Raw genomic sequence first — 72,089 nt, 5'->3', positions numbered from 1 at the left:
CAATGCGATAACATCAGGCACACCTCTAGTCAACAATAATATCAATGCTATTGTATGCATTATGTAATAATGGGGGCAGGTCAGTGAGGGGTCAGCGACCTGTCATAAGCCAATACAGATGAATATGTAATCAGAGCACCACATAAAGCCCCGCCCACAGCCCCACCCACAGCCCCGCCCCAGAACACGAGAATCTCATTAACTGAAAACTACAAATACAGATTACACAACAGTAAACCAGAGTTGCCCTCATTTATGGTGGACCATTGGAGCTACTATGGATCCTGAGCAGAAGATTAGAGAGAATAATATTGCTCCCCATTTCAGGAGAGATTGTGCAGTAATCTGAATTCCTTAGGATCAGAAACAATGTAATTTATGACGTGGAGTGAATCCATGACACCAGGGCTGGAGCCAACACATCTCCTGCAGGTGGGAATAAATGTATATTACAGCCCTCAGCCACGCACAGCTTAGAGATCTATCATGGCACAGGTGGAATGTTTGTCCTGGAGATTATCACAATCCTCCTTGAAGTTAGTTGGTTTTAATACAAATTGAAAAGTCAGGATAAAGGGAAACTCTGCTGTTATTGGACAGAAATTCACACTTGGCCTCACTGCACATTTACTGTTGTCGCTCATAAAAGGGAAGTTTGGCCAGAAAGACTGGACCTGGTCTTGTAGGGACCATGAGACATTCAGCAGCACAGAAGGGAGAGAAGATTCATCCGATAAGATCTCAGGGATCTAGGAAGCCAACAGCATCATTACCCTCCGCTTTCTCTTACAGGCCCAGCATAAGATTTTTCTACAAGTGATTTTCTATCTTGTCAGCACATTCTACGTACGCTGTCATTTGGCTTTATAGTTACAGATCTGGGCAGGTAATGGTCAGCGTCTCCTAATGTGAAGGAGAGAATGGCTAATTCCTGTCTCTTTGTCTTGAGAATAAACTTCAGTTGTGTGCAAGCCTTTACTGAGAAAGGAGTAGACATGTAAGGCCGGGATCACACTACTGTGTGTGATGTGAGAAACTCGCACGAGTCTCTCGCATCAACAGCCATGTATTTCTATGCAGCCGCAGCTCCGGTCCTGAGTACCGGCAGCAGCGCCGGATGTTGATGCGAGCGACTCATGCGTTTCTTGCATCACACACGGTAGTGTGATTCCAGCCTATCTCTGTGTTCGGTGTGACTCTAAGCGCGCACTCAGCCTATATTGGGCCAGGTACAAGCAATCATATAGATCTCGCTTTAAGGGATCACCCTCACACTAATTCCAGGGGGTAGGTGGATCCTCCAGGTTGTAAGTTCTATAGAAAAGGGCTTTCAATGCCCAAAGTCATTTGAAAAGTTTTGGGTGGAGGAGAATGTTATGGTCTAGAGGCAAAATGGTGATCATGGTAATACGGCCGGACTACACCACCGATAAAGCAGCCACAGCCGGTGACTGAGAGGAATCTGTGACTTCTCTGCATTCAGTGGTCACTACTCACCTGGGTAGTCATATGTGGGAATCTCCTCTTTACACCACTCATCATCTCTCACATATGTCTCTGTAGTATTAATATGGGTCAGATCTTCACCCTGAAACAAATATTGTAAAAGTCACAGACAGATGGAGAAGTCCCATCTATGATCAGCTCTAATCCTGCCATCTCCACCGTTCTCATTACACAAGTATAAAACATATAATACTGGTGGATAAAACAAGACTGAGCACAAGACCTTCACAGCCGTCTACACATCATAGGGGAGATCTCCTGACACCTTCTCTACATCTACCTGATGATCCTGAGGAGCACTGGGATCTTCTTGGTTACAGTCCTGTGGAAGAAGAGGACGGGGACATCTCTCTGGTGTTGTCCTCTTACTGGATAGATCTGGAGGAAACACATACAGGGACTGAATTCATTCTCTACATACAGATAATTATAGGCCGTGTATATTTAGTCCTGTCTATTACCTGGAGATGTGAGGGGCTGGGGAACCTCCATTATGACGTCCTTGTACAGATCTCTGTGTCCTTCTAAATACTCCCACTCCTCCATGGAGAAATAGACAGCGACATCCTGACACCTTATAGGAACCTGACACATACAATGATACCGTCATCCCCCCGATCCCTTCATAGTGTTACTGTATAATGTCCCAGCATTCCCAGCAGTGTCACCTCTCCAGTCAGCAGCTCAATCATCTTGTAGGTGAGTTCAAGGATCTTCTGGTCATTGATGTCCTCATGGATCAGGGGGTGAGGTGGAGGCCCCGTAATTGGGCTCAGGGGTCTTCCCCATCCCTCAGACACAGGGTCCTGACAGCGATCACTAGAGGTCTTCTTCACCACTGTGTAATCCTGGTTATGGAGAGACACATTAATAAATCTCACTACAGACATTTCCAGAGTCCTCACCTCTCCAGTTCTGTCCATCTGTTATTCCCATAGATAAGAATGATGTAATGTGACGTCATCAGAATCTCTCACCTCTCCAGTGAGACGGAAGAGGATCTCTAGGGTGAGGTGTAACATCCTCTCCGCCATCTTGTCTCTGTCCATATCCATCCTTGATGGGTAAATCAGGAAAATTCTCTTTTGTAGAAGATCTTCACTGAGAGGCTCCGATATTGTAGAGACCTGAATGAGAAGAAGATGATCCGATGTAACATCATAAGAATCCTGTGTAATAATACAACGACAGCAGCAATCTGCAGAGTCGGGAGATATGACTCTGCCAAATATATATATACATACACATATCTATCTATATATATAATTTCATCAAAGAAAGTAAGGACTGCAGCACTCACTGATCCATACTGAAAGTCCGTAGTTTATTTGTAGCAAAAGTGTAAAACTTCGTGGCCGGGAGGCTGAAGAAAGGAGTGAGCAAACTCTGACGATGGCCTAACAGCGCTTCCACGGGTCAGCTATATATAAAATTGTGTAATTCTGTCTGTCTGTAACGGAAATCCCGCGTCGCTGATTGGTCGCGCCTGGGGACATCACTGAAGGTGGAGGAAGATGGCACCCGCAGCAGTCCTCCACAGGAACTTCACCAACGATGTGGCCTGCCTTAACTTGAGCAGAGGAGGGTGAAAACCCCCCAGTCGGCAAGGGGCAAGCCTAAGGCACGACGCAGATGCTATTCAGTAGGAAATCTCCACACCGCCCGAACACCGGGTAGCGGTGACGTCACCACAGAGTAGGAAGATGGCGCGTGCAGCAGGCAGAGACGGAACCTTCACCAGCGGTGTGCCCATGGAAAACAAGGTCAGATGAGGGTCCAGCCCCCCAGGTCTGCAAGGGACAATCCCAAAGTCGATCCCAGAAGCCTTTCCAAAGCAATTTTCTACACCGCCCGAACATATATATTTGGCAGAGTCATAACTCCCGACTCCGCAGATTGCATGCTGCTGTTGTAGGACCAGACCACATGGTATGGAGATGAATGAGGGAGACCAAAGTTCAAAAACAGACTTTCCTTCACTTAACAAGACCTTGATGAGAAGCATACACATCAGATGGCAGGCACAACACTTTACGAATGCGTCTTCTGCATTATGTAGTCAGGAACTTTCCGGTGACATGCGGCAGTACATAACCTTTGCTATAAGCCACAATAGTGCAGCAAACCTGAGCTACTGACCTTTTCCTGCTCTTTGTCTCTGCTATGTCCCCTGCCTGGAATCCAGATTCCCACTGCCATTATATCTTTGCTTTCCTTCAGAACGTACTATCTGATGTCTCCCTCCTGGCACACAACACCATATCAATTCAGGAGGACTGCAATCAATAGCCCAAAGGCCTGGATTTCTCACTTTCTATCTGACTCATCACAAGGAAATTGTTCTCCTGTGTGGCCATGTAGCTCAGTATGAGGTCCCCACACAGTATGACGGCCCCACAGCACCTCACACAGTATTATGGCGAGAGATGAGCGAATATTTCAATGCTCGGTTCACGATCGCCGAATTTGCAATATTTGCTGATTTAATCGCAGAATATAGCCGAACATGCACAACACAAAAGCCGGTGTTTCCCAAGCAGTGTGGCAGTGTGGTAAACTCCGGTGTAGCACTTCTGATTGGCGGTAAAATCATCTCCGCCGGTCACAGAGCCGTGGTTCCCACACTGTCAGAACACAGCATGACCGCTCAGCTGTGATCGGAGGTAAAAAGTTTATCTCCGGTCACTGGTGTCACCTCTAATCCTGCCATCTCCACCGTTCTCACTACAAAAGTATAAAACATATAATACTGGTGGATAAAACAAGACTGAGCACAAGACCTTCACAGCCGTCTACACATCATAGGGGAGATCTCCTGACACCTTCTCTCCATCTACCTGATGATCCTGAGGAGCACTGGGATCTTCTTGGTTACAGTCCTGTGGAAGAAGAGGATGGGGACATCTCTCTGGTGTTGTCCTCTTACTGGATAGATCTGGAGGAAACACATACAGGGACTGAATTCATTCTCTACATACAGATAATTATAGCCGTGTGTATTTAGTCCTGTTACCTGGTGATGTGAGGGGCTGGGGAACCTCCATTATGACGTTCTTGTAGAGATCTCTGTGTCCTTCTAAATACTCCCACTCCTCCATGGAGAAATAGACAGCGACATCCTGACACCTTATAGGAACCTGACACATACAATGATACCGTCATCCCCCGATCCCTTCATAGTGTTACTGTATAATGTCAGTCTGTCATTCCAAGGATGTCGTTCTAAGGATAACATCTGAAATATGCCTTAAAATGACTCCCTGCTATAGATGCTTCATTATTATTATGCTTCACTATTACTATCACTCTGACAATCGATCTGCTTCATCCACTGGTATATGTTATGGCTGCAATACTATCTCCCTTTGCATTTCCTCTTGTGACTTCTAATTAATCATCTCCTGTGTCTGCGTCCAGCCTCCCTGCTGCTCCTCACTTTCTGATCACACCTGGGCCCTTTCAGGTGCTTTTAAGTTAGTATAAATTCAGACTAAAGCTCCCGTCACACATAGCGACGAAATAGCGATCCCGACAACGATATGACCTTGTCAGGATCGCTGGTGTGTTGCTACATGATCACTGGTGAGCTGCCAAACAGGCAGATCTCATCAGCGAGCAGAACCAGCAACGACGCGGGTAACAAGCAAACGCGTCGCTTAGTTACTCGCTGTGTAACTTGTAAAGCAGCGTTCTGGCGCTGGGAGCTGGTATCCAAGGTACACAGCGGGTAACTAAGTGACGTGCATGCTTGTTACCCATGGTTTACCTTGGATACCAGCTCCAGCTCGCTGATCGATCATCTCCCACTGCCACACACAGCGATGCGTGCTGGCCAGCAGGAGACCAACGATCAAAAACATGTCCAGGGCATTCGAGCACAATCAGCGATACCCGATGGGGGGGGGGCGGTCGCTGATACGTCACACACAGCGAGATCGCTGATGAGATCGCTGTTGCGTCACAAAACTTGAGACTCAGCAGCGCCCTCGCTAGCGATCTCGCTGTGTGTAATGGGGGCTTAAGAGGTCTGCCTGACCTCGGTCTGTTATTCCAAGGATGTCTTCTAAGGATAACATCTGAAATGAGCCTGAAGTGACCAGAAGGTACGACTAACCGCTGCGTTTACATGTTCTAAATTTATTTTGCCTTCAAAATTACTCTCACCATGCTGACATACGCACAAACAGTTTTGGCTCCACTACTCCTCACTCTCCTTCGCTATCCGCAACCCCAGCACCTGCTAACCAAATAATAATCTCTTCTTCCCTCTTGCCTCCCCACCTGACATCCTCTGCTGACCTGCTCCTCGACCTCAGAGCTGTCCTAATAAAATACAAAACAAGCCACCCACCCTCCTTCTCCCGCATGCTCTCCCTCTTTCTGCTTCTCCTCATTGCTGGCGACATATCTCCCAACCCTGGACCCCAACAGCCCACACCTCCCATTATTACCCCCTTCTATCGTTCCCAAACCAACACAAACACCAGGAATCATTCTCACCTCAAATCCGTGCCCTTTACACCCACCACCCTGCTCCTACTCCCTGGATCACTCTGGAATACCCGCTCCGTCTGCAATAAACTCCATGTGATTCACGACCTCTTTACCTCTCATAATTTTTCCTTCCTTGGCCTCACCAAAACATGTCTGACACCCTCCGACACAGCCTCCCCTGCTGCGCTGTGTTACGGCGGCTTCCACTTCACCCACACTCCTCGCCCTGGCAACAGACATGCTGGAGGAGTGGGCCTTCTCCTTTCTTCCAACTGCACCTTCAACCCAATCCCACCTCTACCCTCCCTTATCCCCTCTTTTGAAATCCACTCTGTCTGCATCTACTCTCCCTCCAACCTCCAAGTGGTCGTCATATACCGACCTCCAGGCCCGACCACTGCCTTCATTGACCAATTCTCCACCTGGCTCCTTCACTTTCTCTCTGCTGACATTACCACCTTCATCATGGGTGACTTCAACATCCCCATTGACACCCACCATTCAGCAGCCTCCAAACTCCTGTCCCTTACTTCATCTTTTGGACTTACTCAGTGGTCCTCCTCAGCCACCCACACAGATGGACATACATACATTAGACCTGGTCTTCACCCGCGTCTGCTCTTTCCAACTTCACCACCTCCCCTCTCCCTCTATCTGACCACCATCTACGCACTTTCTCATCCCTGTCCTCCTCCTGTCACCCATGTACAGCAGCATGCGCACCCCCGCAGAAACCTCACATCTAGACACTCGCACACTCTCTGACTGTATTCTACCACTGTCCTCCATATCTTCACTCCACGACACTGACACTACTTTCTACAATGCCACTCTTGCATCAGCCATCGACTCGATCGTCCCTATCATGCATAACAGAGTGTGACGAATCAATAGACCACTTTGGCACAATAACACCACTAAAAAGCTTTGGCAAGCATCCAGAATTGCAGAACGACGCTGGAAGAAAACACATTCGCAAGACGACTTCACTGCACTGAAACAAGCAACACTTGCATTCAAATCTGCCCTCACCTCTACTAAACAGGCCTACTTTACATCCCTTGTATCTTCCTTATCCCACAACCCCAAACAGTTGTTGAATACTTTTAACTCCCTCCTCCGCCCACCACTGCCCCCTCCAACCTCCCTCATCTCTGCCGAGGACTTTGCCGCACACTTCAAAAACAAGATAGACCAAACACAGCAAGTCTTTATTGCTCAACCACCACAACCCTTTTGCACACCAGACCAATGCCCAATCCCCATAACCTCCTTATCTAACATCACTGAAGGGGAGCTTGCTCATCTTCTCTCCAAATCACACCTCACCACTTGTGCACTTGACCCTATTGCCATCCCACCTCCTCCCCAACCTCACCACCACTTATCCCATCCCTAACCCACCTCTTCAACCTATCACTAACTTCTGGTACCTTCCCTTTCAAACATGCCACAATCACGCCTATCCTTAAAAAGCCAACCCTCGACCCAACAGCCACATCCAGCTATCGCCCATTATCGCTGCTCCCATTCGCTTCTAAACTCCTGGAGCAGCATGTCCATGCTGAACTTTCCTTCCACCTCTCATCTAACTTGCTCTTTGACAATCTAAAATCTGGCTTCTGCCACTATCATTCCACTGAGACAGCCCTGACCAAAATTACCAACGACCTTACAGCCAAAGCTAACGGACAATACTCTATACTCCTCCATCTAGATCTGTCCTCTGCTTTCGACATAGTTGACCACTGCCTCCTACTACAGATCCTCTCCTCCTTCGGCATCAAAGACCTCGCTCTATCCTGGAATTCCTCATACCTTTCCAACCGCACATTCAGCGTCTCCCACTCCCACACTACCTCCTCATCCCACCCACTCTCTGTTGGAGTCCCCCAAGGCTCGGTTCTAGGACCCCTACTCTTCTCAATCTATACACTTGGCCTGGGGCAACTCAAAGTCCCATGGATTCCAGTACCACCTTTATGCCGATGATACTCAGATCTACCTCTCTGGCCCAGACATCACCTCTCTGCTCTCCAGAATCCCGGAGTGTCTATCACCTATATCCTCCTCCTCTCGCTTCCTCAAACTCAACGTGGACAAATCTGAACTAATCATCTTTCCCCCCATCTCACAGATCTTCCTTACCCTACCTTTCTATAACAATTGACATCACGCTTTCCCCCCTAACGGAGGTCCACTGCTTTGGAATAACCCTTGACTCTACCCTTTTCTCCAAACCAAAAAAAACCGCACATCCAAACTCTCTCCATCTCCTTTCGCCTCCAGCTCAAAAATATTTCCAGAATCCGTCCCTTCCTCAACCCTCAATCTACTAAACTACTTGTGCATGCCCTCATCATCTCCCGCCTCGACTATTACAACATCCTTTTCTGTGGCTTCCCTGCTAACACCCTTGCACCTCTCCAGTCCATCCTTAACTCTGCGCCTGAATAATTCATCTCTCTCCTCGTTACTCCTCCGCTTCTCCCCTCTGCAAATCTCTTCACTGGCTCCCATTCCCTCAGCGTATCCAATTCAAATTACTAATACTAACCTACAAGGCCATCTATAACCTGTCTCCGCCATACATCTCTGAACTAATCTCCCGATACCTACCATCACGTAATCTCTGGTCCTCCCAAGACCTCCTTCTCTCCTCCACACTTATTCGCTCCTCACCCAACTGCCTCCAAGACTTCTCCCGAATAGCCCCCATCCTCTGGAATTCCCTGCCCCAACACGTCCGGCTATCATCCACACTCGGATCCTTCAGATGGAACCTGACAACCCACCTCTTCAGGAAAGACTACAGCTTGCAATGATCCCCGCTGCCTCCTCACCACTACTGGAGATATCACCTCACCATCACTGGAGCTGCTGCAATCCCCCCAACCTACTGTCTCCTTCCCCACCATCCTGTAGCATGTAAGCCTGAAAGGACAGGGTCCTTTCCCCTCTGTATCAGTCTGTCATTGATAGTTTGCTTACTGTAAGTGATATCTGTAATTTGTATGTAACCCTTTCTCATGTGCAGCACCATGGAACCAATGGTACTTTATAAATAAATAATAATAATGTTCCAGCGTTCCCAGCAGTGTCACCTCTCCAGTCAGCAGCTCAATCATCTTGTAGATGAGGTCTAGGTTCTTCTGGTGATTGATGTACTCATGGATCAGGGGGTGAGGTGCAGGCCCCATGATTGGGCTCAGGGGTCTTCCACATCCCTCAGACACAGGGTCCTGACAGCGATCGCTAGAGGTCTTCTTCACCACTTTGTAATCCCGGTTATGGAGAGAAACATTAATAAATCACTACAGACATTTCCAGAGTCCTCATCTCTCCAGTTCGGTCCATCTGTTATTCCCATAGATAAGAATGATGTAATTGTCACGTGGACCAGTCCTGTGTGACATGGCTCGCAGGCTGGTAACTAAAACAACAAGACAAGGGGTAGGGAAACAGTTACAACGGTGGGCCCTGCGATAAGGAAAGGGGACGTGGAGACCTCCTGCACTCCCCTGAGTCAGTGTCCCTAACGTTCCTAACGTTCCCTATGCCGGTTCCGCACCGGGAGCCAATCAGGAACCTGTCGCCCTAGCACACCCTACACCTATCCCTTGCTAGGGAGCTGGGTGGCGCAGGCACTGGCCCCCCCGCTGTACTAATACACACTAAGGAAAAACACAAACAGGGAAACACCACTTAGCTTTACTCTGTTGCACTTGCTCTTGGCAACAGAGTCCACCACCAGCATGCAGCTCTCCTCCTGAATCGCTGCCTCCAAGCTCTGTCAGAGCTAAGGAAATCCCCTATGACTCCTTTCACACCAGGCCTAAGACAGTGCTGCCAGGACCTCTCTCTAGATCCTTCCTCCACCAAGGATGGTTGATATGAACACTATCACCAACACTGATTGCAACACCTGTGACTCTTTTATAGCAGAGCCAGCAAACACACCTGCATTATAATCATGTGCACTTAACTAAAGAAACTAGATTGCAATGACGCTCACCACCGGGGGCAAAAAACAAACTTAAGGACAGCTTAGGGAAAAAAAGGTTACCAGTGCTTTTATATGTCCTGATCCAGCATGGATCATGACAGTAATGTGACGTCATCAGAATCTCTCACCTCTCCAGTGAGACGGAAGAGAATCTCTAGGGTGAGGTGTAATATCCTCTCCGCCACCATGTCACTGTCCATATCCAACCTTAATGGGTAAATCAGGAAAATTCTCTTTTGTAAAAGATCTTCACTGAGAGGATCCGATATTGTAGAGACGTGAATGAGAAGAAGATGATCCGATGTAACATCATAAGAATCCTGTATAATAATACAATTACTGGAGATAATAAGGGAAACATATGAGGAGATTTATTATTTTACAGGGTTTAGTTTTCTTCCCTGACATCTACTAATAAAACCTATATATTTAGGCCACAGACAACAAGCAGTTTCCTCCTCGGAGTCGGCAGCTGAACACGTTCCTCATAGACTCATCTTCCATAACGCTAATTCTCGTCTCATTACCGACACTGGAATCGGCATTAGCAATACTGCAGGAGATATTCATTACACACGACATGAGAAATAACTCCTTCATGATGAGGACGACATCTTCATCTTCTACTGCGGCTCTAGAGACAGATTTGGCCAGAGTCGGTCACTGCCTCCATCCCCACCGGCCATCTATATGAAGGTTTCCCGTCTTCCCCGCACTGGAATCTTCTCTCACGTTAGATCTCGACTCTGAGTCACACATAGAAGTTTGAGGCTTTTAGAAAAGATTTTTTGCTTCCACAAACACAACAGACAGAAATGATCTGATCCTAAAGTCTCCATGTACAATGATTTATGGGGTTTATTTCTGGCCTTTGGTTTTCCTATATTACAAGAAAAACTCCAGAAAAAGCCGATATTAAAATGTTTCTAAAGAAAAATTGGCTCCAACAATTCTTGTAAGAAGAAAAAAATATGCAAATAGCAGAAGACACATTGTATAATTTTTAAACATGATAAAGATTTATTAAAAAGAAATTAATCTCTGTGCCCCAGAACATAGATGTACACCGCAGGGACGGCACAGATGAGGCTTCAACAAAAACCCTGAAAAGCAAACATGGCATCTAAGAAGGTGTGACAAAGTTCGGCTGAATGCCCCCCGCCCCCAAGTACTCGATAGTATGAGGCGGCCTAGTTACTCCGATACTTACATGCCTAATAATGGGGTCTGGGCTGCAATGTATGAAGGACTATTAGGCCGGGCCAGAAGCAGCGTCCAATAAGTTACCTTATAACGCCCCCATACACATTAGACTAAAGCTCCATGAAAGCACTGATTTCGGGGGGTTTGGCCGACCATATAATGTATTTGGGGGCCTCCCGACAGATGATGTCAGGGCAGAGAAGGATCCAGCATCCTGAATTTCAGAGGATAATCCGTCTGTTCTTCCTGTAGATAATCCTCCTCTAGAGGAGTCTGGAGGCAACTCTCTCATACAGACCACAGGAAAGCTGGAATATTTGTGTGTAAGGGGGGGGTCGGGAGAGATCACCGTCTGCCAAATGACCGTTCAGCCAACTCTGATCTCATGTGTATGGGGCCGTTAGTATTACACTGACAGGAAGTGATGATACACGGCACTACAGTAGTACAGGGCATCACCGGAGCCATCAGAGGCTTGTATGTTGTATGATCATGGGTCGCCCTCCCAGGGCTGCGGGGTACTCGGTACCGGGCCGTTGTCAGTGGGATGTGTCACAGTAGCGGTGACCCGGTCCGTGGCCCTGGGCGCCCAAGTAATGAGGGAATGTAATGGTGTAATGGAATAGTTCGTGACGCCACCTGTGGTGTTTGGCAAGCAAGATGTTAAGCCAACGCTGCGTGCAGATCCTCTGGGGCTGATGGTATGTTGCCGCATAGATGGTTTAGCTCCCCACAGATGAAGCTGTAACCCCAGGGCAGTGTATAGGCGCAGGCGGTGTGAGGAATGTTGGTACTCAGATGTAGCAGTGCTGTCGGTGTTGGTGCACAATGACTGGAAGACACCAGGGCTTGTAGTTCCAAAGCTTTACTCACAGTTCGTGGTACACACTGGTGCCTGCCTCCGTGCCGTGTCCTCCGGGGCAGAGACTCAATCAACCTCCCGGGCAAGTCAGGCTTCTCCTCTCCAACACTCCGCCAACATGTACCTTTCCTGAACGACTCCTCTATTGCGCCTTTTAGTGTGAAGAGCTCCAGTACCGTGGTACTCTGAAGTTCCTCCTGTCAGATGTTCCTAACAACTCTACTTGTATGACAGACAGCTGTAGCCTCTCTCTGGGACTCCTTTCTCCAGAGTCCTGGCTCTCTATTCAGTTGCTGTTGTGCCCCAAGTCTTGAATGGGAGTAGTGCATTTACAGCCAACTATATCCGATGTTTGCTGCAGAATCATAAGTGTCCTTACAACCTCGGGGACCGGGCCCCGGCCTTGCGCTGAGAACCTATAGGCAGGGTTCCTCTTCCAACCCACAACTCCTCTCTGTTCTCCTACTCCTTCATTCCGCGCTGTTCCTTCTCTATGGAAGCTTAGGTTGCAGTTCAACATCTTTATCCTTCTGTTCCTTTCCCGTGCCAGCTGGCTCAGATCACTGAGGCAGCTGCAGCACTCCTTCTCCTCGGACCCGTCCTCAGACTCTCCTGACTGACTGACCTACAGACTGACCTCAGACTGAACTCTTGTCAGACTGACCTGTAATTCTAAACCTTCCCACTCTTTTATATGGATCTCCACTCCACCCACCTCCCAGCACATCTCGTGCTACGAAGCAAGGACCCACGAAAGGTGCTCTGCTACCCTCTAAGCATGGAGCCGCAATCTGGTCCATTGCTGAACTATCCTGTGTGTGGGTGCAGGTGTTGGAGTGCGGAAAGGCATTCCCATCTTACCTAGGTGGTGGGGCACTACACCTTAGGAGAAGGTGCAGTACCTCTGTGGCGACTGAGCCTCAGGGGCTCCACAAAAGCAATGATCAGAGGGGTTTAAAAAAGGTTTAAAGGGGGAAAAATATCACAGTTACAGCAACAAGAAATATCTGTCACTATATGGAAAGCAGAGTCACTGCACAATGTTAGTTACGTCACATCCATAACTACTTTATTATACTCTATTATCCTGTACACAGTGGAGTAGATAGAAATCACAGATCCCACAGCAACAGCTGGAATTGGACCCTCCAACGCAAAGAAAAAAAAACAATCTCTCTCTATCTATATACACTGTTCAAAAAAATAAAGGGAACACTTAAACAACAGAATATAACTCCAAGTAAATCAAACTTCTGTGAAACCAAACTGTCCACTTAGGAAGCAATACTGATTGACAATCAATTTCACATGCTGTGATGCAAATGGAATAGACAACAGATGGAAATTATTGGCAACTATTAAGACACCCTCAATAAAGGAGTGGTTCTGCAGGTGGGGACCACAGACCACATCTCAGTACCAATGCTTTTGGTCACTTTTGAATGTTGGTTGTGCTTTCATACTCGTGGTAACATGAGACGGACTCTACAACTCACACAAGTGGCTCAGGTAGTGCAGCTCATCCAGGATGGCACATCAATGCGAGCTGTGGCAAGGTTTGCTGTGTCTGTCAGCGTAGTGTCCAGAGGCTGGAGGCGCTACCAGGAGACAGGCCAGTACACCAGGAGATGTGGAGGGGGCCATATGAGGGCAACAACCCAGCAGCAGGACCGCTACCTCCACCTTTGTGCAAGGAGGAACATTAGGAGAACTCCCAGAGACCAGCAAAATGATCTTCAGCAGGCCACAAATGTGCATATGTCTGCACAAACGGTTAGAAACTGACTCCATTAGGATGGTCTGAGGGCCCGATGTTCACAGATGGGGGTTGTGCTCACAGCCCAACACCGTACAGGACGCTTAGCATTTGTCAAAGAACACCAGGATTGGCAAATTCGCCTCTGGCGCCCTGTGCTCTTCACAGATAAAAGCAGGTTCACACTGAGCACATGTGACAGAGTCTGGAGATGCCGTGGAGAGCGATCTGCTGCCTGCAACATCCTTCAGCATGACCGGTTTGGCAGTGGTCAGTAATGGTGTGGGGTGGCATTTCTTTGGAGGAGTAATAACAGCTCAAATAAATTCAACGAACTTTTCATTAAGTTTAATGGCGAGACCCTATTAAATATTGAGCACCAGCGGGATGAAGCATTTACAGTGGCATGTAAAAGTGTGGGCGCCCCGGGTCAAAATGACTTATTGTGAACAGTTACGCAAGATGAAGATGAAATGATCTCTAAAAGGCCGAACCTCTAAGATGACACATGTCCTTTGTATTTTAGGCAAAAAAAATTATAAAATATATATATAGACATTTTTTACAATTTCATAATTGCAAAAAGGAAAAAGGACGATACAAAACTTTGGGCACCTTTGGAGATTTGTGTACTGAGATAATTTTGACCAAGATTTCACACCTTAATTAGCTTGTTATTGTTATGGTGAGATCACATGGTGCCCAGGAGCTACAGTCTGAGGAAAGGGCTAAAAAGTCTTCACTAGACCCCTGTACAGCTGTATAATGAGGCCCAGGCTTTATAGTGAAGGGACAGGAGTGAGGGCCTGTGCCCAGGAGCTACAGTCTGAGGAAAGGGCTAAAAAGCCTTCACTAGACCCCTGTACAGCTGTATAATGAGGCCCAGGCTTTATAGTGAAGGGACAGGAGTGAGGGCCTGATCCCAGGAGCTACAGTCTGAGGAAAGGGCTAAAAAGCCTTCACTAGACCCCTGTACAGCTGTATAATGAGGCCCAGGCTTTATAGTGAAGGGACAGGAGGGCCTGATCCCAGGAGCTACAGTCTGAGGAAAGGGCTAAAAAGCCTTCACTAGACCCCTGTACAGCTGTATAATGAGGCCCAGGCTTTATAGTGAAGGGACAGGAGTGAGGGCCTGATCCCAGGAGCTACAGTCTGAGGAAAGGGCTAAAAAGCCTTCACTAGACCCCTGTACAGCTGTATAATGAGGCCCAGGCTTTATAGTGAAGGGACAGGAGTGAGGGCCTGATCCCAGGAGCTACAGTCTGAGGAAAGGGCTAAAAAGCCTTCACTAGACCCCTGTACAGCTGTATAATGAGGCCCAGGCTTTATAGTGAAGGGACAGGAGGGCCTGATCCCAGGAGCTACAGTCTGAGGAAAGGGCTAAAAAGCCTTCACTAGACCCCTGTACAGCTGTATAATGAGGCCCAGGCTTCATAGAATCATAGAATCGTAGAGTTGGAAGGGACCTCCTGGGCCATCTGGTCCAACCCCCTGCTCAAAGCAGGATTCGCTAAATCATCCCAGTTAGATGTCTGTCCAGCCTCTGTTTGAAGACTTCCATTGAAGGAGAACTCACCACTTCTCGTGGCAGCCTGTTCCACTCATTGATCACTCTAACTGTCAAAAAGTTTTTTCTAATATCTAATCTGTGTCTCCTCCCATTCAGCTTCATCCCATTGCTTCTAGTCTTTCCTTGTGCAAATGAGAATAAAGTTGATCCTTCTACAATGTGACAGCCCTTTAGATATTTGTAGACAGCTATTAAGTCTCCTCTCAGTCTTCTCTTTTGCAAACTAAACATTCCCAAATCCTGCAACCTTTCCTCATAAGACAGGGTTTGCAGACCGGTCACCATTCTGGTCGCTCTTTTCTGAACTTGCTCCAGTTTGTTGATGTCTTTTTTAAAATGTGGTGCCCAAAATTGGACACAATATTCCAGATGAGGTCTGACCAAAGAGGAATAGAGGGAAATAATTACTTCACGTGATCTAGACTGTATGCTTCTGTTAATACATCCTAGAATTGCATTTGCCTTTTTTGCTGCTGCATCACACTGTTGACTCATATTCAGTCTGTGATCTATTAGTATACCCAAGTCTTTTTCACATGTGCTGTCACTTAGCCCTATTCCTCCCATTCTATATATGCTTTTTTCATTTTTATTGCCCAGATGTAGTACTTTGCATTTCTCCCTGTTAAAAACCATTCTGTTAGTTGCTGCCCACTTCTCCAGTTTATTTAAATCTTTTTGAATCCTCTCTCTCTCTTCTCTAATATTAGCTATCCCTCCTAGCTTTGTGTCATCAGCAAATTTAATCAGTTTACCCTCAATTCCTTCATCTAAATCGTTGATAAAGATGTTGAACAATACAGGGCCCAGGACAGAGCCCTGTGGTACCCCACTTGAGACATTCTTCCAACTGGATGTGCAGCCATTTACGACCACTCTTTGGGTCCGATCACTAAGCCAGTTATGAATCCACCTAACAGTTGCCTTGTCCATTCCATACTTAGTCATTTTTTCAATAAGGATTGTATGAGAGACTTTGTCAAATGCTTTGCTGAAGTCAAGATATACTATATCTACAGCATTTCCTTGATCCACCCAATCAGTAATACCATCATAGAAGGAAATTAAATTAGTCTGACATGACTTATTAGTTACAAACCCATGCTGACTCTGTTTAATCACTTCATTCTTATCCAGGTATTGACATACATGTTGTTTAATAATTTGTTCAAAGATCTTTCCTGGTATAGAAGTCAGACTCACCGGCCTATAGTTGCCTGGGTCCACCTTCTTCCCCTTTTTGAAGATAGGAACAACATTTGCTCTTCTCCAGTCTTCTGGCACTTCTCCTGTTCTCCAAGAATTTTCAAAGATTATGGAGAGGGGTTCAAAAATTTCTTCTGCTATCTCCTTCAGTACTCTGGGGTGTAATTCATCTGGACCTGGAGACTTGAATACATTTAGGTTAGCTAAGTGTTTCCTCACTATCTTTCTGTTTATAGATATCCTGGATTCTTCTATTCCCTTAATAGGACAGTGAATAACAGTTGATGTTACATTTCCTTTCTGAGAGAAAACAGATGCAAAATAGGAATTTAAAAGTTCAGCCTTCTCAACATCCTGTCTTACCATTTCATCATTTTCATCCTGTAAAAATCCTATAGCATCTTTGACTTTTCTTTTACTTTTGACATATCCCCAAAATCCTTTATTATTGCTTTTGACATCTCTTGCAAGCCTCAATTCATTTTCAGCTTTAGATAATCTGATTTGTGCCTTGCAGGTTCTGCAGACAGCATTATATTCTTCTTTAGATATGCCTCCTTCTTTCCATTTTATAAACATTTTTTGCTTCCTTTTTAGCATGTGCTTAAGTTCTGTGTTCATCCATCCTGGTTTCCTTAAATGCTTCCTATTCTTCCCTCTTTTCGGAATTGTTAACAACTGTGCTTTGAGAATTTCATTTTTCAAGATTTCCCATCCTTCCTGGACATTTTTGTCTTTAAGGATATCCAGCCATTGGATCCCTCCAATTCTCTTTCTGAATCCCTTAAAATCTGCCTTTCTGAAATCTAACCTTGACGTCTGAGTCTTCACAGGTCTTCCGCCTCTAGTTATCCAAAATTCTAAAATAGCATGGTCGCTACCTCCTAGGGTCCCAGCCACTTTTACCTCCTCAACCATTTCCTCCCTGTTTATAAGGATTAGATCCAAGGTAGTGAAGGGACAGGAGTGAGGGCCTGATCCCACGAGCTACAGTCTGAGGAAAGGGCTAAAAAGCCTTCACTAGACCCCTGTACAGCTGTATAATGAGGCCCAGGCTTTATAGTGAAGGGACAGGAGTGAGGGCCTGATCCCAGGAGCTACAGTCTGAGGAAAGGGCTAAAAAGCCTTCACTAGACCCCTGTACAGCTGTATAATGAGGCCCAGGCTTTATAGTGAAGGGACAGGAGTGAGGGCCTGATCCCAGGAGCTACAGTCTGAGGAAAGGGCTAAAAAGCCTTCACTAGACCCCTGTACAGCTGTATAATGAGGCCCAGGCTTTATAGTGAAGGGACAGGAGTGAGGGCCTGATCCCACGAGCTACAGTCTGAGGAAAGGGCTAAAAAGCCTTCACTAGACCCCTGTACAGCTGTATAATGAGGCCCAGGCTTTATAGTGAAGGGACAGGAGTGAGGGCCTGTTCCCAGGAGCTACAGTCTGAGGAAAGGGCTAAAAAGCCTTCACTAGACCCCTGTACAGCTGTATAATGAGGCCCAGGCTTTATAGTGAAGGGACAGGAGTGAGGGCCTGTTCCCAGGAGCTACAGTCTGAGGAAAGAGCTAAAAAGCCTTCACTAGACCCCTGTACAGCTGTATAATGAGGCCCAGGCTTTATAGTGAAGGGACAGGAGGGAGAAAAGTGGGGAAAGGAGGCAGAAGAGCCGGACTGCCCATCACTAACCTGCAGAGCCGCACTCCACATATATGGCTGCTCTGTGCGCACAGGACCTGTGATGAGGTCACAGGGGGGAGGAGTCAGGGGTCACATGATCAGGGGCCTCAGTGTGTGCAGGACTCTGCTATGCTGGTTGTCATGGTGCCAGATGAAGGGACCTTTATGTTTGCCCACACACAGCCCAGCCACATCATTGCAGGCTGTGGAGCATCTATCTGGGACAGCAAGCATGGCGTTGGTGGATGGGGGGGCGTGGGCGCTCAGTTCAATGGGGGAAAAATAGCATCCCAGGCCGGACGCGGGAGGGGGGTGTCAAAAACGGGACTGTCCCGCGGGAATAGGGACGGTTGGGAGCCATGGGTGTACGGAGTGGAGCCGTGTGTGTACGAGGTGTACGGAGCGGAGCCGTGTGTGTACGAGGTGTACGGAGCGGAGCCGTGTGTGTATGAGGTGTACGGAGCGGAGCCGTGTGTACGAGGTGTACGGAGCGGAGCCGTGTGTGTACGAGGTGTACGGAGCGGGGCCGGGTGTGTACGAGGTGTACGGAGCGGGGCCGGGTGTGTATGAGGTGTACGGAGCGGAGCCGTGTGTGTAAGAGGTGTACGGAGCGGAGCCGTGTGTGTACGAGGTGTACGGAGCGGAGCCGTGTGTGTACGAGGTGTACGGAGCGGAGCCGTGTGTGTACGAGGTGTACGGAGTGGGGCCGGGTGTGTACGAGGTGTACGGAGCGAGGCCGTGTGTATACGAGGTGTACGGAGCGGAGCCCTGTGTGTACGAGGTGTAAGGAGCGGAGGCCTGTGTGTATGAGGTGTACGGAGCGGAGCTGCGTGCGTACGAGGTGTACGTAGCGGAGCCGCGTGTGTACGAGGTGTACGGAGCAGAGCCGTGTGTGTACGAGGTGTAAGGCGCGGAGCCGTGTGTGTACGAGGTGTACGGAGCGGAGCCGTGTGTGTACGAGGTGTACGGAGCAGAGCCGTGTGTGTACGAGGTGTACGGAGCGGAGCTGCGTGCGTACGAGGTGTAAGGCGCGGAGCCGTGTGTGTACGAGGTGTAAGGAGCGGAGCCGCATGTGTGGCGCCCCTGAGGCTCAGTCGCCACAGAGGTACTGCACCTTCTAAGGTGTGGTGCCCCACCACCTAGGTAAGTTGGGAACTCCTTTCCACACTCCAACACCTGCATCCCACACACAGGATAGTTCAGCACTGACCACATTGCGGCTCCATGCTTAGAGTATAGCAGAGCACCTTTCGTGGGTCCTTGCTTCGTAACACGAGATGTGCTGGGAGGTGGGTGGAGTTGAGATATATAAAAGGTTGGGAAGGTTTAGAATTAGAGTTCAGTCTGGAGATGAGTCTGAGTCATAGAGCAGGCTGACAGGAGGTCAGCCTGATGGGAGGTCAAGGCGGAGGAAGACAGTCAGTCAGGAGTGGCTGAGGACTGGTCTTAGTGGAACGAGCTCCCTAGGAAAGGAGAGAGAGGAAGGAGTGCTGCAGCTGCCTCAGTGACCTGAGTCAGCTGGCACGGGAAAGGAACAGAAGGAGAAAGATGTAGAACTGCAACCTAAGCTTCCATAAGAGAGAGAATGAACAGCGTGGAACAAAGGAGTAGGAGAACAGAGAGGAGTTGTGGGTTGGAAGAGGAACCCTGCCTATAGGTTCTCAGCACAAGGCCGGGGCCCGGTCCCCGAGGTTGTATGAACACTTATGGTTCTGCAGCAGACACCGGTGGAATAGTTGGCTGTAAATGCACTACTCCCATCCAAGACTTGGGGCACAACAGCATCTGTATAGGGAGCCGGGACTCAGGATAAAGGGAGTCCCCGAAGTAGGCTACAGCTGTCTGCTGTACAAGGAAGAGTTGTTAGGAACATCTGACAGGAGGAACTCCAGAGTACCACGGTACTGGAGCTCTTCACACTAAAAGGCGCAATAGAGGAGTCGTTCAGGAAAGGTACATGTTGGCGGAGTGTTGGAGAGGAGAAGCCTGACTTGCCCAGTAGGTTGATTGAGTCTCTGCCCCGGAGGACACGGCACGGAGGCAGGCACCAGTGTGTACCACGAACTGTGAGTAAAGCTTTGGAACTACAAGCCCTGGTGTCTTCCAGTCATTGTCCGCCAACACCATCAGCACCGTTACATCTGGGTATCCTCCTTTACACTACCTGCGCCTATACACTGCCCTGGGGTTACAGCTTCACCTGTGGGGAGCTACACCATCTATGCTGCAACACACCATCAGCCCCAGAGGATCTGCAAGCAGCGTTGGCTTAACATCTTGCTTGCCAAACACCACAGGTGGCGTCACAAACTATTTCATCACATAAACTATATCACAAACCACCATTGATTTGGGCGCCCAGGGCCACGGACCGGGTCACTGCCGCCGTGACACATCCCTCTGACACCGGCCCGGTACCGAGTACCCCACAGCCCTTGGACGGGGCGACCCACATGTAAGAGGTGAAATGTTTTAAACTCAAATTTTTAAATTTCACAGAGTAAAATGGAGCCACAATTTACACAGAAATTAATCCCAAACCTGAGGCCAGGAATGACTGCACACGGCCGGGCTCCAATGGGGAGAGTCACTGTTTTGCTTTTGGAGCAGTCCTCTCTTGTGGGGCCAATTGTAAAGCCCCCAATGTTTGTGGACAAAAAACAACCCCCTAAAGTGACCCCATTTCAGACACTGTGCCCATCAGGGAAGTCATCTAAGGGTGTAATGGGCATTTTTATCTTACAGGTGTCACTGATTTCTTTACCACTTGCTGTGAAGATAATATTACATTTGCTCCGAGGTGCAGCGCGGGGTTCAGTTCTGGTGGGGAAACATCTGAGTGGGCTCCTAACCAGGTGTTATGGTGGGACCTCACATGGCCTCTCAGCGCCTCCCTACTCACTATGGTCACACCCCCGTAAGAAGCTAGTGCGAAACACTCGTTGGGGTGAAGGAGGTCGCGTCATTCACCAGAGACCCGGCATCAGCGTTTTCATAGGTATTACCCTTTTTTACCTTTATTTTGAACCTTTGTGGATTTATGCAGCAATCCTCTAGTACTTTCTCAGCCATGATATTATTTAATCGTGCTGACATTGAGGTCATTTACTTTTACCTGCAGCATATATCAGACTGGGTTACCTTCACTCAGGTGCCATTTAATGTGGGTCTCTATTACATTCAGAGTGAGCTGCCTGTAGTTTTGTCACAGATTTCCACACTTTTTTTTGAACCTTTGAGGCTTTATGCAGCAATCCTCTAGCACTTTTTCAGCTGTGATACTATTCAATCTGGCTGATATTGAGGTAATTTATTTTAACCTGCAGCATATATCAGATCGGGCCACGACCATTCAGGTGCAATTTAATGTGGGTTTCTAGTACTACACTTTATTTTTGTTTTTTTCAGTCACGATATATTCAGTTATTTTGACACTGAGGTTATTTAATTAAGTTACATATATCGGGCCTGATTTATATTCATTATATTTTTTAATACTGTGGTGTGAATATTCTCTACATTTATAGAGATATTATACTCCTGTTGGAAATTATTTATAATTACTTATGTGCAAGGATTCACATTTGTCTGTGTGACTATCACAACTAATGGCATGAATGTTTTGAGCACCTCCTGCTGGGCATTTTTGTAATTTTTTTAATATTTTTAATGTTTTTTCAATAAAATTTGATATTTTATTCTCATACTGTATCTCTTCATGATTTTTGGTGCCGTCATGGTATATTGGCCCGAAAATGTTTGTTTCTGATATTTTGAAGTGCCAGAATATAGGTGGTCTTTGGACTAATTTCAAGTATATTCACTATGGTGACTGCAGCTTCTCAGCATGTTGCTTCCATTTAGCCTTGGGGGATTAGCCAGTCTCTACAGGAATTTAACCCTGCTGTGTCCTTCACAGATTAGGTTCCCCAGCCTATTCCGTGCCGGCAGATCCTATATTAGGCAGCTCCACCATCCGCCCTCTGCTGGATGTTGATTCCTAGGCAGTTCACTTTGCCTGTTGTACCTCACACTTGTGTCTCTGACCCACCAATCAGCTGAGGTAGTCTTGGGGACTACCCTGAAGTAGTTCCTGGTGTCTACCGGCTGTCCAGCCTATCCTCTGCACCAGTAGCTCTAGTGAAGACCTGGTGGAGACACCTCTCTAGGGTAAGCCTGGCCGATGGTGCAGTGGGTCCACATCCACCAGTGTTACAACAAGTAACTGTGCACACCTCACAACATTTGAATCACAGATAGAGGCACAGAGCATGCGGCGCGCATAGCAGCAAATTTTGGCCTCACCCTAATCCACGGCCATTTACCACTGCTTTCTCCCCCGGCAGGAGGAGTTGTCAGAGGGACGCTGGTAGTGAGGGAAATTCTGCAGGGCGTAGACCCAAATCCGGGACAGTTGGGACTAGAGATGAGCAGGTGGATTCATGGGTCTCTGGTCCAGCGTGCGTGGGACCTGGGGATTATTTTTTGTGCCGTCATTCACAGTCGTAGCCTCCAGAACGTTCTCCTCTTTATGTAGCGTCACTATACGACACCCGGCTTATTTGTGCCTGTAAGGCCGTGTTCACACATTGTAGAAATACGATGTTTTTTGTTTTCTGCAGGATCCGCACCATCTACAGTAACGATCTTCTCCCCCTTATTTGATGCGTTCTTGGTGCAGATGTGAAGCCGCGGTTTTAATGCGCTTTTTAGAGGACAGAAAAGCTTTGATTCTGCACTTAATAAAGTTTCTGCAGTTTTTTACCTGCGATTTTATTAGAGAGAAAAGCCCCAAATCGGCACAGATCAGCCGCTTGCCTTGGGCGCACAGCGGGCGCCTTTTATGGTAAAGTAGTTTTTATTAAGGATTTATTTACATAAATGGGGTAAAGAAAAAGGGGAGACAGATTATAAATACCCAGTAATACAGACAAGAACCAAACAACAGCAAAAAAGAGAAATGTAAAGTCATGAAAGAGAGAGGCAGAATAAAGGGGAGAAAGGGTTAAGGAGGAGAATGGGGAAGGAAAAATAGGGTTTTTTTTAACCCCTTAGAGACCTTGCCCTTTTTCGTTTTTGCGTTTCTGTTTTTCGCTCCCCTTCTTCCCACAGCCATAACTTTTTTATGTTTCCGTCAGTATGGCCATGTTAGGGCTTGTTTTTTGCGGGACAAGTTGTGCTTTAGAACGACATCATTGGTTTTACCATATTGTGTACTCAAAAATGGGAAAAAAATTCCAAGGGCGGTGAAATTGCAAAAAAAAGTGCAACTCCATAACTTTTTTTGGATTTTCTTTTTACCATATTCACCAAATGCTAAGACTGCCCTGCCATTATGATTCTCCAAGTCATTACAGGTTCATAGACCCCAAACAGGTCTCAGTTCTTTGTATTTAAGTGGTGAAAAAAATCCAAAATTTGTTGGAAAAAAAATTGCTCCATTTTCATAATCTTGGGTTGGGTGAGGGCTTATTGTTTGCGCGCCGAGCTGACGTTTTTATTGATCCCATTTTGGTGCAGATACGATATTTTCATCATCCGTTATTGCATTTTAATTCACTGTCGTGGCAACCAAAAACCCTAAATTCTGGCATTTTGGCCGTTTAGCGATCAGTTTGTTCCTTTTTTTATTGATAGATCTGGCGATTCTAAACGCGGTGATACCAAACTTGTGTATGTTTGTTTTTTCTTTTGTTTTATTTTGAATGGGGCAAAAGGGGGGCGGGGGATTTGAACTGTTATATTTTTAAAAACATTTTTTTTACTTTTGGCCTGCTTCAATAGTTTCCATAACTCTGCAAAGGAATACATGGATTTCGTCTGTGCTGCCCAAATGATGAACTTCCAGAAGGGTAATAAAGTTTGACAGTGGTTTATTCTACGCGTTTCAAGGTTTTTTGAACCTCTTCTACAGGAAATACCACATGAAGCATACACAGGTGATGCATTAAGTACACACAGATTTAAAAAAAATGAGCTCCAGTCAGATGACAGATGCCAAAGCTCATAGTTAGCAGACAGTATAAATATTCATAGTAAGAGTTAGAAGCTGTTCTTATATTCACATGTCTATTATAATTTCACAGGTTGTTGAGCAAAAGGAAAACAATAAGGAAAAATAAAAAAACACATATATACTGAGCAAGAAAAGCAAATCTCGGACACGAACTCCTAGAGATCTGCCTCAGCTTCCTCCTGCTCTGCCGCCCGACAATCAGACCACTCGGCTATACTAACAAGCTCCTGCAAGCGGATCCGATGTGGAAGAGACATAGGATGAAATAAACCATTAGATAAACATTAAATTGTAAGGATCTAAATTTTAATCAATTAAAAATAAATGTTTTATTAATAAAAAAATAATATCCATTTTTTTTAAATCTCAGGTTCGGCTTATTATAAAAAAAGGGAATCACTCATCTGTAAAAGCTCAGTGGCAGAGTGGGAAGGACGATGTGCTCCACACCTGCAATAGTGCGCACATACTCAGGATCGCACGGCAGGAGGAGCACACGGCGCTTCTCCCAATACCACACGGCTGTTACATCTCCCGCACAGAGTCAGATTATACAGCGACCGGTGTAAGTCACATCCCAAAGTTTAAAAACTCACTCCTTCAGCAGCGTTATTAACACCTCCTGAGGATAGCAAGTCATGTCAGGGGATGATTTCTTTAGGACAAAGGAATGATTGGTTCTATATAAATATTTCTGAGAGGAATATTAACAAACTTAGAAAAATATATATATATACCAGTAATCATTTTTATAATTGTACTGGGGTCCACAGACAGTCCGGAAAGAGGAGAGGGTTAATGCTCTGTAGAACTACTATTTCTCTGAGTGGAGATAGAGTAGAAAAAAATTGATAAAACAGTATTTCGGGCTTTCCCTTACCCGCTCTGCGGGAAAAAGAGAGAGTTAAGCTCTATATATAATTATGGTGTAAAATGTATCAGGAAGGACCAAGAACACCTAACAAGGGGGACAAATACTTACTTGGCGTTAGTCATCCCATTTTCTAACCGCAGCACCATCGGTTTAATCCTATTACTGTGGAGCGCTTATAGTTAATAAGTCTCTAAATTTAAAGGGCTTACTAGACATAAAGGAGTATGATGGAAATAATTATATTAAAAACACATTAAAAATACTTCCCTTATAAAACATGAATAAAATCTTTTATAACAATTAAATAATCATCAGGTATTTCATGCTGAAATTCCTTATAAACTCCCATAGAAAAATAAATATCAAAGGACATCCATAAATATTAAAAAATATAAATAAATACATATAACAACCTCCATTAATAAATTAAATAAAAACCTCTGTGATCTCATGAAGACCCTGTGGTTTGAGGCTTCTTAATTTATAGATCCAATATACCTGTTTCCTGTTTAATTTCAGAATCCTATTTGGAATATGAGTAGGGATATGATCAATAGGAATAATTTGTAACTTATTAAAATCTTTATTATGAACTAAGGTATAATGTCTCAAAAGACCATGGGTAAGAAGTAGAGATGAGCGACTTTGCCTTTTTTCGCAAAAGTCGGGTCGAATGAAATCAGCCGATTATTGTGAAAAGTTGAAGGCCGACTGAAACACGAAACCCAATGTAAGTCAATGGGGAAGAAAAGTTGGCAGGGAGTGGAGGACAGGAAACACACCTACAGTGCCCATTTCAATGCCAAAAACATCAATTCTTATTCCTTAAGCTTGTCAACCTTAATTTACTTTATAATAATAGTTAGGCATTGAAAACTGGGGGTTATTTGGCTAAAGTTGTGGGGGGGTAGTGCTGGCTCCAGATTTTCGTGGGCCCAGGGCCAAAGAGTGTCACTGGGCTCCTTTAACATATGCCACAATTCATGATCCTTTGATACGGCAGAGAAATAGCGGTATAGTACAATGAAAAATACTTCACTTCTTACATCACATCACTGATATCCATTTTAAATTCTCCAATAGCTCCAAAAACAGACAGTATATTCCTCCATACAGTATTATGGCCACCGCATAGTGCACTATACAGAGTAATGAGGCCCATATATTTCTCCATACAGAATCATTGGTCCCATATAATGTTCCATACAGTATATGATGAGCTCCACATAATGCTACAGTATATGTTGTTCCCCATGGATGAAGCTGCACTGTCTTATGGGCCCAAATAATGCTCCATACATAATGGGCCCCATTTCTAATGCTCCAGTGTATAATGGGCCCTGTAAATGCTGCTCCAGTGACTGATGTCCACCTTTGGAATGCTCCAGTGAATGGTGGGCCCCAGATATCATTCTCCAGAGTATCGTGCTCCCCAAAAATTGCGAGGGACCCCATAGAGAATCATTGGTCCGTGTCTAATGCGTGCTTTTAGCGCCTCTCACTCTCCCGTATTCCTCGCCAGTGTGACCCCGGCCTAACACATACCACAACTCATGATGCTCCGATACGGCAGAGAAATAGCAGTATAGTACAATGAAAAATACTTCACTTCTTACATCTCATGACTGATATCCATTTTAAATTCTCCAATACCTCCAAAAACGGACAGTATATAACTCCATACAGTATTATGGCCAGCGCTTAGTGCGCTATACAGAGTAATGAGGCCCATATATTTCTCCATACAGAATCATTGGTCCCATATAATGTTTTAAACCGTATATGATGAGCTCCACATAATGCTACAGTATATGTTGGTCCCAATGGATGAAGCTCCACTGTCTTATGGGCCCAAATAATGCTCCATACATAATGGGCCCCATTTCTAATGCTCCAGTGTATAATGGGCCCTGTAAATGCTGCTCCAGTGACTGATGTCCACCTTTGGAATGCTCCAGTGAATGGTGGTCCTCAGATATCATTCTCCAGAGTATCGTGCTCCCCAAAAATTGCTCCCAACCTTTAAAACAATTAAATAAGTCTCCTCGCTAGGGAATCCCTGTACTCTGGACTCCTCGTCGTCCCCATCTTCCATCTCACTGCACTTGGACTGTTTAGGCAGAGGGCGTACAGACGTGATGTCATCGCGCTCTTTGACCAGAATGTCACTGTCAGGAAAAGTGTTTGGTTTCCGGGGGCAGTATGGTTGCAAAGCTGAACCTTAAAGGAATGTCCAGAAGGGCACCACCAGGAGTGGAGCCTGCGGCTTAACTGGACTCAACACGGGCAACCTCAACCATCCAGCCACAGAAAAGCTGCACAGATTGCAAGCTTAATTCCATTAACGAACGAGACTCAGGCATGCCCCCGCGGTCCGCGTCCAGCTTACTAGAGGGACACACAAGGCTCTGGCATGCGAGATCGGCCAATAACAGGTCTGTCATGCCCTTACATGTCCGGGGCTGCACGCGTGCTACAATGAAAGGACCAGCGTGTATCGATTACAGGTGCGGATAACACGCTGAACCCTGCTAGTGATGGGGATCTGGGATTACAATTCTTCCCCATGAACAAGCATTTCCCAGTAAGTGCAGGTCAACCATAATTCCGGAATTAGGCCTAAACGGCATTCCAGAAAAAATGAAAAAATTAAGTGCCCAAACCACAGGTGCTGTAGCTTGCTTAACAGCTGGGTTCCTCTGCTGAGTAGCACACAGTTCTTACATAAACAGGCGGCATAGCTTGGTTCACGGGTGGCCAACTCTGCTGAGTAGCATACACAATTACTAGGCCCAAAGTATTAAGTGGTGTAAATGCAGTCAAAAACTGGTTCTTTCATAAACAGGCGGCATAGCTTGGTTCACGGGTGGGCTCCTCTTCTGAGTAGCAGACACAGTTACTAGGCCCAAAGGGATTTTAGGACAATATGTGGTAAAAAATTATTAGAAACACACACGGTGTAGCTCCTTCACAGGTGTAGCACACCGCTGACTACCAGACACCGCTACTATGCCCTAAAACTGTCTATTATCATTGAAAACCATTATTAATGTGAAAAAAAGATACGCTTTTGTTTAACGAAACGTTCTCGAACGGAAACTCGAACAGCTGAATTTTAATCAAAGTGTTGTAGTTCGACGAACGGATCTAACACCGCCCAAAACAGCTAGAATTTGAACTTGGCCAACAGTTCCACTCAAACACCACTCATCTGTAATCAGGAGGCAGACTCAGACGGTCTCAGGCACAGTATGGATTTGACAAGATTGCAGAAAGTTGAGAAAGGGTACAGTATCTCCGGATAACAGGTATATATAGCAGAGTTTAAACATTTAAAATCTCTGTGTTTATTTCCGGAGTACGACAAAGACACTCACAGCCTCAGTATGGATTAGACAACAATCTAAAATGTAACAAAAAGGAAATGTTTTTGAAGCGTACACCAGTATACACTGTTGGGGTATTTTTAAATCTTCATTTATATCTCAGTCTCAGTAAGACAGTCCAGACTCTCCGCAAGAGGAAACGAGATGGATAAAAGTACAGACATAAAGTCGAGTGATTGCAGAAATTTAGGAATTACTAATCACGGGAAAAACTCCCAGGAGAATTCTCAGAGGCGATGCTGACCATCAATTACTTTGTGTGTGGAGACAGCGAAAACAGTTCTTTGTGAAGAAAGTGTTGCTGTATCGCAGTACCGTTGATCCCATCACCGTTACTCATCTCCATCAAATTTTGATCACAAGGAGAGATGCAGACATGGTCCTCACTGCCTATCATGATCTGTCAGGTAACTTTGGAGTGCAAAAGACAGAAGCCACAGGCTGTAAGCGATTCTATTGGATTCTATCTGTCTCCAACGCCACTTCGGATGTGTGCACCACGAACACCTCTTCCATGTTGCACCCTACGGCTCGTGTGAGAACCATCACCGCTGCTGTGTGCTGGGAATGCCTTAAACAAACGGTTTACCAGAGTTGCTTGTTTGTTAGCCAATATTAGCTCTAGGTTCTCCTGTGGCATGATGTTTTGGAATTTGCCTTTATAGCGTGGATCCAGGATGCTGGACAACCAGTAGTCATCATCGTTCATCATTTTGGCAATGCGGGGGTCCCTTTTTAGGATCTGTAAGGCATAATCTGACATGTGGGCCAATGTTCCCGGTGTCAATGATGCACTGTGAGTGCTGGGTGGAGGAGCACTTTCTGGCAAATCCACTTCCCTCCAGTCATGCATAAACCCTGTACCTGACCTTGCCACGCCAAGATTTTCTCTTGCCCCCTGAGAAGCATCCTCCTCCCCTAAATAATCATCCCCATCATCCTCATCCTCCTTCTCTTCCTCTTCTTCCTCCACCTCGTCCAGGAGAGTTCCCTGAGCAGACAATGGCTGACTGTCATCAAGGCTTCCCTCCTCTTCCTCCTCGGCTGCAGACGCCTGCTCCTTAATGTGCGTCAAAGTTTGCATGAGCAGACGCATAAGTGGGATGCTCATGCTTATGATGGCGTCGTCTGCGCTTACCAGCTGTGTGCATTTATCAAAACACTGAAGGACTTTACAGAGGTCTTTCAGCTTCGACCACTGCACACCAGACAACTCCATGTCTGCCCTCAAACTGCCTGCCCGTGTATCCTCCCACAAATGCATTACAGCCTCCCTCTGTTCGCACAGCCTCTCAACCATGTGCAGGGTGGAGTTCCACCTTGTTGCAATGTCGATAATTAAGCGGTGCTTGGGAAGGTGGAGCAATCGCTGCAGCTTCTGCATACAACTGGAGTGTATGGGCTACCGGCGGATGTGCGAGCACAGTCTTCGCACCTTATGGAGCAGGGCTGTTAACTCCGGAAAATTATTGAGGAAGCACAGCACCACCAGGTTCAAGGTGTGAGCCAGGCAAGGTATGTGTCTGAGTTTTGAAAGGGCTATGGCTGCCACAAAATTCCGGACGTATCGCTAACTACCTTGCCTGCCTCAAGATGTAGACTGCCCAGCCATGACTAAGTTTGTCGCTGCAAGTAGTCGGCCAGTACCTCCGAGGTGTGTCTGTTGTCGCCCAAACACATCATCTTCAACACAGCCTGCTGACGCTTACCACTAGCTGTTCGATAGTGGGACACCTCGGGTGCAACACTGGCAGCTGCGGATGGAGTGATCGTGTGACTGCGCTCTGTGGATGACCTTTCGCTTCTGGAGGAGGAGGAGGAGGGTCGAACGCCTACAGCCAACTGTTTCCTATACCGTGGGCTAGGCAGCACTGTCCCACCGCCGCTGTCCCCTGTGGACCCTGCATCCACCACATTAACCCAGTGCGCAGTGATGGACACGTAATGGCCCTGGCCATGCCTACTGGACCATGCATTTGTTGTGAGGTGCACCTTTCCACTCACTGATTGCTTTAGTGCATGGACAATGCGGTCTTTCACATGCAGGTGGAGGGCTGGGATGGCTTTTCAAGAAAAGAAATGTTGACTGGGTAGGTCATAGCGTGGTACTGCGCAGGCCATGAGCTTGCGGAAAGCTTTACTTTCAACCAACTGGTAGGGCATCATCTCTAACGAGATTAGTTTGACAATGTGGGCGTTCACAGTGTACGCGGATGAGAGGATGAGTACTTTCTTGTCCTACTCAGAGTCTCTGGTAGGGTGAGCTGGACTTGAGAGCTGCATATGGTGGAACTAGTGGTGGACATGGCGGACAGAGAGGGTTGGTGATGGTGATGGTGTTGGTGGTCTTGCTGATGGCCTAGATTCAGTCTTTCATAGCAATAACATTGTGATTCCCTGACTGCTTTGGCCTTGCGACGATACCTCAACATTGCTGCTGGTGGTGTGCTAACCGGTGGGCTTACAGTGGGGGAAGCGATGTAGCGTTGCTAACTACCTTCATTTGGAGCAGGTGCACATGTGGTACGTGAGGTTTGGTATTTTGTCCACGCTTGCAAGTGCATGGTGGTTAAGTGTCTAAGCATGCAACTGGTATTCAAATTTCTCAGATTTTTCCCTCGGTAAAGGTCTTTGCACACTTCTTACAGATAACCTTTGCCTGATCAATAGGATTTTGTTCAAAAAAGTGCCATACTGCACTCTTCCTACTGTGGAAGACATTGTGAAGCCTTGCACGCTGTGCTATTTTGACCGTCTGGCCAAGCTGTCCTGCAACTCTTTTGGTTTTTGTAACCCGTTTGTGGACTGCTACGGGCCTGCCAGATAACAGCTGTTGCGAAGTTGATGCCTGCTGCGGATCCTCCTCCTCCTCTTCTGAGCTATTGGCAGCGGCACCCTCTTCCCCCTATGGATGCCAATCTGGGTCAACAACTGGGTCATCCATCACCTCCTCTTCAATTTCATGTGCACCTTCCTCTGTGTAACCGTGTAAGGTGGTATAGTATGCGGGAAGGGGCACCTGAGTCTCATCAGGGTCAGATTCTGGCTCAGTACACTGCGAGGACAATGTAGTGCTCTGAGTGAATGTACCAGCAGAAAAATCTAGCAGTAGCTGTGCATCAGTACACTCCATGTCAGATTCATCTTGGACTGGGGAATTCACGATTTGACTTGATAACCCAGGCATGGTATGTGAAAAGCGCTCCATGGAGAAATCTGTAGTGTGGCCTGCCGCATCCTTCACTTTTGGTAGGGGTGAAGGACACAAGGAAAGGTGTTGTTCCTGACCAGAAGCCTCCACTGATGACTCAGTGCTTTTATTTTTTGAAACTTCAGAAGAGGAGGCGATAGAGCTGGAGGCTGTGTCAGCAATGTAAGCCAAAACTTGTTCCTGAAGCTCCGGCTTTAAAAGCGGTTTACCTACTCCCAGAAAAGGGAGCCTACGAGGCCTTGTGGAGCCAGACGATGACGCAGGCTCAAGACCTCCTGCCTTAGGTGCTATTGTGCTTTTGCCACTACCTGCAGATGCAGAACCACCATCACCACCAGCTGGCAACCCCCGCCCACGTTCACGGCCTCTTCCACCATAATTCCTCATTTTTGGGAAAATGTACCCAAAATACCACCAGCTATATGGTACTGTAAAACAAGGTACAAGGTGTATATAGTATTGGGGAGAATTTGAATCTCCCTAGAGATTTTAGGAGGCTGAACTATTATCTCAGGCCCACTATAGATTACACCTCAATTTAACAGGCTGAAATTGGATGGTGTATGACAAAGTACAAGGTGTATATAGTATTGGGGAGAATTTGAATCTCCCTACAGATTTTAGGAGGCTGAACTATTATCTCAGGCCCACTATAGATTACACCTCAATTTAACAGGCTGAAATTGGATGGTGTATGACAAAGTACAAGGTGTATTTAGTATTGGGGAGAATTTGAATCTCCCTACAGATTTTAGGAGGCTGAACTATTATCTCAGGCCCACTATAGATTACACCTCAATTTAGCAGGCTGAAATTGGCTGGTGTATGACAAAGTACAAGGTGTATATAGTATTGGGGAGAATCTCCCTAGAGATGTTAGGAGGCTGACAATGATGCTTTCAGTCCAAGTATGGCGGCAGGCAGCCTAATAAGCAGGACTGCTGCACACAAAACTGTGGAAAAATGAACGCTTGGTAACTGTGCAGAAAAGAGGACGAAAAGTATTTTTGCTTTTAAAAAAACAGTTTGCACAGCAGTGTGCAAACAGCAATGCAGCTATCAGGGAGCCTTATAAGGCAGCCTAATAACCAACAGAGCTGATGCACAAAAATAGAGCCTCCCCTGTCACTGCACACAGTGTTGTGTTGTAAGTGGAAATCGCTACCAGCAGAAGCTGTTTTTGGGTTCTTCTTCCCTGCCTAATGCTCTCCCTTATTCAGAACGAGCAGCAGCACCTCTCCCTATGCTAAGATCGGCAGAAGTAAGATGGCGGTCGGCGTGTATGCCCTTTTATAGCCCCTGTGACGCCACAAAAAGCCAGCCAATCACTTGCATGCCCTTCTCAAAGATGGTGGTGACCGCTGCCCATGTCATCGCGTTGCCCACAGTGTGCATCCTCCATCATTGGGTGAAAAAGGGCGCTGGAAGCATCATTTGAAACGCGACTTTGGCGCTCTAGTCGCCGACCTCACGCTATGGTCGGGTTTCGTTTCATGAAAACCAACTTTAGCGAAAGTCAGCGACTTATGAACTTGACCGACCCGTTTCGCTCAACTCTACCTATCGCATTATATTATGGGGGAGCATTATGGGGGTGCATAATACCCCTATGGGTTATATTATACCCCTATGGGGGTGCATTATACTGCTATATATGACTATGGGATGCATTATACAATTAGGGATGACTATGGGCCAATATGCAGAGACATGAGGCAGAATGCGTGGACACGTGGGGTCCAGAATGTGGGATATTATTACTATAGGGGCTAATTAAAGGGTATTATTTTTGAGGTTACTGTTTTCAGTGTGGGGGAGGAGAGGTCCTGTCACTATGCATGGCGACATGGTCGCTTTTTTCATCTGGCGTAGTATAGAAGTTGGGCAAAAATCAGGGAATGTACTATAGATTACTGTGTTATTTTATGCAGAGACCTGTCTGGAAGAAGTGATCGTGGTCTGAACTGGATGAAGAAGAGAAGCGAAGATGAAGGACTTTAACTAGAGATGTCACCGGTGAGTCAGTGTGTTACCTGTACACTGACACTATATACTGTATACTATATACATAGCTCCTGTGCATAATGTCACTATTGATCATAGTATTACCTGTACACTGACACTATATACAGAGCTCCTGTGTATAATGTCACAGGTGATCACTGTATTACCTGTACACGGATACTGTATACTAAGTACAGATCCCCTGTGTATAATGGCATTAATACTGTGTTTTTATTTTATTAATGATCAGTATTGTAATATTCAATCACTATGTGGTGGTAATATGTGATCTGGTCATGATATGGTGGTATTTGTTCCTTGTATGTGCTATTATTCGGTCACTGTGGTGGTAATATGTTGTCTAGTTATGTTGTGGTGGTATTTATTCCCTGTATGTGGTAATATTTGGTCACTATGTGGTGGTAATATGTGATCTGGTCATGGTGCGGTGGTATTTTTCCCTTGTATGTGATGTTAATGGTCATTTTAAAAAAATGATAAATAAATAAAAATATACCTAAAATTGTATTGGATATTTTAACAATTGTTTAATAAGTTACAGTAGAGTAGAGCCTGGCCAGAAGAGAATACTTTGTCGTGGAGGGGGATTAAAAAATCTTTTGGCCAAAACAAAAGCTGCTGGCTATGTATGTGATCTGGTGATGTATAATTGGTGAGGATATGGTGCAGAAGTGGAGTTTTTCCAAGAGAGGTTGGTGGGACCGTGGAAGGTCCGAGAGGTGGAGCCTGGGCAGAGTTTCAAGGGGGCTCCAAAAACTTTGCCAATATGGGGCCCTGAAATTCCTAATGGCAAACCTGCAGTGGTGTCTCCCACCCAGGATCAGACAGCTGAACCTACAGCCAGAGCCATTTGTCAGGACTTCATTCGCATATATGGATGCCCAAAGTGAATTCCCTATGACCCAGGGTCCTGCTTCCAGGGGCAAGTAACGAACAAACTGTACTGCATCCATGGAATCAACAAATCCCGAACCACACCATATCATCCACAGGGGAATGGGGCTTGTGAGCACGTCAACCGAACCCTGTTGCAAATGTTGCGGACCCTGGAAGAGGACAAGAAGATGAAGTGGCTCGAATTTGCCTCTGAGTTGTTGTGGGTTTGCAATAATTGTTTCCATGCGACTGCTAGTTACACCTCTTACATGCTACTGTTTGGCGGAGAGACCACTGAACTGGAGCTGGAGGCAGAGGATTCCTGTTCGGGCAGTAGTCCTAGTGCCAGGATCCGAGAACACAGTCACAGATTTCAGACGGTAAGGAAGCTGGTTGAGCAGAAGCTTCAGGAAGTGGAACATTCAAGTCGATCCTCGATGTCAGATGGACCACTTCAGCTAGGGGACCATGTGTTGATGCCGGTCAAACGACCCGGAAACAAGCTGCATCATCATTGGGAGGCGGTACTCTACCGAGTGGTGAGGAAGAATCACCTGAAAAACCCAGTCTATGAGGTTAGACCTCAGGTGTTGCACAGGAATATGCTGTGACCCTGCTCTTCTGAAGCAGAAGACCATACCAGGCAGGGGCCCCAACTGAAGTGGCTGAGGTCCACAATGGGCAGTCTTAGAGGAAGAAGAATAATGGTTAACAGGGTCAAAACAAACACAGAGTCGACTTACCACACCCAGTGCTTGAGTCTCCAAGTACCCCAAATGCGCCTCTGCAGGAAGAGCTCCTCAGGACTGAGCGAGCCAATGCCGGGATTACCCCTAACCAGTATGCTCAGGATGAATTTGTTTGATCCGAGAAGACCCAGGAATGCACGCAATTGTTGGCTGACATCGGCCTACCTGTGGGGAAACCTCAAACTCAAAAGAATTCACTCACCCAAGGACTGGCGAGCAAAAATGGGGAAGAAAGTAACAAAGTGATGAGACCACTGGAAAATTAGTGCAATATGTGCCATTAATGAGGAAAGACTGCTACCTGCTGGCCAGCCAAAATCAAGCGGAACCAAAGGGCGCTAGAAGATTTGCAGGATTAAGGACCTTGCTGGGCCGGATTGGCCATCTTGCAATTCTGGCAAATGGCAGAAGGGTCTGTCTGGTTGTGGGCTGCCTTATCTGCTATGTTGCTAACAGAATCGGCTTCCTCAAGATGCGCATACTTTTAACAGTTGTGACGGAGCACAAAGTCACTGGCTTCGTCACTTACCCCAGCCAGCTGTGGGCGTCCCTTCTATCTTTGGCCTGCTGGAGTCCGGCACTAAGCAAGGAACATTGGCGGTGCCAAGATGTCACTGCATCGTGCCATCAGAATCCACTGCGAGAATGGATAGAAGAAGAGACAGACACTGCGGAGGATGAGGATTCTCGATTAGGTGAGTATAGGTATTCTTTTTTCTTTTTTGGGAGCTCTGTGGTACAATCGCACTATATAGTGTGCTGACAGTTGGACCATCATAGTATATAAGGGGGCTGTATGATTCATCCATGAGGTCGAGACTGGGGACAAGGTCTATGTGAATGCCGGGTCCATTAGTTTTGACGGTCCTTTTCAGGAATGGGACCGAGTGACATTTATTAAAGAACAAGGGCCCCGTGGACAGTATGCTGTGGTGGTGAAAATGGTCTCCAGCATCAAAGAGAGACAGGCACAGGAAGCGCAGTATTGCATGCAGCCGTCTGCAATGATCGTAGTCCCTACAGAAAGTCAGAGGCGCCCTTAAAGGAAGCGGTGGCCACAATCAAGTCACGGGAGCAGGAAGCTCCAGGTACCATGAATCAGCCGCTGACAAAGGAAAGGAGCAGGAGAAAGAGTGGAGAGTCCTCCTCCAGCGGGTCTTCGGGCAACACGTTTATAATAATTCAGGACCAGAATGCGGCCCATTATTCCAGTCGCAAGGAGAGCAAGGAGTGAAGGCAGCCCCTAAAATGGACTGGATGTGCTAGTTGCATGGATTGAAGTGCAGGAGAGACTGTTCCGTATATGTGAAAGGGTAGTGAGCACTGGACGGGACCAGGACTGGGTGTCAGTGGTGGCCAGTGTGGTCACAGTTGAAGGACTGTTGTTTGTTTTTCTTCTACACTTTTTCCAAGTTTATTTGTGCACGTTTCCTCACCCCCTGCTGGATTATGGGACTAAAACCTGAAGGGGTTAATCACCCTTGGAAACAGTAATGGACTGTGTGTGGCTGCTTTATGTACTGGACTGTTTTAACCCTGAACTTTTCCTGTTTTAACCCTGTACTGTCCTCTGATAAAAGCAGCCCACTTGTTTTGTTAAGGGTCCGTACTCTGCTAAAGGAGGAAGGGTGGAAAATCTGAACAGGAGGACCCGAGGAGCAAGTCCGGTCAGGACTATATGTACTGTTGTTTGTTAAAGGGAACCTGTCACCCCCCCAGGGCGTTTTTCACTTAAAGAGCCACCTTCAGCAGCACTAAGGCTGCATTCTGTGAAGGTGGCTCTTCTTTCTCTGATCCCCAGTAATGCCAAAATATTGACTTTTATAATTAGCTCCTCATACCTGTAATGTGTCCCACAGGTATGATGTGTCCCCCTCTATCAGCCGCCTACCATCCGTCAACCATGCCTGTGCGGCGCCTCGGCGCCGCCCACCATCTGTTCATCATGATGCCCCGTGTGTCGCTGCCTCCTCTTGATTTGAATCCCGGCGCCTGTGCTGTGACAAGTGCAGTGCGCGCTGCCCGAGAACTACATCAGACTATTGCGTCTGCGCGTTGTGGAGGCCCCAGCCCCGCAGTGTGAATATGTCATAACACATTGCAGGGCGGGATCTGGGGCCTCCACAACGTGTAGGCGCAATAGCCTGATATCGGTTCTAGGGCAGCGCGCACTACGCATGCCCGAGAATGCTTGTCACAGCACAGGCGCCGGGATTCAAATCAAGAGGAGGTAGCGACGCATGGGGCATCATGATGGACAGATGGTGGGTGGCGCCGAGGCGCCGCTCATGCATGATTGACGGATGGTAGGCGGCTGATATGGGGGACACATCATACCTATGGGACACATTACAGGTAAGAGGAGCTAATTATAAAAGTCAATATTTTGGCATTACTGGGGATCAGAAAAAGAAGAGCCACCTTCACAGAATGCAGCCTTAGTGCTGCTGAAGGTGGCTCTTTAACTGAAAAATGCCCCTGGGGTGACAGGTTCCCTTTAAGATGGGTCCCAGGAGCCAGGAGACTGAGGTCAGTCGGACCCACACTAAAGGAACTTTAATTCTTTTGTTGGGGGGCTCTAACCAAGTGGAGCCAGGGTCACGGTTGACCCTCAGCAGCATTGGACATAGGCTGTACTAACTGTATATGTTTTAAACAAAATTCTAACAGTTTTAAGCCTACAGGTGCCGCCATGTTCAGGGATGACCATATTTTAGGAGGGAGGAGTGTAAGGAGGTGGCGGGGACCCTCACATTCCTCCTCTTCCCTGGACGCTGTTCTCATGGTTACGTATGGCACCTCATTGTTCACTAACGTTATTATACTTGTTATGTACTGTAATGTGATATATCTGTCATGTACGATGTATAGGCTTAGGGCCAGGATAGGATCTTAGATAGTATAGGACCGTAGGGGGATTAGAATAGATGGGGTCATCATAGAGAAAAGGAATAGAATAAAATAGATTAGGAGTGTTAGTTAGGTACAGTTAGCATAGAGGTTTGTCAGTAGGGAGGAGTCAGAGTTGAGCAGGGCAGAGCATAGGGATATAGTCAGGACACTTCCTGGATAGGCAGCAGAGCCCGGGCAGCCTTGCCTAGGGCAAGGTGCAAGGAGCAGTGAAAGAGACAGTCTGCCGGCTGTGGGGATAGAGCTGCTACAGCAGGAAGGGGTCCCAGGCTGAGGATCGTGCAGGTGGGCACCAGCTTAAGGACTGTCTCAAGAAGGATCCGGGGTCTACGACCGAGGCAGGAGTAGTTGAGATGTCTTTCCTGGAACCTTTCCGTATTGGAACCGGACAAGGGAATGGCAGGGAGTTGGTGACACTGAAGGCATTGGATAACACCCGAGCATGCTTGGATCAGACGTTATCCGAGCATGTTTGCTCAACACTAAAAACCATATACAGTGATTGACTTACAAGTTTAATTCGTTCTGTGGCCGAGCTCTTAACTCAATTTGCTTGTATATCAAATTAAATGTCCCCATTAAAATGAAATGAAATGCAATTAATCCGTTCCAGCCCCCCAAAAACCACACCAATTATTTTATTAGGAGTTTTTAAAAAAGATTCATTAACAGCAAAATTAGCAGAAGAATGAACCAAAAAATAACCATTATCCTATGAACAGCCCCATGTCAAATACATGCAGCATGCAGTGCTAAAAATAGAGTCCACCCCAGGAAAATGGCAACGTTGGTAATACCAAAAACCTGTGTGCAGCAAAAGATGGTAAGGTCCTGAATCACAAGAACAGGTAAAAAGAACTGACAGGGCAACTCACATTTTTAGGACCATAGTCGAACAATGAAGCAATGACAGAGGTGCTTGCACGGCAGGGTAACCACGAGGTGAGTGGTGTAAGCTCGCTCGCTTGTAACTCAGATCTCGGCTCACATCATAAAGCTGACAGAGCGACGGCTCGCATCTCGCAAAATTCATAAGTAGATGCACTCGTTAGTCAAGGTATTACTATAATGTACTGCTTTTTATAAATTTTATAGAAAACAGCAACTGCTTCAGGTATTTAGCCTTAACCCAGAGGCATGTCTAGGGGAGGGCAGGAGGGGTATCTACCCTGGTTCAGCTGGCAAGGGAACACTGTTGAGCCGCCTCATCCGGCGGTCCGAGGAGATTTCCTGGAGGTTGCATTATGGGCCAGGCAGACTAGGAGTCGGCTGTTCTCTGAGACGGATGTCAAGCTCAGAGAAGATGAAGTGCGCCGGATCCCAGTGATCAATTGTACTTGCATTTTTTAGACGGACTGAGCACAATTGAAGTCCTGACCACCGGGATATGGCGATGTCAGCAGCGTGATCAAGTCATGTGATCACCCTGTTGACGTCATTCGACGGCGCCTCAGAGGCGCAAACAGCATCGGTGCTAAGTGCTCCAATGGAACTGAAGAAACTGACGATTTATTGTAACGGGGTTGGGGAAGATTTGAATACACAGCTTGGGGGGCAAGGAAGAGATGTATGCGTATACAATATGGGGAGAGGGAAAAATCTGAGACAGCAAATAAACCCTAACTAAAGTCTACTAAAATATAACCTTTATTGAAAAATTATATAATAATAAGATTAAAGTGCAATTAGAAATACAATAGTTGCTGATAGTAGAGGGATACATTTAGCCAGACCATTAGCCAGCAGGATAGGTATAATGTATAAAGCAGTAGAGCTATCACTACTGGGATACAATTTCCCAGGTCCTGGAATATAAGGTATTTATCTGGCCAATGGGACACAATTATCCAGATTTAGAGACAATGTATCAGTGACCATTCACTTACAGGATATAACTACACAGATTTAAGAGATAGAGGACTAAATAATAGTGTTAATAACAAGTCTCTACAGGGATACAGTTACCCCGGACAAAGCTCAACCTCTCTCTGTAGTGTTGTATATTGGTAATCGATGGTAATTGGTAATGCCAACTTGTCAGTTGTTATGTGCGGAGACTGATCGGAATACTGACCGGCATGTTGTAGCTCGTATTCAACTACTGCCCTCTGCTGCTCACAAACACTTGCCAACATATGTAATGTGGGGTTCCAGAGTATGGTCACGTCGCACACCAGTGTGTGAACTGGCACTTGCAAGAGCTGCTGAAGCACTGCTAGATCAGCGGCAGCTGTAGCTGTCTTGTGGAAATGTGCGCACACGAGGCGTTCCTTCACAAGTAGCTCAGGCAAATCGGGGTGTTATGCCTGTGTGGTAACTCACTTGGGAAAATAGGTTATACACTAAATAGCTGCAACTGACCCTGACGGTTCTTGTACAGAATAGATCTCTTGGCACCGCAGTCCCTAGTGGTGCCTACGGGGCAGAGCTAGCCTAACCACAGACTAGGAGATGGCAACTTGGACCTATCTGCCTAAAAGGCTGTCAAATTGCTTCATGTTCCTTCTAAAGAACTGGAGGGCAGAGCAGAATGTGAATTCAAGTAGTTATTCCTTCCAGATTAAATATTAGAACATCCATGGTGCAAGATTAAAAACATGTTCATTCTGACGCGTTTCTGGCTGAAGACCTTAGTCGTAAAATAATCTTGTACCATGAATGTTCTAATTTTTTACCTGGATGGAATAAAGGTGACTTGAATTGTATATTCTTCTGTGATGCGCTTCCTTTTTTTCTTATGTATCTGTCACCAGTAGTCAACAGTTTCTGGATTTAGTCATAACTGACTGACGAAGCGGCGATACGCGTGGGGCCTCTTCCCACTCTCCCTTCTTGTCCCCCTCGGGACTTCTTGCCGCCCCCATGTCAGTGTCTGGCTTTCTCATTTTGGGTGATCATACTTTTATTTCATTATAGCATTCTCAGTCAGTTATGCCCATTTTTTGACGTCATCTGTATTGTCACAACTATTTTAGGGTGACTTCTTTGCATACATGCTTTGGTATATGTGGGAGTCTCTATTTTCTGACTGTTTATACCTGTGCAATGGGAAATGATGTTGATTAGTCGCATCCTGCATGTACCATCACCCATTCTGTTTATATTTGTAGTTATAGGTTCATTTATCATTATCACCGTATGACACATGTATTTTCTTTCTGCATATGCTGGGGGCTGCCATTCACCCATTACATGGGTTGTATTTAAGGCTTATGGGCTTTTTGGGGACTTTTGGGCTATTGGTTTGTTGTGTATTTTAAATGTTTTTAAAGTTACCATGTCCATGATGAAATAAAGGTTTTCTCACTTTTTTATATACGGAGGTGTATACCGGGTTATTTGGCTTTTCTTTTTCTCCGTGTCTTTTGGCTTCATTAGTTTATAGGCTAGGTGTTGCACTCTATTTGGGATCATTATTGACATTAGTGTACCCTTTTTTGGTTAGCGTTGGTCTCATACTATATACAAAGCACTATGTGAGGACTGATATTGAATATAGAGAGGATATGTGGGGGCTCATACTATATATAGAGAGGCTAGGGGGGTTCTTACAATGTATGTGGAGGGGCTATGTAAGGGCTCATACTGTATGTAGGAAGCTAGGTGTGAGCTCTTACAGTATATAGAGGTATAAAGGGGGCTGTATATGGGTTCATATGGTATGTAGGGGGTGTCAACATATTTAATTCTACTCAATATTAAGTTATACAATTATTATTAATATAAAATAATAATAGTAATTAATATGTTATGGTCTCTCATATAGCCACTTGGGAAAATTAATAGCCCAATCCTGGTATATAGTAACACTGTCTATAGTGTCCTCCCCTATTTTCTGGCCATTTATCCTACAGCAGCATGTCCACCTCCACATCCAACCATCCATATCATCTAATCTTCTGTAATACTGGGATATATGGGTTATTATTGTCGATTTATCACTGTTCACATCAGTGGAAACTACTCCGGAATTACAATGTATGGTAATAATGACATTTTGGCATTTTTTGAAAGTTTTAAGAGGTCAAGATGGATAATTAGAGTCAATTTCATTTATATGGTAATGAATGGGTTGTGTGGCCTGCTCTGGTCTCTGTAAATAACTGCTGCTCCTGCTGCTGATGTCACGGAATGTTGAGGTTTCTGACTCCGCCCCCTTGCCTTATGACATCACACACATTGTGTATGGAGCTGCAGAGCCAACATTCCGTCTGACAGTTGCAGACGGTGGAGAGAGCGGTAAGTCGGCTCTATGTCATCTCTTGTTGTGTCTTTCATTCTCTTCTATCATCCATTTCTCATTTATTTTTTATTCATTATGGAGTCTTTATTCTATATAATACAAGCAGGTCCAAAATAATTAGTGAACCCCTCAGATTAGGAGCTGTCCAAGCATTACAGCTCTTCTCCCAATAGTAAAGGGAGATGTATAGGGTGTGACGGGATTTATCTTCAAGCCCAGAAATGACAGCGATTTACCGATTATCCATCACATGATTCTGGCTTCTGACTTTCTTGCTCATCAGCTCCATAGATTAGTTATAATTGAGAGAATCCCCTCAGCCAGAACTGGAACATGACGACTTCTCGATTTTTAGGCCATGTATTGTTAGAGAATCATCCAAATCTGGGAGATTAAAGTTATATCCTGTAAAGGGAACACGTGTAACATGAAGATAACTATGTAATTGTCGGATGTTATTGAGACATATAGTAATATACAGTCCAGATCAAAAATATAAATCCAACCAATATTGGGAAATCCTTGTACAACACCGATGTATATACATATTAGCTCCATATGCAGTGAAGCTAGTCAGATCTTCCCCCACATTGGAGGATTCATAGCGTTTGATCTCTAGTATATTGGGCAATGCACTTCAATGGAAGGGAGGTTCTTGGCTCCGCCCACATTAGCTCTTATTTGTCATTTCACGGAATGTTTTGGTGCTTAGTTTTGCCCCCATAAGCTACTACTACTACCAAATGTTTTGGTTGTTGGCGTCACCTCCATTAGCTTCTACTTGTGATGTCACTAATGAGGATAGTAGCCCTTCAGAAGACAATGGCGCTTGTCTGCCTGTTAGCAGGTGAAGGGGGCACTTGCGCTGTTATAGGTGAGCAATGCTGCTCCTAGAAGATTAAAGGAGCTGCAGCAAAAAGCTGGGGATATATCCAAGGAGGGATGGAATCCCTTTTTCTGGATGGGGTCTATCAGAGTTGGGTTACATAATTTACTCTCAACTTTTCAAAAGCCCACACAGTATTGGTAGTGATAGGATTGATGATGTTGAGCTTGATTGCCGGGAAATTATTAATGTGATGTGATTCTCACTGCAGGAAATTAATTATATATTGGAGCCACTGGAAGACACAGGCGGAAGAGGGACACTGTGCATGAACAATATATGGATCCTTTGCAGCCCAATAACTCATCATAATGCCCAATTTCATCTGCTTTGGAGGTGGAAATGGGTCCCCTTACCTCTTGGCTCGTGGGCAGTTGCACAATTTGCACCAATAACATGTCCAACACTGTCCACCCCTGAATGGAACCACAGCTACAGAGGTGACCGTCTGATAGCCTAGCTCAACTACCCACCTCTCCTGAAGACCCTTTCAGCTTTTTGAGACTTGGGTGGAGGACATCATCTCTGAAAATAGGGTCCCACAGCTGCACCCCAACAGTTTGAGCAGACACTCCTAAATGAGTAAATAGCCTGAGATCAGAAGGGGGCGCATAGCCCCTCACTGTGTCACTGAGGATGATAGCATTCTCCAGGGATTACTCTGGACTGTTTCTTGTGGTGGGATGCAGGTTTGGAATGCTGTCGTCATCCTATTAGATAGATAAGAATTAATATATGTGTGTTTATGCTTTAAAGGTAATCTGTCACCCCTCCCCCCCGAGACGTATATGACCTATTAATATGGGCATACAGGTAATAGAAATGTTATGCTAGACCTACCTGTATGCCTCATATTAATGGTCTTGTGGATATATTATGTCTTTATGCTAAAGATCAGCCCAATAACTCATCATAATCCACAATTTTATCTGCTTTGGAGGTGGAAATGGGTCCCCTTACCTCTTGGCCCGTGGGCAGTTGCACAATTTGCACCAATAACATGTCCACCCTGTCCACCCCTGAATGGAACCACAGCTACAGAGGTGACCGTCTGATAGCCTAGCTCGACTTCCCACCTCTCCTGAAGACCCTTTCAGCTTTTTGAGACTTGGGTGGAGGACATCATCTCTGAAAATAGGGTCCCACAGCTGCACCCCAACAGTTTGAGCAGACACTCCTAAATGAGTAAATAGCCTGAGATCAGAAGGGGGCGCATAGCCCCTCACTGTGTCACTGAGGATGATAGCATTCTCCAGGGATTACTCTGGACTGTTTCTTGTGGTGGGATGCAGGTCTGGACAGCTGTCGTCATCCTATTAGATAGATAAGAATTAATATATGTGTGTTTATGCTTTAAAAGTAATCTGTCACCCCCTGAGACGTATATGACCTATTAATATGGGCATACAGGTAATAGAAATGTTACGTTAGACCTACCTGTATGACTCATATTAATGGTCTTGTGGATATATTATGTCTTTATGCGAAAGATCAGCCCAATAACTCATCATAATGCACAATTGTATCTGCTTTGGAGGTGGAAATGGGTCCCCTTACCTCTTGGCCCGTGTGCAATTTCACAATTTGCACTAATAACATGTCCACCCCTGAATAGTACCATAGGAAGGATGACTACAGCTACAGAGGTGACCGTCTGATAGCCTAGCTCGACTACCCACCTCTCCTGAAGACCCTTTCAGCTTTTTGAGACTTGAGTGGAGGACATCATCTCTGAAAATAGGGTCCCACAGCTGCACCCCAACAGTTTGAGCAGACACTCCTAGATGAGTAAATAGCCTGAGATCAGAAGGGGGCGCATAGCCCCTCACTGTGTCATTGAGGATGATAGCATTCTCCAGGGATTACTCTGGACTGTTTCTTGTGGTGGGATGCAGGTCTGGACGGCTGTCGTCATCATATTATATATATTAATTCTTATCTATGTGTGTTTATGCTTTAACGGTAATCTGTCACCCCCCGAGATGTATATGACCTATTAATTTGGGCATACAGGTAATAGAAATGTTACGCTAGACCTACCTGTATGCCTCATAGTAATGGTCTTGTTATTGAGAAATGTTATATTCTTTTTTTAAGTTTATGAGTTCTTCCAGGCACTGGGGCTTGCATTGCCTGGAAGAAATCCCTGCCTTCTCTCTTCATTGTAATACTAACCCCCTCTCATGCACGGCAGTTTTGGCCCTGGAATCCCATGCCTGCGCCCTGCACTCCCCCAGAAATACATATCTCATCCTCCCTTCTATGGGTACTGCACTCAGGGATCTTCTGCAGAGGTGCCGGCGCCTTCCGCTCCAGTAATCTCTGGTGTGCGCGCCGACAAGGTGCATGGCTCAGGCGCAGGATTCTGGGGCTATTACTGGCGCTGATGGGAGGAGGGCAGTATTGTAATGAGGAGAGAGGGCAGGGATTTCTTCCAGGCAGAGAATGCCCCGGAGCATGGAAGAAATCATTAACGTAAAGACAGAATATAACATTTCTCCACAACAAGACCGTTAATAAGAGGTATACAGGTAGGACTAGTACCTATTACCTGTGTGCCCATATTAATAGGTCATATATGACCTTGGGGGGGTGACAGTTTCCTTTTAATATAGATTGACTGAGTACTTAGATGAAATGGCAACTGTAGGTAGCCAGGAATGGATGTCTGACATCCCATGATCTATGTAGACTAGCTACATACTTCATGTAGGCAGGGACAGGGCCGCCATCAGGGCATTACTGCCCGTACTAGTGTATGGTGCCCGGTGAGCAGAAGCAAAGAGGGGGGTCGGACCTGCTTCAGTTCCTTAGATTGTGTGCAATACTCTTTGTTGTTTTTATATTATGTTTCTCTGGTCTCACAAAATGACCTTATTTTTATTGTGTTATATGTTATTGTTATATGTGTTGTTTTTGTTTTGTCTGTTTTCTCTTTTGTTATTGGCACTGTAATTTTGCACTTTATGTAATTGACCAAAGGATTTAACTAAATGACTCTTATGAAAATAGATTTAGTTAGCAAAATATTTAGTGGGAATGTGTTATGAAGCTTTTATGTTTTGGGCATTGTCCACTCTCTACGGTAGTTATTATTATTAACCAATGAGTATATTATTATTACTATTATTATAGCACCATTTATTCCATGGCACTTTACATGTGAGGAGGGGTATACATAATAAAAACAAGTAGAATAATCTTAAACAATACAAGTCACGACTGGCACAGGAGGAGCGAGGACCCTGCCCGCGAGGGCTCACGATCTACAATTATATGAGATGATTAAAAGGCATTTAGTGCAGAAATTCAGCATAGCCTATATTTCTATTTCCCATATTTCATATTTGTTGCTGTAATTCAAGAAAGGCCATATTAGTAAGAGCCCTATCATCTCAAACACATTCGTGACCAATAAACAGAACATGGCCAATCCTTTTAATCATAGTTAAAAAAGTTTTGCAAGAATTGAGTTTAAAGTATGTAACCCCTTATATCATAAAATAATAAACAGAAACAACTTTTCTAATAGACTGGGACTTCCAGAAGAGATCCCTTATTAGCAGTCACCTCATTATCATAACAAGCAGGATTACAATGAGAGATAACAGAATCCACCATTCCCAGTAGGTAATGTCACAGCTCTCCTCTTCCCCCTTCCTGCACAATGACATCTGCATGAAACTAAACATGAGAACATGAATAGAAAACTCTCCCAAGGAAATAGAGTCCCCTATAATGTCTTATGATATACATACACATGTATATGTCCAATATCCATATCTCCAAACAGGCAAGAGAGCAGCTTCCATAAATGTTCAGGAAACAGCATACAATAATCTGCAATCAGAAATACAGATTATACAAAAGATTATAACAATAGGATCTCAATTACTTTAAAAAATGTATGTGACACATTCCCTTAAAGAAAAATAAATAGAAAATATTGCTAATAAGATTATTGGATATTTTAAGAAACGTTTAATAGGTTAGAGTAGAGTAGGGCCCTGCCAAAAGAGTCTACCTTGTCGTGGTGGCAGGCTTAAAAAATCCGTTGGTCAAAACAAAAGCTGATGGTTATGTATGTGATACGGTTCCATGGGAACAGTTAGTGTGTGATTGGTGAGGATGGGGCAGAAGAGTTTTTCCAAGAGTGGGTGGTGGGACTGTGGAAAGTTTGAGGGGTGTAGGCGGGGCTTGAGTGGAGGCAGAACTGGGGTGGAGCCTGGACGGAGTCTCATGGGAGCCCAAAAATTTTGCCAGTATGGGGCCCTGAAATTCCTTTTGGCAGCCCTGATCAGGAACATAGCTTCCATAATATGTGATAGTTTCATTATCACAATGGTGAGATAATGTGAAAGAAATGATAACTCCATTGTCTTACCCTTGATCTTAGTATCTCTTGGTACATGTATCAGAGATAGAATAACTGTTGTTGCTTTGCGATAGTTCCTTCTCCCATTTTCCTTTATTTTCCCTTGTTTCCCCTTTTTTTCCTTTATTTTGTTTAACTCTATCTTGTATAATAATTAGCGATGCTGGATGAACCCGGTCGGACGGAGCGCAAAGAGAGGGGAATGTAGATTTAAAATCTTCTTTTATTAATGTAGTCCAATGTGATTAATATAAGAAGATTTTAAATCTACATTCCCCTCTCTTTGCGCTCCGTCTGACCGGGTTCATCCAGCATCGCAACCTCCTTCCTCTTTGGAGGCACCCGGCAGGAGCTGCATTGATCTCCCCAGAGAAGGCACGGCTGGCGCTCCTCTGTGACCGTCATTACCTGGATTGTATAATAATTAGGGCATTTTCAATAAAAACAATTTGAACAGGATATAGAATATCTGCCTGGTAAAAAAATGCTTTTGTGACTCCTTTGTGAGCATCATGTGCTAGAGAAGAGCCACGTCCGGCTGAACCAAGGTGCAGGGTGATGATGGACTTTATCTGGTCACGTCACATTCTTCATGGTGCCCATCAGGAGGTGGCCAGTGGCTGTGATTTTTTTCCTCATGCTGAATTAGTATGAGATACAGAGTACAGCTCTGCTCTGCCCCATGGTATAATATTGGGTCTAGCGCCATCTGATAAGACATCGGATAGTTCTCGACCATATCATATACTTATGTGAACGAACTCTCATTGTAATAAACTAATTTTCTTTTCATTTGGAGCAGATGTGATCATGTTGGCTTATTATCCAAAACAGGAGCCTCCGCTCAGGGCCGTATTTAGAGTTTGTGCTGCCCTGGGCACTTTTAGTGCTGCCCCCCCATTGATGAGTATGACTAATGCAGACACTGTCGTCAGGGACTTAGGCTACTGTCACATCAGCCATTTTTGCCATTCGCGGCAGATCCGGCAAATGCTGTACTTGCAGCAACGGAAAACAACGCTGCGAGCTGTGATTTTTTTGTTTCACTGCAAGTTCAAAACCGCAAGTGCAGCAGATGTTCATAATTCCCACAGGGAATGAATGAGGCCGAACGCAGTGTGGCCATAAGTGATCCGTTACGGGGCAGAGGCGGAAAAACTGCCGGCAAAAATCGCTGCGGCATCCATCGGACCGGACCGCCCCCGGGTGAGTGTAAGAAAACTTCTTTTTCTCATCTTTCAGGTTAGATCGGGGGTTTATCTGCAGCGTTATAGAATGCTGTAGATAAGCCCCTAAAGGCGGTGGCCGCATCTTACAGCAGCAAAACGAGGCAACAGGTTCCCTTCTATAGAGTAATATCAATGAATGAATATTGCTCTTAATATTATGTCACAATACCAGGATCTGGGGATCTTCTGAGGTCACGAGCTCTCTGATGCGATGTCGCTGCCTGTCTCACCGTCTTCCTCTTTGGACACTGCAGTGTGGTGGACAAGAAAGCATTAACTGGTTAACAGCAAGAAGTCTGGTGTCTATGTTCTAACAGAACTAGAAACTCTCCCCATCCCATGTCCAGCAGACATTGGAGGATCACTGGATGGATTTTACTATTCTATTACTGCCCAGTCTCTGAATAAGGCCTTATTCATACCTCCGTGTTTAACCCCTTTCTGCCATGTGACGTACTATCCCGTCCATGTGCCCTGGGACTTTATTCCCAGGGACGGGATAGTACGTCACAGCGATCAGCGGCGCCCACGTGGTGAGCGCCGCTGATCGCGGCCGGGTGTCAGCTGATTATCACAGCTGACACCCGGCACAATGTGTCAGGGGCGGTCACGGACCGCCCCCGACACGTTAACCCCTTGCACACCGTGATCAAACACGATCGCGGTGTACCGGGAGTTAACCCCTTCACCCCCAAGGGTGGTTTGCACGTTCATGACCAGGCCAATTTTTACAATTCTGACCACTGTCCCTTTATGAGGTTATAACTCTGGAACGCTTCAACGGATCTAGGCGTTTCTTAGTCTGTTTTCTCGTGACATATTGTACTTCACTTTAGTGGTAAACATTTTTCGCTATAACTTGCGTTTATTTATGAAAAAAACAGAAATATAGCAAAAATTTTGAAAATTTTGCAATTTTCAAACTTTGAATTTGTATGCCCTTAAAACAGAGAAATATGTGACACAAAATAGTTACTAAATAACATTTCCCACATGTCTACTTTACATCAGCACAATTTGGGAAACAACATTTTTTTTTGTTAGGAAGTTATAAGGGTTAAAATTTGACAAGCGATTTCTAATTTTTACAACAAAACTTACAAAACCATTTTTTTTAGGGACCACCTCACATTTGAAGTCACTTTGAGGGGTCTATATGGCAGAAAATACCCAAAAGTGACACCATTCTAAAAACTGCACCCCTGAAGCTACTCAAAACTACATTCAAGAAGATTATTAACCCTTCAGGTGCTTCACAGGAGCAGAAGCAACGTGGAAGGAAAAAATGAACATTTAACTTTTTTGTCACAAAAATATTTTAGCAACAATTTTTTTATTTTCCCAAGGGTAACAGAAGAAATTGGACCCCAAAAGTTGTTGTCAAATTTGTCCTGAGTACGCTGATACCCAATATATGGGGGGGAACCACTGTTTGGGCACAAGGCAGGGTTCAAAAGGGAAGGAGCCCCGTTTGACTTTTTCAACCTAAAATTGGCTGGAATTGAGATCGGACGCCATGTCGCGTTTGACGAGTGTCTGATGTGCCTAAACAGTGGAAACCCCCCACAAGTGACCCCATTTTGGAAACTAGACCCCCTAAGGAACTTATCTAGATGTGTGGTGACCACTTTGAACCCCCAAGGGCTTCACAGAAGTTTATAACACCCGGGCGTGAAAATAAAAAATCATATTTTTTCCACAAACATGATCATTTAGTACCCAATATTTTGTTTTCCCAAGGGTAATAGGAGAAATTGGACCCCAATGGTTGTTGTCAAACTTGTCCTGAGTACGCTGATACCCAATATGTGGGGGGGAACCACTGTTTAGGCACATGGCAGGGCTCAGAAGGGAAGGAGCCCCGTTTGACTTTTTCAACCTAAAATTGGCTGGAATTGAGATCGGGCGCCATGTCAAGTTTGACGAGCGTCTGATGTGCCTAAACAGTGGAAACCCCCCACAAGTGACCCCATTTTGGAAACTAGACCCCCTAAGGAACTTATCTAGATGTGTGGTGACCACTTTGAACCCCCAAGGGCTTCACAGAAGTTTATAACACCCGGGCATGAAAATAAAAAATCATATTTTTTCCACAAACATGATAATTTAGTCCCCAATATTTTGTTTTCCCAAGGGTAACAGGAGAAATTGGACCCCAAAGGTTCTTGTCAAATTTGTCCTGAGTACGCTGATACCCAATATGTGGGGGGGAACCACTGTTTGGGCACATGGCAGGGCTCAGAAGGGAAGGAGCCCCGTTTGACTTTTTCAACCTAAAATTGGCTGGAATTGAGATCGGACGCCATGTCGCGTTTGACGAGCGTCTGATGTGCCTAAACAGTGGAAACCCCCCACAAGTGACCCCATTTTGGAAACTAGACCCCCTAAGGAACTTATCTAGATGTGTGGTGACCACTTTGAACCCCCAAGGGCTTCACAGAAGTTTATAACACCCGGGCGTGAAAATAAAAAAATCATATTTTTTCCACAAACATGATCATTTAGTCCCCAATATTTTGTTTTCCCAAGGGTAACAGGAGAAATTGGACCCCAAAGGTTGTTGTCAAATTTGTCCTGAGTACGCTGATACCCAATATGTGGGAGGGAACCACTGTTTAGGCACATGGCAGGGCTCAGAAGGGAAGGAGCCCCGTTTGACTTTTTCAACCTAAAATTGGCTGGAATTGAGATCGGACGCCATGTCACGTTTGACGAGCGTCTGATGTGCCTAAACAGTGGAAACCCCCCACAAGTGACCCCATTTTGGAAACTAGACCCCCTAAGGAACTTATCTAGATGTGTGGTGAGCACTTTGAGCCCCCAAGTGTTTCATTAAAGATTATAATGCCCAGGCGTGAAAATATAAAATCCTGTTTTGTTCCCACATAAATGATCATTTAGTCCCAAATTTTTAATTTTCCCAAGAGTAACAGGAGAAATTGGACCCCAAAAGTTGTTGTCCAATTTGTCCTGAGTACCCTGATACCCCACATGTGGGAGAAAACTACTGTTTGGGCACACGTCAGGGCTCGAAAGGGAAGTAATGACGTTTTGGAAAGCAGACTTTGATGGAATGGTCTGCGGGCGTCATGTTCTATTTGCAGAGCCCTTGATGTTCCTAAACAGTAGAAACCCCCCATAAGTGACCCCATTTTGGAAACTAGACCCCCTAAGGAACTTATCTAGATGTGTGGTGAGCACTTTGAACCCCCAAGTGTTTCACTAAAGATTATAATGCCCAGGCGTGAAAGTATAAAATCCTGTTTTGTTCCCACATAAATGATCATTTAGTCCCCAATTTTTAATTTTCCCAAGAGTAACAGGAGAAATTGGACCCCAAAAGTCGTTGTCCAATTTGTCCTGGGTACTCTGGTACCCCACATGTGGGAAAAAACTGTTTAGGCACACGTTGGGGCTCGAAAGGGAAGTAGTGTTGTTTTGGAATGCAGACTTTGATGGTCTGCTGGCGTCATGTTCCATTTGCAGAGTCCCTGATGTGCCTAAACAGGAAAAAACCCACATATGACATCATTTTGGATACTAGACCCCCAATGAACAAATCTAGATGTGCCCCCAACTAATCTAATGTAAATTAGTAGTGCATGGAGGTGTGGTACAATTTGAAGCAATCCTTCATGCACAGGCCAGGTTTTTCGGGGCAGGTGTCGCACTGGTAAATGGTGTCCCTGCGTATTCCTTTTTTGTAACACACTCGACACCTTTTTTGCGGCTTACCTTTTCTTGGGGTTGGCGGGACCACCCCCGGAAAATGCTGACCTGGGACAATACGAGCACCTTCAGTTCCTGAAGTACTGGGGCCCGCTCCTTCCTGAGCGCCAAACATCATGGCCTTAACCACTACCTCCTGGAAATGAAGGTACGACGTATCGCTGGGGCATGCACATTGTGACAGCAGGAATGCGTTGAGCATTGCCATTTGGACGATGTGCACGGCCAGCTTTTTGTACCACACCTTGGCCTTCCTCAATGCATTGTACGGTTGGAGGAGTTGATCGGAGAGATCAACTCCCCCCATTTTTTTGTTGTACCCCACTACACATGTCGGTTTGAGGACCTGTGTAGAGGTACCCCGTACAGTGCAGAGGGTACTGCCATCACCGTGTATGGTGGTCAAGAGATGGACATCTCTCTTGTCCTTGTACTTGACCACCAGCAGGTGGTCGCTACATTGGGCTCTGCTCTCACCTTTTCGGAGCATCTGCCCAAGTAGCATCTTCGGGAGGCCTCTCTGATTTTTGCGGACAGTACCGCAGGCTGCGGTACGTCGCTCAGAGAGGGATTTGTAGAGTGGGATGCTGGTATAAATGTTATCAGTGTAGAGGTGATAACCTTTATCCAGCAGTGGTTGCACCAAATCCCACACAATTTTCCCACTCACTCCCAGGAAAGGAGGACACTCAGGGGGTTCAATCCGGGTGTCCTTCCCTTCGTAAACTCTAAACTTGTGGGTGTACCCTGAGGTACTCTCACACGAATTATAGAGTTTGATTCCGTACCTGGCCCTCTTACTGGGCAGGTATTGACGGAATCGCAGCCTTCCCTTGAAGTGAACCAAGGACTCATCCACGCAGATGTTCCTTTGGGGCACGTACACTTCAGCAAACTTTTTGTTGAAGTGTTCGATGACCGGCCGAACTTTGAACAGACGGTCAAAGTTGGGGTCATCTTGTGCGGGACACTCTGCATTATCAGTATAATGCAGAAACTTGTGGATGGCCTCAAAACGCGTCCGGGCCATGACCATTCGGAACACTGGAGTGTTGTATAAAATATCAACACTCCAATATTGCCGAATTTCCGGCTTCTTCAGTATCCCCATATGAAGGACCAGGCCCCAAAACTGCGTCATTTCAACTGCGTCTACAGGAGACCAGTTTGAAAATGTTGAACGCGGGTTTTGCTCCAAAAATTGAAGAGCGTAAAAATTAGTTTGCTCCACCATGAGGTTAACAAAATCCTCAGAGAAAAAGACTTTGAAAAAGTCAATTTCTGTGAGGCCGGTGGTGTCAAACTTGATTCCTGATTCTGCCACAAAATCAGGAATCAGTGGCTCGTAATTTTCGGGGGGCGAGGTCCATACGGGGAGCACTGGGTCAGCTGCGGGCATGGTGGGCGCTGCCTCATCTTCTGTCCTGGAGCGTCTGCGTGGCGGTTCCGCAGGACCCGAGGAGGAAGATGAGGAGGGGGAAGAGGAAGAAGAAGAGGATGAAGAATCCGAAAAATAAAGAAAAGTCGGATCGTCATCCAAATCGCTATCATTTTCGGAGGCAAGTAAAGCATATGCCTCCTCCACTGAATAGCGCTGTTGGGATGAATTTGATGACATTTTTGTGTAAATATGGTGCTTGGGTGTACACTTTATTGAAAACTGTATGTGTACGTGAGGGGGGGGGGGGGGAGTGATTGGTGTAAAATTTCTGTAAAGAAAAAGCTGTGGAAAAAAGTCTAAAACAGCAGGCCCTAGCTGATAAGTGTCACTTATCAAAACTAGGCTGCTGGATGTGCGCAAGGGGTGGCGCAAGGGGGGGTGGAAAAAAAAAAAAAAAAGGAAAACGGCAAACTCTGATAAGTGAACTGTGTCACTTATCCAAGTTTCGCAGCTGCGGGATGTGTGTACGGAGGGGCTAAGGAAAAAAAAAGTGAGCTCAAGTGTTGATCGGTGAACTGCGTCACCAATCAACGCTCGGCGGCTGCGCACGGAGGTGGCGCAAAAGTGGGGTGGAGGGGGGTAAAAATAGGGGGAAGGGGGGATTGGGGTGGATGAAGAGAGATTGGGCAGGGATCAACAGTTAGGGTTGTAGTTAGGTGGCACAAAGGGGGGTGAAAAAAATGAAAAACGGCAGGCACAAACTTGGATAAGTGACGTGTGTCACCTATCCAACTTTTGCGGCTGCGGAATGTGTGAACGGAAGTGGCGCAAAGGGGGCTAAGGAAAAAAAAGCGAGCTCGAGTGTTGATCGGTGAACTGCGTCACCGATCAACGCTCGCCGGCTGCGCACGGAGGTGGCGCAAAAGTGGGGTGGAGGGGGGTAAAAGGGGGGTGGAGGGGGGTGAAGGGGGGTAAGAGGAGGGGTGGAGGGGGGATGGGGGGATGAAGATAGATTGGGGGGGTGAAGATAGATTGGGCAGGGGATCAGGGATCAATTAACACTTACAATTGTAGTTTTCTTTCTTCTTCTTCTTTCTTCTGCAGGGATTGTGATGCTACAAGCTGTGGCACCACAATACCCAGCACAGGAGCTCTTGCTGCGTCCGACCTCTCTGCAGGAATCCTCAGCTAGAGTGAGGACCCCTGCAGACAGGTCAGACAGGTCAGAGGCAGGTCAGGGGGCAGGTCACAGAGCGGTCACATCGCTGCTGTGACCTGTCATTGGTGGGATCGAATGATTACATCGATCCCACCAATCCCTGATCTGCCTGGTGACCATGGCAACTGCCTAGAATCGGAGCTCACAGCTCCGATTACTAGGCAGGTCATGCCCAGGTCACCAGCAGGGCACAGAGCGGTCACATGGTGACCGCAGCTGTGCCCTGTGGTTGGCGCGATCGCCGATCTAATCGATCGCGCCAGCCAACTCCTGCAGGCCCTGCTGGGCCTGCATCAGGCTCCAGCACGATCGGTGCTAATATAGCACCGATCCTGGCCGGTACTGGCAGGGCACAGCGGCGATATAGCGCCGCTGTGCACTGCGATTGGCGCGATCGATCAGATCGGCGATCGCGCCAATCCGGGTGCTTTTTGCCGGTGCCTGGCATTGCCAGGCACCGGCTCTAGGATCGAGTACATCGGTACTCGATCCCAGCCTAGGACATCATTGTTTCAGCCAAGCTGATTGGCTGAAACAATGAGAAACGCTGCGATTGGCTGTTCAGAATTGAACAGCCAATCACAGCGCTCTGGATGCCGGGGGGGCGGGATCGCAGCCCGGGATGCCGACGCCATCTTTTCTAAGGTGAGATGGCGTCGGAATTTTAATGCGATCACCGCGACTTTAGTCACGGTATCGCATTAAAGGGCCCGACGTACTATCCCGTCCACGGTCATACGGGCCCGGGTACCGTGGACGGGATAGTACGTCGGATGGCAGAAAGGGGTTAAAGGGAAGCATCGGCAGGGAGGGGGCTCCCTCCGTGCTTCCCTGAGCCCCCCAGAGCAGCGCAATATGCAGCGCTGCTGCGGGGGGCTCCTTCCCTGCAGGTCCCCGAATCCAAGATGGCGACGGGGACCTTCGGGGGCCTGCAGGGAGCTGGCTTCCTCAGTGCCTGCAAAGCGCAGACATGAGGAAGTCTGCTTCAATGCCTGTGACAGATCGCTGATCTGTCACAGTGATCTGTGATGTGACAGATCAGCGATCTGTCACAGGACAGTGATGTCCCCCCTGGGACAATGAAATAAAGTTAAAAAAAAAAAAAGGTGTAAAAATAATTTTAAAATACAGTCATGGCCAAAAGTATTGACACCCCTGCAATTCTGTCAGATAATACTCAGTTTCTTCCTGAAAATGATTGCAAACTCAAATTCTTTGGTATTATTATCTTCATTTAATTTGTCTTAAATGAAAAAACACAAAAAGAATTGTCCTAAAGCCAAATTGGATATAATTCCACACCAAACATAACAAAGAGGGTGGACAAAAGTATTGGCACTGTTCGAAAAATCATGTGATGCTTCTCTAATTTGTGTAATTAACAGCACCTATAACTTACCTGTGGCACCTAACAGGTGTTGGCAATAACTAAATCACACTTGCAGCCAGTTGACATGGATTAAAGTTGACTCAACCTCTGTCCTGTGTCCTTGGGTGTACCACATTGAGCATGGAGAAAAGAAAGAAGACCAAAGAACTGTCTGAGGACTTGAGAAACCAAATTGTGAGGAAGCATGAGCAATATCAAGGCTACAAGTCCATCTCCAAAGACCTGAATGTTCCTGTGTCTACCATGCGCAGTGTCATCAAGAAGTGTAAAGCCCATGGCACTGTGGCTAACCTCTCTAGATGTGGCCGGAAAAGAAAAATTGACAAGAGATTTCAATGCAAGATTGTGCGGATGTTGGATAAAGAACCTCCACTAACATCCAAACAAGTTCAAGCTGCCCTGCAGTCCAAGGGTACAACGGTGTCAACCCGTACTATCCGTCGGCATCTGAATGAAAAGGGACTGTATGGTAGGAGACCCAGGAAGACTCCACTTCTTACCCCGAGACATAAAAAAGCCAGGCTGGAGTTTGCCAAAACTTACCTGAAAAAGCCTAAAACATTTTGGAAGAATGTTCTCTGGTCAGATGAGACAAAAGTAGAGCTTTTAGGGCAAAAGCATCAACATAGAGTTTACAGGAGAAAAAAAGAGGCATTCAAAGAAAAGTACACGGTCCCTACAGTCAAACATGGCGGAGGTTCCCTGATGTTTTGGGGTTGCTTTGCTGCCTCTGGCACTGGACTGCTTGACCGTGTGCTTGGCATTATGAAGTCAGAAGACTACCAACAAATTTTGCAGCATAATATAGGGCCCAGTGTGAGAAAGCTGGGTCTAACTCAGAGGTCATGGGTCTTCCAGCAGGACAATAACCCAAAACACACTTCAAAAAGCACTAGAAAATGGTTTGAGAGAAAGCACTGGAGACTTCTAAGGTGGCCAGCAATGAGTCCAGACCTGAATCCCATAGAACACCTGTGGAGAGATCTAAAAATGGCAGTTTGGAGAAGGCACCCTTCAAATATCAGGGACCTGGAGCAGTTTGCCAAAGAAGAATGGTCTAAAATTCCAGCAGAGCATTGTAAGAAACTCATTGATGGTTACCGGAAGCAGTTGGTCGCAGTTATTTTGGCTAAAGCTTGTGCAACCAAGTATTAGGCTGAGGGTGCCAATACTTTTGTCCGGCCCATTTTTGAAGTTTTGTGTGAAATGATCAATGTTTTGCTTTTTGCTTCATTCTCTTTTGTGTTTTTTCATTTAAGACAAATTAAATGAAGATAATAATACCAAAGAATTTGTGTTTGCAATCATTTTCAGGAAGAAACTGAATATTATCTGACAGAATTGCAGGGGTGTCAATTCTTTTGGCCATGACTGTATATCGCTAAATAAATTAAAAAAATATATATATATATTCCCTAATAAATTCATTTTTTGGAAATAAAAAAAACAAAAACATTAAAAGTACACATATTTGGTATCGCCGCGTCCATAACGACCCGCCCTATAAAACTGTCCCATTAGTTAACCCCTTTAGCGAACCCCTTAAAAAATAAAAATAAAAAACTAAGCAAAAAATAATGATTTATTATCATACCGCCAAACAAAAAGTGCAATAACGCGCGATCAAAAAGACGCATATAAATATCCATGGTACCGCTGAAAACGTCATCTTGTCCCGCAAAAAACGAGCCGCCACACAGCATCATCAGCGAAAAAATAAAAAAGTTATAGCTCGCAGAATAAAGCAATGCAAAAATAATTATTTTTTATATAAAATTGTTTTCATTGCATAAAAGCGCCAAAACATAAAAAATGACATAAATGAGGTATCGCTGTAACCGTACTGACCCGAAGAATAAAAGGGCTTTATCAATTTTACCGCAGGCGGAAAGGTGTAAACGCACCCCCCCAAAAGAAATTCATGAAACGCTGGTTTTTGTTCATTCTGCGTCACAAAAATCGGAATAAAAAGCGATCAAAAGATGTCACGTTCCCGAAAATGGTATCAATAAAAACGTCAACTCGTCCCGCAAAAAATAAGACCTCACATGACTCGGTGGGTCAAAATACGGAAAAATTATAGCTCTCAATATGTGGTGATGCAAAAACTTTTTATAATAAAACGCGTCTTTTAGCGTGCGACAGCTGCCAAATATAAAAACCGCCATAAATAGTAAATCAAACCCCCCGTTATCACCCCCTTAGTTAGGGAAAAACAATAAAATTAAAAGAAAATGTATTTATTTCCATTTTCCCATTAGGGTTAGAGCTAGGGTTAGGGCTGAGATTAGGGTTAGGGGTGTGTTGGGGTTCGGGTTGGAGTTAGGAATTGGGGGTTTCCACTGTTTGGGCACATCAGGGGCTCTCCAAACGCAACATGGCGTCTGATCTCAATTCCAGCCAATTCTGCGCTGAAAAAGTCAAACGGCGCTCCTTCCCTTCCAAGCTCTGCCATGCACCCAAACAGTGTTTTACCCCCACATATAGGGTATCAGCCTACTCAGGACAAATTGCAAAACAACTTTTGGGGTCCAATTTCTCCTGTTACCCTTAGGAAAATAAAAAATTGGGGGCAAAAATATCATTTTTGTGCAAAAAAATGATTTTTTTATTTTCACGCCCGGGCGTTATAAACTTCTGTGAAGCACTTGGGGGTTCAAAGTGCTCACCACACATCTAGATAAGTTCCGTGGGGGGTCTAGTTTCCAAAATGGGGTCACTTGTGGGGAGTTTCAATAGTTTAGGTACATCAGGGGCTCTCCAAACGCACGACACCCGCAGACCAGTCCATCAAAGTCTGCATTCCAAAACGTCACTACTTCCCTCCTGAGCCCCGACGTGTGCCCATACAGTAGTTTACTCCCACATATGAGGTATCAGCGTACTCAGAACAAATTGGACAACAACTTTTGGGGTCCAATTTCTCCTGCTACCCTTGGGAAAATAAAAAAATGGTGACTAAGTGATCAGGTTTGTGGAAAAATTATGATTTTTTTCATTTTCTCGCCCGGGCGTTATAAACTTCTGTGAAGCCCTTGGGGGTTCAAAGTGCTCACCACACATCTAGATAAGTTCCTTAGGGGTCTAGTTTCCAAAATGGGGTCATTTGTGGGGGGGTTTCCACTGTTTAGGTACATTAGGGGCTCTCCAAATGCAACATGACACCTGCAGAGCATTCCATCAATGTCTGCATTCCAAAACGTCACTACTTCCCTTCCGAGCCCCGACGTGTGCCCATACAGTAGTTTTCTCCCACATATGGGGTATCAGCGCACTCAGGACAAATTGGACAACAACTTTTAGGGTCCAATTTCTCCTTGTACCCTTGGGAAAATAAAAAAAATGGGGACTAAAAGATCATGTTTGTGGAAAAAATACGATTTTTTTATTTTCATGCCCGGTCATTATAAACTTCTGTGAAGCACTGGGGGTTTAAAAGTGCTCACCACACATCTAGATAAGTTCCTTAGGGGGTCTAGTTTCCAAAATGGGGTCATTTGTGGGGGGTTTCCACTATTTTGGTACATCAGGGGTTTTCCAATCGCGACATGGTGTCCGATCTCAATTCCAGCCAAAAAAGTCAAATGGCGCTGCTTACCTTCTGAGCTCTGCCATGCGCCGAAATAGTCGTTTACACCCACATATGGGGTATCAGCGTACTCAGGACAAATTGCACAATAACTTTTAGGGTCTTGTTACCCTTAGGAAAATAAAAATTGGGGGTGAAAAGATTATTTTTGTGGAAAAAATATGATTTTTTTATTGTTCCGCTGTACGTTATAAACTTCTGTGAAGCCCTTGTGGGTTCAAAGTTCTCACCACATATCTAGACAAGTTCCTTGGGGGGTCTAGTTTCCAAAATGGGTCACTTGTGGGGGGTTTCCACTGTTTAGGTAATTCAGGGTCTCTCCAAACGTGACATGGCATCCGATCTGAATTCCAGCCAATTTTGCATTGAAAAAGTCAAACGGCGCTCCTTCCCTTCTGAGCTCTGTCATGCGCCGAAACAGTGATTCCCCCCACATATTAGGTATCAGCGTACTCAGTACAAACTGCACAATACCTTTTGCGTCCAATTTCTCCTGTTACCCTTGGTAAAATAAAAAAAAATTGAATCTGAAGTATTTTTTTGTGAAAAAAAGTTAAATATTCATTTTTTTAAATATTCAAAAAATTCCTGTGATGCACCTGAAGGGTTAATAAACTCCTTGAATGTGGTTTTGAGCACCTTAAGGGGTGCAGTTTTTAGAGTGGTGTCACTTTTGGGTATTTTCTATCACATAGACCCCTCAAAGTGGCTTCAAATGTGATGTGGTCCGTAAAAATAAAATGGTGTTGCAAAAATGAGAAATCGCTGGTCAACTTTTAACCCTTATAACTTCCTAAAAAAAAAAAGTTTTGGTTCCAAAATTGTGCTGATGTAAAGTAAACATGTGGGAAATGTTACTTATTAAGTTTTTTGTGTGCCGTATCTCTGTGATTTAAGGGCATAAAAATTCAAAGTTGGAAAATTGCGAAATTTTAAAAATTTTCGCCAAATTTCCGTTTTTTTCACAAATAAACGCAAGTTAATTGAATTAAATTTTACCACTAACATGAAGTACAATATGTCACGAGAAAACAATGTCAGAATCACCGGGATCCATGGAAGTGTTTCAGAGTTATTACCTCATAAAGTGACAGTGGTCAAAATTGTAAAAATTGGCCTGGTCATGAACGTGCAAACCACCCTTGGGGGTTAAGGGGTTAACTGACCCAATTTAGAAAATAGGCATAAATGGATCAAAGCTAAAGCAGAATTTGACCTTTAGCTGGACAGACTAGAAAGAATAAGGGGGAACCAAAAAACGTCTGAATTTTTAGATACGGTAATAAGGCTGGTTCATTATTGGCTCGCTTGGCAAAAGGTCGAACACCTATGATATTTATAGGTAGCCTGAATGATCACAAAGGTTCACCACAAACAGACCCAAAAATCATAAATGACAGCTGGCATAAATACTATAACACAGTGTATGAACAAGAACCAGTAGATGGAGAAGAGGGGAAGACATTCCTAGACAGACTATCCCTCCCAACAGTCTCAGAAGGTGAGAAAGATTCAACTCTACAATAAGAAAGGAAGAGATACTAGACACTATTAACTCCCTGAAAAATAGCGAGGCCCCCGGATCAGATGGGCTGCCAGGGGAGTTCTATAAAACATTAGTAGAAGAGGTTTCTTCTCCACTGGTGGAAGTTTTTAATCAAATCCTAAAAGAAAAGGTATACCTGCCAACAGGAAATACGGCTAATATTAAAGCACACTACCATGTAAAAGTTTACGGTCACTTAGAAATTTCCTTATTTTTGAAAGAAAATAGTTTTCTCTAATGAAGCTAACATTAAATGATTCAGAAATACACCCTATACATTGTTAATGTGGTAAATGACTATTCTAGCTGCAAACATCTGGTTTGTAATGCAATATCTTCATAGGTGTATAGAGGCCCATTTCCAACAACCATCACTCCAGTGTTCTTATGGTACTTTGTGTTTGATAACTGTGTAAGAAGGCTAATGGATGGTTAGAATACCCTTGAAAAGTATGTAAGTAAGTATGTTAGCACAGCTGAAAACAGTTTGGCTGATTAGAGAAGATATAAACCTGACCTTCCTTTGAGCTAGTTGAGAATCTGGAGCATTACATTTGTTGGTTCCATTAAACTCTCAAAATGGCCAGAAAAAAACAGTCTATTCTCGTTCTTAGAAATTAATTCTATATAAGAAATTGCCAAGAAACTGAAGATTTCCTACAACGGTGTGTACTACTCCTAGAGCAAAAACAGGCTTTAACCATAGTAGAAAGAAAAGTAGGAGGCCCCGCTGCACAACTGAGTAACAAGTACATTAAAGTCTGTAGTTTGAGAAATCGATGCCTCACAGGTCCTCAACTGGCAGCTTCAATAAATAGTACACGCAAAACGCCAGAGTCAACGTCTACAGTGAAGAGGCGACTCCGGGATGCTGGCCTTCAGGGCACAGTGGCAAAGAAAAAGCCATATCTGAGACTGGCTAATAGAAAGAAAACATTAATATGGGCAAAAGAACACAGACATTGGACAGAACAAGATTGGAAAAAAGTGTTATGGACAGACGAATCCAAGTTTGAGGTGTTTGTATCACACAGAAGAACATTTGTGAGACACAGAACAACTGAAAAGATGCTGGAAGAGTGCCTGACGCCATCTGTCAAGCATGGTGGAGGTAATGTGATGTCTGGGGTTGCTTTGGTGCTGGTAAAGTGGGAGATTTGCACAAGGTAAAAGGGATTTTGAATAAGGAAGGCTATCACTCCATTTTGCAATGCCATACCCTGTGGACAGCGCTTGATTGTAGCCAATTTCATCCTACAACAGGACAATGACCCAAAGCACACCTCCAAATTATGCAAGAGCTATTTAGGGAAGAAGCCGGCAGCTGCTATTCTGTCTGTAATGGAGTGGCCAGCGCAGTCACCAGATCTCAACCCCATTGAGCAGTTGTGGGAGCAGCTTGACCGTATGGTACACATGCCAAAGGTCTGCAATGCTGAAATTGCTGCCAAGGGGGCATTCTTTGACGAAAGCAAAGTTTAAAGGAGAAAATTATTATTTCAAATAAAAATCTTTTTTTCGAACCTTGTCAATGTCTGGACGAGATTTTAACCCCTTACAGACCGCTGACGGGATAGTACATCAGCGCTCAGTATCCTCTGCTTTGATGTGGGCTTCGGCGGTGAGCCCACTTCAAAACCTCGACATGTCAGCTGTTATAAACAGGTGACATGTGCCGGCAATAGGCGCGGGTGGAATCAAGATCTGCCCGCGCCTATTAACTAGTTAAATCTCACTGTCAAACACTGACAGCGGGCATTAAACTAGTACTTCCGGCGTCCAGCCAGAAATGAGCGTATCACCAACCCCCGTCACGTGATCGGGTGTCAGCGTTGCCATGACAATCAGAGGTCTCATAGAGACCTCTATGGTTGTTGCCGTCAGATTGCTATGAGCGCCAATTGCTGTATTACTGCTACATATGGGTGATCTGCTCATCTCCCATATGTAGCAGAGCCGATCAAGTATGGCATGCTTCTACTCTCCCATGGAGGCTATTGAAGCATGCCAAAAATAAGTGTTTAAAAATTAAAGAAAATAAAAAACATAAAAATTCAAATCACCCCTCTTTCGCCCCAATCAAAATAAAACAATAAAAAAAATCAAACCTACAGATATTAGGTATTACCGCATTCAGAATCGCCCGCTCTATCAATAAAAAAAGGATGAACCCGACTGCTAAACGGCGTAGTGAGAAAAAAAATCAAATGACAGAATTACGTTTTTTTTGGTCGCCGTGACATTGCATTAAAATGCAATAACGGGTGATCAAAAGAATGTATCTGCAAAAACGTGGCATCATTAAAACCATCAGCCCGGTACGCAAAAAATAAGCCCTCACCAAGCACAAGATCACGAAAAATGGAGACGTTACGGGGCTTGGAAAATTGTGCTTATTTTTTAGCAAATTTTGTATTTTTTTTCACCACTTAGATAAAAGAGAACCTAGACATGTTTGGTGTCTATGAACTCGTAATGACCTGGAGAATCATGATGGCAGGGCAGTTTTATCATTTAGTGAACCGAGCAAAAAGGCCAAGCAAGAAACAAGTGTGGGATGGCACTTTTTTTGCAATTTCACCGCACTTGGAATTTTTTTCCCGGTTTTGAGTACAAGACATGGTAGAAGCAATGGTGTCGTTCAAAAGCACAACTCATCCCGCAAAAAATAACCCTCACACGCCCATACTGACGGAGAAATAAAAAAGTTATGGCTCTGGAAATAAGGGAAGCGAAAAATGTAAAAAGCTCCATTCATTAAAGGGAATCTGTCACCCCATTTTAGCCCTATCAGCTGCGGCCACCGCCATCAGGGGCTTATCCACAGCATTCTGTAATGCATTCTGTAATGCTGTAGATAAGCCCCCGATGTAACCTGAAAGGTAAGAAAAACACGTGAGATTATACTCACCGGGGGGCGGTGGGTGTTGCAGTCCGGTCCAGGGCCTCCCATCTTCATACGATGACGTCCTCCTCCTATCCCTCGGCTCCTGCGCAGGCGTGCTTTATCTGCCCTGTAGAAGGCAGCGCAGAGTACTGCAGTGCGCATGCGCGGGACCTCTGTGACCTTCCCGGCCCCTCGCACTGCAGTACTCTGCTCTGCCCTCAACAGGGCCAATAAAGCACGCCTGCACAGGAGCCGAGGGAGAAGTTAGGAGGAGGACATCATCGTATGAAGATGGGAGGCGCCGGACGGGACGCCGGGGTGAGTATAATCTAACGTGTTTTTCTTATCTTTAGGTTACATCGGGGCTTATCTACAGCATTACAGAATGCATTACAGAATGCTGGAGATAAGCCCCTGATGGCGGCGGCCCCAGCTTATAGTGCTAAAATGGGGTGACAGACTCCCTTTAAGGGGTTAAATTCATTTGGCAACTCAATAGATGAATAAAAGTCGGAGTTTTCATGGAAAACACAAAATTGTCTGGGTGACCCCCAAACGGAGCAGTCGTGTATTACACAAGCGACTCCCCTGAGGGTTAATAATCCTCCCTGCCCCCTAGAGGAGCCCCCAGAGGTGGAGGGGGTAACATGGGGCCACTTGTGGGGTCTCTGCTGTTCTGGTGTCGGCGCTCTTCACACGTCACACGGCGTCCGCCGTCTATCCCCCCACAATGGCGCCCCTTCCCTCCCGAGCCTGTGGGGTATCGGCCCTCAGGAGACACGGCGCACTGTGCGGCCTCAGCGCTCCTGTCACCTGTAGGACAATGATACATTGGGGGGAAAGTCACATTTCTGTGAGGAAAACAGTAAAATTGTCATTTCCTCCTTCCACATTGCTGAAATTCCTGTCACACTGTCCGAATTCAGAGATTGTCCTGTCAGAAAGGAGAAGACAGGGGGCGAAAGGGTTAATAGGACTCACAGGAGGAACCGGCCCAGAAAGCAGAAGATCCAGGAGTGTCCGCCACATATATGACTGCTCTGTGCACAGGACCTGTGATGAGGTCACAGGAGGGGAGGAGTCAGGGGTCACATGATCAGGGGCCTCAGTGTCTGCCACATATATGGCTGCTCTATGCACACAGGACCTGTGATGAGGTCACAGGAGGGGAGGAGTCAGGGGGTCACATGATCAGGGGCCTCACTGTCTGCCACATATATGACGGCTCTGTGCACACAGGATCTGTGGGGAGGTCATGGCCATGTGACCAGAAGGGGCGGCGCCTCCTCCTCCATAGAACAGACGGGAGGAAGCTGTGGCCCCGCCCACACTGTCCAGCATTCACCATAGGAGAGAAGTGTGCAGAGCGCGCAGCAGAGGAGCGGAGCTGTCAGCGGGGAAGAGCGCGACACAACACACCGAGAAGCCCGGAGGAGGGAGCGGCGACACCCCGCAGAGGACAGAAGGGAGACGGTATGGGGGGGAGCAGAGGCTGAGCAGGGGGGGGGGGAGCAGAGGCTGAGCATGGGGGGGGGGAGCAGAGGCTGAGCATGGGGGGGGGGGAGCAGAGGCTGAGCATGGGGGGGGGGAGCAGAGGCTGAGCATGGGGGGGGGGAGCAGAGGCTGAGCATGGGGGGGGAGCAGAGGCTGAGCATGGGGGGGGGGGGAGCAGAGGCTGAGCATGGGGGGGGGGGAGCAGAGGCTGAGCATGGGGGGGGGGGAGCAGAGGCTGAGCATGGGGGGGGGGGGGGGAGCAGAGGCTGAGCATGGGGGGGGGGGAGCAGAGGCTGAGCATGGGGGGGGGGAGCAGAGGCTGAGCATGGGGGGGGAGCAGAGGCTGGGCATGGGGGGGAGCAGAGGCTGAGCATGGGGGGAGCAGAGGCTGGTGCTTGGGGGGCGGAGCCGGAGCTGGAGTGTGGTGGACGGGAGATAAAACATAACCTTAGTATGTAGGGCTGTGGAGTCGAAGTTGGTATAAAATGGACCGATTCCGACTCCTAAAATATATAATAAATTGGGTACAGTAGTTCAATGCAGAATGTGCTGAATATTTTTTCATAGGAATTTGGGAAAGTTATGAAATGTCCTATAAATGGCTGTTCTATTCCTGATCTAAGGCTACATTCACACACAGCGTTTTTGCTGCGTTTTTTGAGGATACGTTTTTCAGTTGCAAAAGCAGATCAGCTTTTTAAAAACTGCATCACCTGAAAGGTTTTTGAGCTCATAGATAATGTTTTCAATATCAGAGCAGATTTCTAATCTGCTTTTATTTATATATCTGTCTATCCATATCATATCTGTACCAAAAAGAATGAAAGCCGGATAGCACACAGACTAACACTCCTTTTTTTTTTTTAGCACCAGTCAGGTCCACCTCATAGCTGCCCAAAAGGACGCCCAGGACAGGCATTGCTCGTCTTCAGTAACATCAACTGATAGTTGGAATAAATAGACTGCATTCACCACCACATCTTCTTAAGGTGCAGGCTTTATTTTCAAGTGTAGGGGTGTGCAGTATGAGGTTCTGCCCCCCCCAGGTTTGATCCTGGCTACGCCCATGATGTGGATGTAGCCTGAGGATCTAGGCTTTGTCTTAGCCGAGATAAGTCACAGTATGTGTGTGTATGTGTATGTGTGTATATATATACACATACACACACACACAGTACAGACCAAAGGTTTGGACATGCCTCAATCAAAGCGTTTTCTTTATTTTCATGACTATGGTTTAATAAGTGGGATTTCTTGCCTTATAAATGGGGTTGGGACCATCAGTTGTGCATAAGTCTGGTGGATACACAGCTGATAGTCCTACTGAATAGACTGTTAGAATTTGTATTATGGCAAGAAAAAAGCAGCTGAGTAAAGAAAAATGAGTGGCCATCATTAGTTTAAGAAATGAAGGTCAGTCAGTCCGAAAAATTGGGAAAACTTTGAAAGTGTCCCCACGTGCAGTGGCAAAAACCATCAAGTGCTACAAAGAAACTGGCTCACATGAGGACCGCCCCAGGAAAGGAACACCAAGAGTCACCTCTGCTGCGGAGGATAAGTTCATCCGAGTCACCAGCCTCAGAAATAAATCGCAGGTTAACAGCAGCTCAGATTAGAGACCAGGTCAATGCCACACAGAGTTCTAGCAGCAGACACATCTCTACAACAACTGTTAAGAGGAGACTTTGTGCAGCAGGCCTTCATGGTAAAATAGCTGCTAGGAAACCACTGCTAAGGACAGGCAACAAGCAGAAGAGACTTGTTTGGGCTAAAGAACTCAAGGAATGGACATTAGACCAGTGGAAATCTGTGCTTTGGTCTGATGAGTCCAAATTTGAGATCTTTGGTTCTAACCACCGTGTCTTTGTGCGACGCAGAAAAGGTGAACGGAAGGATTCTACATGCCTGGTTCCCACCGTGAAGCATGGATGAGGAGGTGTGATGGTGTGGGGGTGCTTTGCTGGTGACACTGTTGGGGATTTATTCAAAATTGAAGGCATACTGAACCAGCATGGCCACCACAGCATCTTGCAGTGGCATGCTATTCCATCCGGTTTGTGTTTAGCTGGACCATCATTTATTTTTCAACAGGACAATGACCTCAAACACACCTCCAGGCTGTGTAAGGGCTATTTGACCAAGAAGGAGAGTGATGAGGTGCTACGCCAGATGACCTGGCCTCCACAGTCACCAGACCTGAACCCAATCGAGATGGTTTGGGGTGAGCTGGACCACAGAGTGAAGGCCAAAGGGCCAACAAGTGCTAAGCATCTCTAGGAACTCCTTCAAGACTGTTGGAAGACCATTTCCATTGACTACCTCTTGAAGCTCATCAATAGAATGCCAAGAGTGTGCAAAGCAGTAATCAAAGCAAAAGGTGGCTACTTTGAAGAACCTAGAATATAAGACACATTTTCAGTTGTTTCACACTTTTTTGTTAATTATATAATTCCACATGTGTTAATTCATAGCTTTGATGCCTTCAGAGTGAATCTACAATTTTCATAGTCATGAAAATAAAGCAAACTCTTTGAATGAGAAGGTGTGTCCAAACTTTGGTCTGTACAGCCATGGCTAAAAATTTTGAGAATGACACAAATATTAATTTTTACAAAGTCTACTGCTTCATTTTTTCTAATGGCAATTTGCATATACTCCAGAATGTTATAAAGAGTGATCAGCTTAACAGCAATTACTTGCAAAGTCGATATTTGCCTAGAAAATTAACTTTATCCCCCAAAACACATTTCAACATCATTGCAGCCCTGCCTTAAAAGGACCAGCTAACATCATTTCAGTGATTCCTCCATTAACACAGGTGTGGGTGTTGATGAGGACAGGGCTGGAGATCAATCTGTCATGGTTAAGTAAGAATGACACCACTGGACACTTTAAAAGGAGGCTGGTGCTTGGCATCATTGTTTCTCTTCTGTTAACCATGGTTATCTCTAAAGAAACACGTGCAGTCATCATTGCACTGCACAAAAATGGCCTAACAGGGAAGAGTATCGCAGCTAGAAAGAATGCACCTCAGTCAACAATCTATCGCATCATCAAGAACTTGAAGGAGAGAGGTTCCCTTGTTGCCAAAAAGGCTCCAGGGCGCCCAAGAAAGACCAGCAAGCGCCAGGACCGTCTCTTAAAAGTGCTTCAGCTGTGGGATCGGACTACCAGCAGTGCAGAGCTTGCTCAGGAATGGCAGCAGGCAGGTGTGAGTGCATCTGCACGCACTGTGAGGCGGAGACTCTTGGAGCAAGGCCTGGTCTCAAGGAGGGCAGCAAAGAAGCCACTTCTCTCCAGAAAAAACATCACGGACAGACTTATATTCTGCAAGAGGTACAGGGAGTGGACTGCTGAGGACTGGGGTAAAGTCATTTTCTCTGATGAATCCCCTTTTCGATTGTTTGGGACATCTGTAAAACGGCTTATTCGGAGAAGACCAGGTGAGCGCTACCACCAGTCTTGTCTCATGCCAACTGTCAAGCATCCTGAAACCATTCATGTGTGGGGTTGCTTCTCAGCCAAGGGAATGGGCTCTCTCTCAGTCTTGCCTAAAAACACAGCCATGAATAAAGAATGGTACCAGAATGTCCTCCAAGAGCAACTTCTCCCAACCGTCCAAGAGCAGTTTGGTGATCAACAATGCCTTTTTCAGCATGATGGAGCACCTTGCCATAAAGCAAAGGTGATAACTAAATGGCTCAGGGAACAAAACATAGAGATTTTGGGACCATGGCCTGGAAACTCCCCAGATCTTAATCCCATTGAGAACTTGTGGTCAATCATCAAGAGACGGGTGGACAAACAAAAACCTTCAAATTCAGACAAAATAAAAGCATTGATTTTGCAAGAATGGACTGCGATCAGTCAGGATTTGATCCAGAAGGTGATTGAGAGCATGCCAGGGAGAATTGCTGAGGTCCTGAAGAAGAAGGGTCAACACTGCAAATATTGACTTGCTGCATTAACTCATTCTAACTGTCAATATAACCTTTTGTTACTCATAATATTGTTGCAATTATATTTCTGTATGTGATAAAAACATCTGACAAACACACATAAAAACCAGAGGGCAGCAGATCATGTGAAAATATATTTGTGTCATTCTCAAAACTTTTGGCCATGACTGTACTGTATACATGTAATCGATATTATACAGCGTATTACATATTTACAATTTATTACAGTTTTTTGTGTTCTAAAGTTGTATTCCTATAAATAGATATGTTCTATCTAAATATCTTGATTATTGGATCATAGAAATGATTAAATGTCTGATGTTCACATTGTACTACAATAAATTTTTCACTTAAATATAAGCAATATATGTCGGAGTCATGGAGTCGGAGCCGGTGTAAGGGAAATTGAGGAGTCGGAGTTGCAGGTTTGGCTTACCGACTCCACAGCCCTGGCTAGGTGTACGGAGCGGAGCCGTGTGTGTACGAGGTGTACGGAACAGAAACCTGTATACACTATATACACCTGTATTCCCCCAGCTTCAGTCGCAGACCCCTGTGTACACTGTATACACTCGTATACCCCCAGCTTCAGTCACAGACCCCTGTGTACAATGTATACACATGTTTACCCCCAGCTTCGTTCGCAGACCCCTGTATACACCCGTATGCCCCCAGCTTCGGTCACAGGCCCCTCAGTGTGCACTGTATGAACCAGTATACCCCCAGCTTCAGTCAGACACCACGCTGTATACACCTGTAATCACACCAGCTTTGGTCACAGACCCCTGTGTGTAGGCTGTACACACTCGTATATCCCCAGCTTTGGTCGCAGACTCCTGTGTAAGCTGTATACACCCGTATACCCCCCAGCTTCGGTCGCAGCCCCCTGTGTATGCTGTTTACACCCATATACCCCCAGCTTCGGTAACAGCCCCCTGTGTACGCTGTATACACCGTATACCCCCAGTTTCGGTCACAGACTCCTCTGTGTACACTGTATACACCAGTACACCCCCAGCTTCGGTCACAGACACCTCTGTACTCTGTATACACTCGTATACCCCCAGCTTCAGTAACAACCCCCTGTGTACCCTGTATACACCCGTATACCCCCAGCTTCGGTAACAACCCCCTGTGTACGCTGTATACACCTGTATACCCCCAGCTTTGGTCGCAGACCCCTCAGTGTACACTGTATACACCCGTATACCCCAGCTTCGGTCGCAGACCCCTCAGTGTGCGCTGTATACACCCGTATACCCCCAGCTTCGGTAACAACCCCCTGTGTACACTGTATACACCTGTATACCTCCAGGTTTGGTTGCAGACCCCTCAGTGTACGCTGTATACACCCCCTATCTGTGCTGATGGGGAAACATGGACATGAGAGGAGCACCGTAGGTCAAATAGGGGACACGTGGCATCTGTGAAAAACATGATAAGTCATGTGAAGGGGCCGTACAGTCACATAATAGAAAACAGCAGAATTGCCATCTTTTTCTACATCCCACCTCGCAAACAGCAGAATAAAAACAAGTCCTACATGTCCCCCAAACTACTCTGCTAAATTCCCTCTGGCTCCGTTGCCGATGGTTCAGGCTCCCTGATGGTTATTATTCACTTTGCAGCTATAATATAAGGTGAAGCCACAAGACCTCTGCAGCCCAGTGCTGAGACTGACGGAGACCCCCAGAGCCACCAGACACCTGCAGCCCAGTGCTGAGACTGACTGACTGAAACCACTGACTGACAGAGCCACAAGACCACTACAGCCCAGTTCTGAGACTGACGGAGAACCCCGGAGCCACAAGACCACTGCAGCCCAGTGCTGAGACTGACGGAGA

General features: G+C 45.8%; 1 protein-coding gene and 1 long non-coding RNA gene across 3 annotated transcripts; both read right to left on the bottom strand.

The window, feature by feature from the left end:
* Positions 1-1,950: 1,950 nt before the first annotated feature.
* On the bottom strand, positions 1,951-3,705 carry LOC141076810 (gastrula zinc finger protein XlCGF66.1-like). Its single transcript, XM_073564118.1, has 4 exons — positions 3,646-3,705; positions 2,484-2,633; positions 2,175-2,354; positions 1,951-2,091 (listed from the first exon to the last, which is right to left on the bottom strand). The coding sequence occupies exons 1-4, from the start codon at positions 3,703-3,705 to the stop codon at positions 1,951-1,953; spliced, it is 531 nt and encodes a 176-aa protein (XP_073420219.1).
* A 20,437-nt stretch (positions 3,706-24,142) lies between these two features.
* Positions 24,143-65,845, bottom strand: LOC141076822 (uncharacterized). 2 transcript variants are annotated; one of them, XR_012227524.1, is made up of 4 exons: positions 65,774-65,845; positions 49,221-49,299; positions 47,206-47,287; positions 24,143-24,514 (listed from the first exon to the last, which is right to left on the bottom strand). It is a non-coding gene; the product is annotated as an uncharacterized lncRNA (long non-coding RNA). The 2 variants fall into 2 exon arrangements; XR_012227523.1 differs by lacking the exon at positions 24,143-24,514 and having other exon boundaries at positions 46,869-47,287.
* Positions 65,846-72,089: the final 6,244 nt, after the last annotated feature.

The sequence above is a fragment of the Dendrobates tinctorius genome, unplaced genomic scaffold (assembly GCF_039654945.1).
Source record: "Dendrobates tinctorius isolate UK_male_01 unplaced genomic scaffold, ASM3965494v1 ptg000430l, whole genome shotgun sequence".
In the NCBI taxonomy this organism is placed as follows: Eukaryota; Metazoa; Chordata; class Amphibia; order Anura; family Dendrobatidae; genus Dendrobates; species Dendrobates tinctorius.
Note: the sequence above shows the minus strand (reverse complement) of the source record. Positions and strands in the feature narration are given on the sequence as shown.

What these genes read in the sequence shown, in the direction of transcription:
- LOC141076810 (XM_073564118.1), bottom strand. Translation starts at nt 3,705, where the DNA reads ATGGCAGTGGGAATCTGGATTCCAGGCAGGGGACATAGCAGAGACAAA. An exon ending in TCTTCCGTCTCACTGGAGAG is followed by an intron (nt 2,355 to 2,483) that starts GTGAGAGATTCT and finishes CTCCATAACCAG; the next exon opens with GATTACACAGTGGTGAAGAA. An exon ending in TTGAGCTGCTGACTGGAGAG is followed by an intron (nt 2,092 to 2,174) that starts GTGACACTGCTG and finishes TGTATGTGTCAG; the next exon opens with GTTCCTATAAGGTGTCAGGA.